Source organism: Triticum aestivum, chromosome 5A (genome assembly GCF_018294505.1).
Source record: "Triticum aestivum cultivar Chinese Spring chromosome 5A, IWGSC CS RefSeq v2.1, whole genome shotgun sequence".
Lineage (NCBI taxonomy): Eukaryota > Viridiplantae > Streptophyta > Magnoliopsida > Poales > Poaceae > Triticum > Triticum aestivum.
In genome coordinates, this window is record NC_057806.1 from 469216203 (window position 1) to 469288291 (window position 72089).

Consider the following 72089-nt stretch of genomic DNA (forward strand, 5'->3'; position numbering starts at 1 on the left):
GCTCATATTGGTTCCTACATATTCTACGAAGATCTTTATTAGTCAAACCGCATAACAACATACGTTGTTCCCTTTGTCATCGGTATGTTACTTGCCCGAGATTCGATCATTGGTATCTGTTGGCGTTCTGGGAACGGGGGTCCCCAGACTTGCCTGCCTGCGGCCTACGGTGTGGCTCAAAGGGGGGCCCAGCACGGCCCATCTTCATCAACACAGATCCAAGACCCTCGCGAGGGGCCAAGCCTCGCGGGGCGGACGACACGGAGCTTCCTCAGGCATGGCCTCATCAGGCTGGCTCGCGAGGAGGCGGAGAGATCAAGGCGGGGTACCTCACGAGGTGCCCGTGACGCAAGCCATGACGACCAAGGGTGCCAGGTGGGTGCCAGCCCGCGCAGTGTCCTCCTTTCCTCTTTGGTGCAAAGGGGGCAAGCGCAACCGCGAAGTGCCGAGGCATCAGGCAAAGGTTGCCATTTCGGTGCAACAAGACCAAGACCAGGAAGACTGCAAGATGGAGGTCATCGTGGAGCCCAGGACGGCGTCACCACCAGAGCTTTGTGCAGGCGAAGACTACTTTTGTCAGGGTAGCTAGTACTAGCTGTCCCCCTTCAAATTAGCCCGCCATTGTTGGCTCCCTTCCCGCTCGATATTTGGGAAGAGGACCAGGGCCTCTATAAATAGGACCAGCCACCCACAGAAGAAAGGGGTCTGGGGGTTCGGAAGAGGAGGGTTCAGAGGAGGTTCGATCAAGGAGAAGAGAGAGAGAGAGAAGGGTGGCTGAACTCCTCCCAGCAGTTCATCGCCCCAGCCAAGAACAGACCCTCGCGAGGCTGTTCTTCCTTGTATCATTCATCATCATCAGCCCAAGAGGCAATCCACCACACCACAACTGGAGTAGGGTATTACACCACAACGGTGGCCCGAACCAGTATAAACCCATGTGTCTCTTGTGTTGTTCTTTCCATAGCTTAGATCTTAGCGAGGCGGAGGGGTGCAGGTAGGTAGGAAGCGAAATCTCGCGCGCACCCCCGTGTTCGAACCTCAAGGGTCTGCCGGAACCCGAAATCCGACATTTGGCGCGCCAGGTAGGGGTGCGCCGCAATTCGTATTCCACCGCCCCGTTCTCCTTCGACCATCGCACCCATGTTCGACGCTCGTCAGGCCCGCGCCGAGCGCCGGGCGGCTCTCGCTTCCCGCGTCGCCCAGACGGCTCCTGTCGGCGGGCGTCCTCACCGTTCCCCGTCACCTGCCGTCAACGCCGCCACCGGCCCAGCGGGGGACGAGCAGCCAGCATCGTCTCAGCATCCGTCCGTGCGGCAAGACGGCCGCACCGCAACTCCCTCGCTCCCCCCAGCTGGTTCTTCGTCCCGCGCGCTCCACGCACCCATGGAGGCTCGAGCTGCGCTCATCGCGGCAAATGAGCTCCTGCGCTACCGCCCCGTCGATGACGTCTACGAAGAATGGCTCAACCGCGTCGCCGAGCTCGTCCGCGCCGCAGGGGGCTCTCCTGCGCCGTCCGTTTCACTGCACCGCGCCCCGCCCCGCGCGGGCGACGAAGCTCCGGCGGCGCCCCGGCCGCCTCCTCCTCAAGAAGGCGCCATGGCTCCAAGGCGCGTGGCCCCTGGGCGGAACCCGCTCCGTCAGGTGCCAGCACAGCAAGAGCAGAGCTGCCAGGAAGTCCCTCGCCGCAAGAAGCTGCACGGGCGCTCCCTGCTCCAGCACGTCGCGACCATGCTCCTGCTCCCGCACGTCAAGACCCAGCTGCAGCGCGTGGGGACATGCAAGACCAAGCTCTCCGTCACCCAAGGCCTCCCGTGGCCATAGCAGGCTGTCGTGCCTTCACCGCCGAGCTATGTAGTGTCGCGTGGCCCGGCAAGTTCAAGCCAGACCTGCCTCCTCGCTATGACGGCACGGCTGACCCTGCGGAGTTCCTCCAGCTCTACGAGTTGGGCATCGAAGCTGCCAACGGAGACGAGAAGGTCATGGCGAACTGGTTTCCCATGGCGCTCAAGGATGGGGCCCGCACCTGGCTCCTGAACCTGGCTCCAGGCACGATCTCCTCCTGGGACGAGATGCGCACCCGCTTCATCGCCAACTTCCAAGGTACTCGCGACCGGCCACCCGCCGTGAGCGACATGCGCCGCATCAAGCAACAACCCGGGGAGACCCTGCAGAAGTACATCCAGCGCTTCAACAACGCACGCCTCAAGATTCCCAGGGTGACTGAGGAGGCCATCATCTTAGCCTTCTCCGACGGCATGCACGATGTCAAGATGAAGGAGGAGCTGGCGATGCATGAAGACCTGTGCACTTCTTTGGAGCTGTTCAACTTGGCGACCAAGTGCCCCAGGGCTGAGGAAGGGCGTCTGTCCCTCCTCGAGCTGCCTGCCGCGGACCCATAAGAGAAGAAGCCCAAGGCCAAGGATGTGAAGCGCAAGGGGGCTGCCGTGCTCGCGGCAGAACCAGACACCAAGCGGGGCAGAGATCAGCCCAAGCCTTTCAAGGGCAGCCGGTACTGCGTGTACCATGACCTCCACACCCACAACACCAACGAATGTCAAGAGCTCCGAGCCGTGCGAGAAGGAAGGATCGGCCGTCGCCCCGACTGCGGTGACCGGGGTTACGGTCGAGGAGGGGGAAGGAACGCAGGACGCTGGGAAGACCGTGGCCCGCGCCAAGGGTGGCGCGATCAACCTCATGAGGATCGCTGGCAAGACCCGCCTCGCGAGGGAGACTGGAGGGGTCGGCCTCGCGAGGATCGCCCGCAAGGCAAAGCAGGCCTCCCTCCGCTGCCGCCGCAACCAAGGAGAAACAAGGACCGCCACCAGGACGAGGAGGCTGGGGGCTTCCAGGAGCCGCGCGCGATCGCCTGCATCCTGGGCGGGGCTCAAGCCCCAGCCTCTCAACGCATCTTCAAGCAGTTCGCCCGCGAAGTGAATGCAGTCCTCCCCAAGCTCGAAGCCACGCGCCCTCTCAGGTGGTCGGCGTGCGCCATCACGTTCAGCTCAGCAGATCAGCTCAAGTGTGCGGCTACAGCCGGAGTCCTCCCGATGCTTTGTTCCCCAATCATCAGCAACGTGGTGGTCACCAGGACCCTCATCGATGGCGGGGCAGGGCTCAACGTCCTGTCCGTGGAAACATTCAACAATCTCCAAGTGCCCTACAGCCAGCTTCAGCCAACCAAGCCTTTCTCCGGAGTCACCGACGGCTCCACGGTCCCGATTGGGCAGGTCCGCCTCCCTGTCACCTTTGGGGCACGCGACAACTACCGCACCGAGCTCATCGACTTTGATGTCGCTCACATTCGCCTGCCGTACAACGCCATCCTCGGGTACCCAGCGCTGGCCAAGTTCATGGCCGTAACTCACCACGGCTACAACGTCCTCAAGATGCCAGGAAGTGGCAGAGTCATCACGGTGCCCTGTGAAGAGAAGGATGCGGTGTGTTCTCTAGAACGAGCCTTTCAGGCCGCGTCACTGGAAGACCCGGATCGCGGAAGCAGGAGGCTTCCCGAGACCGCCCCCAAGAAGAAGAAGACATCGTCCAACCCGGCTCCTCAGGAGGCAGGCCCCTCAGGGCCCGTGCCTACCCAGGGCGAACCTCCTTCCATCGCATAGGAAAGCGCACCCGGCGCCCTCCTCAGGCAGGGCTCGGGGGCTCTCCCCTGGAGGGCCACCGACCTGGCTAGGGTCACGAGGGAGGCACTTGGGCACCACATGGAGGCGTGTTTCGAAGCACGTTTCCCTCAAGAAGGAGTAAGGCAAGGAGAGCCAGACCCTCAGGAGTTCGTCAGCAAGGCCATTCAGGAGCTATAGGAGTCAAGAGTCATGAAAGGCGGCCGTCTTCTACCAGCAATGGCTCCCCATCCAGGCGAGGATGGCAGGCTGCATGTCTGCATCGACATACCAGGGCTCAACCGAGTCGCCTCCCTGGAGCGCCTCTGGCCCTCGCGAGTGGGGCGCTGCGGAGGTCCACCCCACAGCTACGTTCGCATGCCTTACGGCTTGCCGAACGCGGCTGCCATGTACCAGCGCCTCATGAGGGGCATCATGGAGGCACAAGAGGCCAGGCGTTCCGCAGCCCTGGCGGAGATGGAGATGGTCCGCGGGGAGCCGCCAGCACCTCCGGAGCCTCCCGAGGCCCCCGGGCCTGGGGGCTCGTGAGGATCGGCTTCCGCAGCCCACCGAGTCTGCTACACCAACACCCCTTCATCCTCAACGTCATCAGGTGACATCTTTCAAGTTTCACTTCCAGCTGGGAGCGCCCCCCAGGGCTGCATTATTCCCAGGCCGCGTGGGTCCGTCCCTGCGGCATGTATCCCTTTTATTTCATGTTGTTAGCTTACCTTACTGGGGGCGCCCCTCAGGCTGCATGATCCCCAAGTCGCTCGGGCCAGACCCAGTGGCATGTGTCCCATTTGTGCTTATTCCCGGTTATGCGTTATACCCACCATGCTTGATTATTTGATGCCGGTCCACGACACCTCTTCTTCTCCACGCCGACCACTTGCACGTTAAAGGGGGGGTACCTGAGCATCGCGACTCAGGGCTCTTACTGGCTCTCCAGCCCTCACCCTCTGGCCTTGTCCACGGCATCGCGACCTGGCATACCAGCGACGGCTGAGACCAGCTCGAGGGCCGGGACCCGAGGACGTAGAGTGCTGACATCTAACCGAATTTCAGGGACACATCACAAGATAAGGCCCAGTGCCAGGCGCAACCCGCCTAGAGGTAGGGCCCCGTGAGTCCCGCGCTGGTTCACGGGTGCCCAGATACACCTCGCCAGGCCCTACCGTGCCAGCCACGTGTCAGGGCAGGGCTGTACACGCCCCGGGGACTCCTCCTGAAGGGGGCCCCCCTCCCACGTACCAGTGGAAGCACCATGCTCTGCGCTGGCTGATGACACTGCCGAGGAGCGGCTATGCCCGTACACATTCGGAAGTGCTATGCTCCGCGCTGGTGATAAACAACTGAGGGTGGCCCCCGGGCCGCATCAACCTCAAGGAGCCCATAGCTCAGTGTCTAGCCTCATCGCAACACCTCCCCTCGGGAGTGCCACGCGAGGGGGCTGGGCACGGGGGCTGCGCCTGGGTCACACCCAGACGCACGCCACCCAGCCCCCCCCCCCCCCCGAGGCCTGGTTCGTCGCGCGTCTCTCCCCGAGCGGAGCCAAGGTATGAAGGCCGTTTGAGCGTCAAGGGGGACTCCTGAGCATCGCGACTCAGGAGCCTAACTGGTCACGTAGCCCCTCACTCCTTGGCCCCATCCTGGTTTCCGGTCGGGACTAACGCTGGGTGAGGTATGCACGCGGCCGGGCTCTGCAGACGTAGAACGGTAGATCCGGCCACTTCACACCTCCCTACTTGCTGTTCGTGCGCCAAGGGGGACTCCTGAGCATCGCGACTCAGGAGCCTAACTGGTCGCGTAGCCCCTCACTCCTTGGCCCCGTCCTGGTTTCCGGTCGGGACTAACGCTGGGTGGGGTATGCGCGCGGCCGGGCTCTACAAACGTAGAACGGTAGATCCACCCACTTCACACCTTCCTACTTGTTGTTCGTGCGCCAAGGGGGACTCCTGAGCATCGCGACTCAGGAGCCTAACTTGTCACGTAGCCCCTCACTCCTTGGCCCCGTCCAGGTTTCCGGTCGGGACTAACGCTGGGTGAGGTATGCGCGGGGCCGGGCTCTGCCGGCGTAGAACATAAGCAAGTAGGAAGGAAAAGCGCAAATTTCGAGGAATTCAAGAGCAAATATTACAGCCCACACTGTTATCTCAATGCCAAATGCAAGTTTAAACGCCTCCCCGAGGCATGATACATGTGCAGGAATTAAAGGTAGGACAGGAGCCACGACGGAGTCACTTGTCGGTGGAGGAGCAGCGCGGAATGGGTTCGCCTTACGGAGCAGTGGGGTCGGCAGCGCCTTGCTCCGGCTTGGTGCTGAAGGCCCGGAACTTCCCCAGCAAAGCCTCCGCGCGACCCTTCATGGCCTCGGTAGCGGCAGTGGCACGCTCGCCGCTTACTGGCTCTAGCAGGCTGTCGAGGTCGACGCTGGGATCGCGAAGGTAGATGTGGGTGAGAACCCGCGTCAGTGATGCAGAAGACAGGACACGCACCTCGGCCTCAGCCGTGGGGCCAAGGCCAAGGGCGACATCTTCGAGAGCACGAACCAAGAAGGGAAGCAGCTTGGCGGGGCCGTCCTCGGCGCCAGCCAGCGGGCTCTCCAGGCCGCTGTCGTAAAGCGTCCTCAGTGAGGAGCGAGCCTTCGCCTCCATCTCCGTGAAGGCCACGCGGTCCTCAGCAAGAACCAGGGCCTTGTCGTCCAGCTCGGCCTTCCTCGCCCACAACTCCTGCTCCAGCGTGCCTAGGCGATCGCGGTGCTTCCTGAGCTTGGCCTCCCTCTCCTTGACGGCCGCCTCACAAGCCTTCACGCCTTCTTCCTGCTCTTGGCGAAGGCGGGCCTCTTTCGCGAGCTGGCCCTGCAGGCCTTGTAGCTCGTCCTCCAGCGCCTTGCAGCGACCACAGGCGTCGACCGTCTCCCCCAGGGCTGCATCACGAGCAGCCTTCGCCTCAAGAACGACCTGTTTCTCCTCATCGCAAGCTGTCGAGGCCTGGACCAGCGCTGCCCAAATCGAAGCGTCGGAGCGAACCCATCCTGAAGCCAGCTCCAAGCGCTTGGCCGCCAAGCGAGGGTCGGCGCCAAGAAGATCCAGCCGCAATCGGTCCAGCTCAGCAGCAGCATGGTCCAGAACGGCAGAAGGAGTCAGAGAGACAGTAGCCGGTGGAGTAGGAGGAGAAGGCGGCAACGCCGCCACGGCATCCTGAGGCGGAGTCTGCAGCGCCCCAACGGCTGTAGTGGCGGCGGCAGGCAAGGACACCTCGGGAGTCACATGGGCCGTGGGGGCTGAGCTCGCCCCAGCCGGCTCAGCCTGGCCTCGCGAGGACGATCGGGTAGGAGAAGCCCGTGTGCCGCGGACACCCTCCTTCGCGGACAGAGGCGCTGCCATGGGTGGAACCTCAGGAGCTCCCTTCGGCTTCTTTGCTGCGGGCGCCAGCCTATCCAAGAGATGTGGACGTCAAGCCTCAGAAGCAGGACAAGAAATAAAGACAAGGATCAAACGCTTACGGGTCGTCGCCAGTGAGCTCGAGCGGCCTCCGGCCAAATTTGAAGCCTGACAGCCGGCTGGAAGGGTCAACCTCGGGAAGCTTGGAAGCGGAAGGTGCGTCTGCGGTCTGCCTCGGGGCCAGGGTAGACCCGCGGGAGATCAACCCGGTCCTGTCCTTCTTCGGGATCGGGGGCAAGCTCCCGCCGTCCTGCTCGCCATCATCCTCGTCGTCATCCTCATCGTCATTGCTCGGAGAGAGGCGGAGAACGCGGGACCTGCGCCGGGAGAGGGGAGCCCTCGAGTCTCCGTCAGTCTCCTCGGGGTCAGGCCCTCTTTCCCGCTCCCCTCCTTCCTCCTCTTTGCTGGAATCGTCGGAGGGCACGTCCACCGGTTCCTCAGGAGTTTCCATGGGCACGGGCCCATCCCCGTTGAAGACGGGCATGGACTCCACTACCTGCTCCCAGTCGCCGCGGAGGAACAAGGGCGTAGGAGCGCCCTCCAACCTCGCCACATCGCCCCCAACCAGAGATTGGAGGACCGCAGCCAGATCTCCATCGGCCCAGGCCGCGGGGCTCGGATGGGGCCTCCACATCGGAAGTGAGTACCGCCGAAGCGGAGCCAGCTGGTGCTCCAGAAATTCCCTCAGCAGCGACGCGCCAGTCAGCTTTGCCGCCGCCATGTTGGCCGGCCTCAGATCCGCGTCCATCTTCTCTAGCACCAGCTTCGCGTGGGGGTCCGTGAGCTCAGCTCGACCCCAATCGTTGGAGCTCATGGGCTGCTCCGGGGGCAAGATCAGCCGAGGGTGGATGCGCCCAGCATCCACCAAGATCCACTTGCTCCTGAAGCCCTCAATCCTTTTCCCAGGGTTCGAGATGGCAATGGCGCCACCGTATGCGATGAAGCTCGCGCACGCGGAAGCAGGAATGCGAGAGGTCCGGAGGTAGAAGTAGTGGCGCAGCAAGGCCACTGAGGGCTGCACCCCCACGTGAGCCTTGCAGTAATAGGCGAAGATTGCCAGGAGAAGAACGGAGTTGGGGTGGAGATGCAGAGCCTGTAGCTTGTAATGGCGGAGGATAGAGAAGAAGAACTCAGAGAAGGGAGGCACCAGGCCGGCGGCAATGGCACTTACGAAGAACGGATAGAAGGTGCTCCCTTGGCCTTCTGGGGTGGCGGAGCCGGCCTTGAGCGCCTTCGCCCCGTTGTTGCCCTGCGCCGCCGCCATCCGGCGCAACCGGGCAAGGCTCGCCTCCGACACGTTTGGCGAGTCCAGGGCAGACGAGTACCAAGCTCCGGCCGGGGACTGACGAGGCGCCATGGCTTCCTAGGTCACGCGGTCGGAGTAGATCTGGAGATTTTGGAGGAAGGAAGGAGAGGCGTAAGAAAGGGGATCTGAGCAGCAACCGGAGAAAGCAAAAAGCGAAGCCTTGGGAAGATGGCGCTCCCGTATCAACTCGTGCGGTTGCTGAGGTGCCCACGTACAGTCAACCGCCACGCGGCGCCCAAGGCCGCAGGCTGTTAGGGCCCGCGGCGCTTCGCTCTTGCCCTTCCGCCTCCCTGCACGGCCAAGTCCGGGCGCGCCTTGGGCCCGGGGGCTACTGTCGGCGTTCTGGGAACGGGGGTCCCCAGACTTGCCTGCCTGTGGCCTGCGGCGTGGCTCAAAGGGGGGCCCAGCACGGCCCATCTTCATCCACATAGACCCAAGACCCTCGCGAGGGGCCAAGCCTCGCGGGGCGGACGACACGGAGCTTCCTCAGGCACGGCCTCATCAGGCTGGCTCGCGAGGAGGCGGAGAGATCAAGGCGGGGTACCTCATGAGGTGCCCGTGACACAAGCCATGACGACCAAGGGCGCCAGGCGGGTGCCAGCCCGCGCAGTGTCCTCCTTTCCTCTTTGGTGCAAAGGGGGCAAGCGCAGCCGCGAAGTACCGAGGCACCAGGCAAAGGTTGCCATTTCGGTGCAACAAGACCAAGACCAGGAAGACTGCAAGACGGAGGTCATCGTGGAGCCCAGGACGGCGTCACCACCAGAGCTTTGTGCAGGTGAAGACTACTTTTGTCAGGGTAGCTAGTACTAGCCGTCCCCCTTCAAATTAACCCGCAATTGTTGGCTCCCTTCCCGCTCGATATTTGGGAAGAGGACCAGGGCCTCTATAAATAGGACCATCCACCCACAGAAGAGAAGGGTCTGGGGGTTCGGAAGGGTTCAAAAGGGTTAAGAGGAGATGTTCGATCAGAGAAAGAGAGAGAGAGAGAGAGAAGGGTGGCTGAACTCCTCCCAGCAGTTCATCGCCCCAGCCAAGGATAGACCCTCGCGACGCTGTTCTTCCTTGTATCATTCATCGTCATTAGCCCAAGAGGCAATCCACCACGCCACACATTAGAGTAGGGTATTACACCACAACGGTGGCCCGAACCAGTATAAATCATGTGTCCCTTGTGTTGTTCTTTCCATAGCTTAGATCTTAGCGAGGCGGAGGGGTGCAGGTAGGTAGGAAGCGAAATCTCCGCGCGCACCCTAGTGTTCGAACCTCAAGGGTCTGCCGGAACCCGAAATCCGACAGTATCTCAATACCCAGTTCAATATCGTTACCGGCAAGTCTCTTTAATCGTTCCGTAATGCAACACCCCGTAACTAACTCATTAGTCACATTGCTTGCAAGGCTTATAGTGATGTGCGTTACCGAGAGGGCCCAGAGATACCTCTTCGATACATGGAGTGACAAATCCTAATCTCGATCTATGCCAACTCAACAAACACCATCGGAGACACCTGTAGAGTATCTTTATAGTCACCCAGTTACGTTGTGACGTTTGATAGCACACTAAGTGTTCCTCCGGTATTCAGGAGTTGCATAATCTCATAGTCATAGGAGCATGTATAAGTTATGGAGAAAGCAATAGCATTAAACTAAATGATCATTTATGCTCAGCTAACGAATGGGTCTTGTTCATCACATCATTCTCTAATGATGTGATCATGTTCATTAAATGACAACACATGTCTATGGTCAGGAAACTTAACCATCTTTGATTAATGAGCTAGTCAAGTAGAGGCATACTAGCGACACTCTGTTTTGTCTATGTATTCACACATGTACTAAGTTTCCTGTTAATACAATTCTAGCATGAATAATAAACATTTATCATGATATAAGGAAATATAAATAACAACTTTATTATTGCCTCTAGGGCGTATTTCCTTCAGTCTCCCACTTGCAGTAGAGTCAATAATCTAGTTCACATCGTCATGTGATTTCACACCAATAGTTCACATAATTATGTGATTAGTTCACATCTCCATGTGACTAATACCCAAAGGGTTTACTAGAGTCAATAATCTAGTTCACATCACTATGTGATTAACATCCAAAGAGTGATCATGTTTTGCTTGTGAGAGGAGTTTAGTCAACGGGTCTGCCACATTCAGAGCCATATGTATTTTGCAAATTTTCTATGTACAATGCTCTGCACGGAGCTACTCTAGCTAACCGCTCCCACTTTCAATATGTATCTACATCGAGACTTAGAGTCATCCAGATTGGTGTAAAAGCTTGCATTGGCGTAACTCTTTATGACGAACTCTTTATCACCTCCATAACCGAGAAATATCTCCTTAGTCTTCTAAGGATAATTTTGACCACTATCAAGTGGTCCACTCCTAGATCAATATCGTACCCCCTTGACAAACTCATGGCAAGGTACACAATAGGTTTGGTACACATCATATCATACTTTATAGAACCTATGGTTGAGGCATAGGGAATGACTTTCATTCTCTTTCTATTTTCTACCGTGGTCGTGTTTTGAGTCATACTCAACTTTACACCTTGCAATATAGGCAAGAACTCCTTCTTTGACTGTTCCATTTTGAACTACTTCAAAAATCTTGTCAAGGTGTGTAATCATTGAAAAATCTTATCAAGCGTCTTGATCTATCTCTATAGATCTTGATACCCAATATGTAAGCAGCTTCATCGAGGTTTTTCCTTGAAAAACTCCTTTCAAACACTCCTTTATGCTTTCCAGAAAATTCTACATTATTTCCGATCAACAATATGTCATTCACATATACTTATCAGAAATGTTGTAGTGCTCCCACTCACTTTCTTGTAAATACAGGCTTCACCGCAAGACTGTATAAAACTATATGCTTTGATCAACTCATCAAAGTATATATTCCAACTCCGAGATGCTTGCACCAGTCCATAGATGGATTGCTGGAGCTTGCACATTTTGTTAGCACCTTTAGGATTGACAAAACCTTCTGGTTGCATCATATACAACTCTTCTTTAATAAATCCATTAAGGAATGTAGTTTTGATATCCATTTGCCAGATTTCATAAAATGCGGCAATTGCTAACATGATTCGGACAGACTTTTAAGCATCGATACGAGCGAGAAAATCTCATCGTAGTCAACACCTTCAACTTTGTCGAAAACCTTTTGCGATAATTCGAGCTTTGTAGATAGTAACACTACTATCAGCGTCCGTCTTCCTCTTGAAGATCCACTTATTCTGAATGGCTCACCGATCATCGGGCAAGTCAATCAAAGTCCATACTTTATTCTCATACATGGATCCCATCTCAGATTTCATGGCCTTACGCCATTTCGCGGAATCTGGGCTCATCATCGCTTCCTCATAGTTCATAGGTTCATCATGGTCTAGTAACATGACTTCTAGAACAGGATTACCGTACCACTCTGGTGCAGAACGTACTCTGGTTGACCTATGAGGTTCGGTAGTAACTTGATCTGAAGTTTCATGATCATCATCATTAGCTTCCTCACTAATTGGTGTACGAATCACTGGAACTGATTTATGTGATGAACTACTTCCAATTCGGGAGAAGGTACAATTACCTCATCAAGTTCTACTTTCCTCCAACTCACTTCTTTCGAGAGAAACTCCTTCTCTAGAAAGGATCCATTTTTAGCAACAAAGATCTTGCCTTCGGATCTGTGATAGAAGGTGCACCCAACAGTTTCTTTTGGGTATCCTATGAAGACGCACTTCTCCGATTTGGATTTGAGCTTATCAGGCTGAAACTTTTTCACATAAGCATCGCAACCCCAAACTTTAAGAAATGATAGCTTAGTTTTCTTGCTAAACCACATTTCATCTGGTGTCATCTCAACAGATTTTTAGACAGTGCCCTATTTAACGTGAATGCAACTGTCTCTAATGCATGACCCCAAAATGATAGTGGTAAATCGGTAAGAGACATCATAGATTGCACCATATCTAATAAAGTATAGTTACAATGTTCGGACACACCATTACGCTGTGGTGTTCCGGGTGGCGTGAGTTGCGAAATTATTCGACATTGTTTCAACTAAAGTCCAAACTCGTAACTCAAATAATTCGTTTCCGCGATCGGATCATAGAAACTTTATTTTCTTGTTACGATGATTCTCCACTTCATTCTGTAATTCTTTGAACTTTTCAAATGTTTTAGACTTGTGTTTCATTAAGTAGATATACTCATATCTGCTCAAATCATCTGTGAAGGTCAGAAAATAACGATACCCGCCGCGAGCCTCAACACTCATCGGACCGCATACATCGGTATGTATTATTTCCAATAAGTCAGTTGCTTGCTCCATTGTTCCGGAGAACAGAGTTTTAGTCATCTTGCCCATGAGGCATGGTTTGCAAGCATCAAGTGATTCCAAAAGCCCATCAGCATGGAGTTTTTTTCATGCGCTTTACACCAATATGACCTAAATGGCATTGCCACAAATAAGTTTCACTATCATTATTAACTTTGCATCTTTTGGCTTCAATATTATGAATATGTGTATCACTATGATCAAGATTCAATAAACCATTCACCTTGGGTGTATGACCACAAAAGGTTTTATTCATGTAAACAGAATAACAATTATTCTTTGACTTAAATGAATAAACATATTGCAATAAACATAATCCAATCATATTATGCTCAACGCAAACACCAAATAACATTTATTTTAGGTTCAACACTAACCCCGAAGGTAAAGGGAGTGTGTGATGGTGATCTTATCAACCTTGGAATCACTTCCAATACACATCGTCACCTCGCCCTCAACTAGTTTCTGTTCATTTTGTAACTCCTGTTTCAAGTTACTAATCATAGCAACTGAACCAGTATCAAATACCTTGGGGTTACTATGAACACCAGTAAAGTACACATCAATAACATGTATATCAAATATACTTTTGTTCACTTTGCCATCCTTCTTATCCGCCAAGTATTTGGGGTAGTTCCGCTTCCAGTGACCATTCCCTTTGCAGTAGAAGCACTCAGTTTCAAGCTTAGGTCTAGCTTTGGGCTTCTTCACAGGAGTGGCAACTTGCTTGCCATTCTTCTTGAAGTTCCTTTCTTTCCCTTTCCCTTTTACTTGAAACTAGTGGTCTTTGTCAACCATCAACACTTGATGCTTTTTCTTGATTTCTACCTTCGCCAATTTTAGCATCGCGAAGAGCTTGGGAATCGTTTCCATTATCCCTTGCATATTATAGTTCATAATGAAGTTGTAGTAACTTGGTGATAGTGACTAGAGAACTGTCAATCACTATCTTATCTGGAAGATTAACTCCCACTAGCTGAGCTATTCTTCTCCATCTTGTAGGCAAAGTGCTTGTCCGAGGTCTCATACCTCTCGATTCGGGCATGAGTTCGAAATACCAATTTCAGCTCTTGCAACATCATATATACTCTGTGGCATTCAACACATTTTTGAAGTCCCGGTTCTAAGCTGTAAAGCCTGGCGCACTAAACTATCAAGTAGTCATCATCCCGAGCTTGCCAAAAGTTCATAACGTCTGCATCTGCTCCTGCAATAGGTCTGTCAACTAGCGGTGCATCCATGACGTAATTCTTCTGTGCAGCAATGAGGATAATCCTCAAGTTACGAACCCAGTCCGTGTAATTGCTACCATCATCTTTCAACTTAGCTTTCTCTAGGAACGCATTAAAATTCAACGGAACAACAGCACGGGCCATCTATCTACAACAACATAGACATGCAAAATACTACTAGCTACTAATTTCATGATAAATTAAAGTTCAATTAATCAAATTACTTAAGACCTCCCACTTAGATAGACATCCCTCTAATCATCTAAGTGATCACGTGATCCATATCAACTAAACCATGTCTGATCATCACATGAGATGGAGTAGTTTTCAATGGTGAACATCACTATGTTGATCATATCTACTATATGATTCACGCTCGACCTTTCGGTCTCAGTGTTCCGAGGCCATATCTACATATGCTAGGCTCGTCAAGTTTAACCTGAGTATTCTGCTTGTGCAAAACTGGCTTGCACCCGTTGTATGTGAACTTAGAGGTTATCACACCCGATCATCGTGTGGTGTCTCAGCACGAAGAACTGTCACAACGGTGCATACTCAGGGAGAACACTTATACCTTGAAATTTTAGTAAGGGATCATCTCATAATGCTACTGTCGTACTAAGAAAAAAAGGATGCATAAAAGATAAACATCACATGCAATCAAAATATGTGACATGATATGGCCATCATCATCTTGTGCCTTTGATCTCCATCTCCAAAGTACCGTCATGATCTCCATCTTCACCGGCATGACACCATGATCTCCATCATCTTGATTTTTATCAACGTGTCGTCACATGGTCGTCTCGCCAACTATTGCTTTTGTAACTATTTCTATCACATAGCGATAAAGTAAAGCAATTATATGGCGCTTGCATCTTATGCAATAAAGAGACAACCATAAGGCTCCTGCCAGTTGCCGATAACTTTAACAAAACATGATCATCTTGTACAACAATTTATATCTCATCACGTCTTGACCATATCACATCACAACATGCCCTGCAAAAACAAGTTAGACGTCCTCTACTTTGTTGTTGCAAGTTTTACGTGGTTGCTACAGGCTGAGCAAGAACAGTTCTTACCTACGCATCAAAAAACCACAACACGGTATAGTGATTTCTTTTTGATCTTCAGAAAGAACCCTGTTCATTGAATCCGATTCAACTAAAGTTGGAGAAACTGACACCCACCAGCCACCTATGTGTGAAGCACGTCAGTAAACCAGTCTCGCGTAAGTGTACGCGTAATGTCGGTCTGAGCCGCTTCATCCAATAATACCGCTGAATCAAGAATCAACTAGTGACGGCAAGCAATATTTATATACCCACGCCCACAACTCCTTTGTGTTCTACTCATGCATATAACATCTACGCATAGACCTGGCTCGGATGCCACTGTTGGGGAATGCAGTAATTTCAAAAAAAAATCCTACGCACACGCAAGATCCATCTAGGTGATGCATAGCAATGAGAGGAGAGTGTTGTCCACGTACCCTCGTAGACCATTAGCGGAAGCGTTATGACAACGCGGTTGATGTAGTCGTACGTCTTCACGATCCAACCGATCCTAGCACCGAAGGTACAGCACCTCCGCGATCTGCACACGTTCAGCTCGGTGACGTCCCACGAACTCTAGATCCAGCTGAGTGTCGGGGGAGAGCTTTGTCAGCACGACGGCGTGATGATGAAGTTATCGATGCATGGCTTCACCTAAGCACTACAACAATATGACCAAGGTGGAAATCTGTGGAGGGGGCACCGCACACGGCTAACAGATCAACTTGTGTGTCTATGGGGTGCCCCCTCCCTCGTATATAAAGGAGTGGAGGAGGGGAGGGCCGGCCCTCTCTATGGCGCTCCCTAGGGGGAGTCCTACTTCCACCGGGAGTAGGATTCCCCCATTTCCCTAGTTGGAGTAGGAGAGGAAGGAAGGAGGAAAGAGGGAGAAGGAAAGGGGGGCACCGCCCCCCTTCCCTAGTCCAATTCGGACCCAAGGGGGAGGGGGGCGCGGCCTGCCCTGGCTTCCCCTCTCTCTTTCCACTAAGGCCCAATAAGGCCCATATACTTCCAGGGGGGTCCGGTAACCCCTGGCACTCCGGTAAATGCCCGAACTAACCCGGAACAATTCCGATGTACAAACATAGGCTTCCAATATATCGATATTTATATCTCGACCATTTCGAGACTCCTCGTCATGCCCGTGATCACATCCGGGACTCCGAACAACCTTCGGTACATCAAAACACATAAACTCATAATATCGATCGTCACCGAACGTTAAGCATGCGGAACCTACGGGTTCGAGAACTATGTAGACATGACCGAGTCTCATCTTAGGTCAACAACAAATAGCGGAACCTGGATGCTCATATTGGTCCTACATATTCTACGAAGATCTTTATCGGTCAAACCGCATAACAACATACGCTGTTCCCTTTGTCATCGGTATGTTACTTGCCCGAGATTCGATCGTTGGTATCTCAATACCTAGTTCAATCTCATTACCGGCAAGTCTCTTTAATCGTTCCGTAATGCAACACCATGTAACTAACTCATTAGTCACATTGCTTGCAAGGCTTATAGTGATGTGCATTACCGAGAGGGCCCAGAGATACATCTTCGATACATGGAGTGACAAATCCTAATCTCGATCTATGCCAACTCAACAAACACCATCAGAGACACCTGTAGATCATCTTTATAGTCACCCAGTTACATTGTGACGTTTGATAGCACACTAAGTGTTCCTCCGGTATTCGGGATTTGCATAATCTCATAGTCATAGGAGCATGTATAAGTTATGGAGAAAGCAATAGCAGTAAACTAAACGATCATTTATGCTCAGCTAACGAATGGGTCTTGTCCATCACATCATTCTCTAATGATGTGATCCTATTCATTAAATGACAACACATGTCTATGGTCAGGAAACTTAACCATCTTTGATTAACGAGCTAGTCAAGTAGAGGCATACGAGGGACACTCTATTTTGTCTATGTATTCACACATGTACTAAGTTTCCAGTTAATACAATTCTAGCTTGAATAATAAACATTTATCATGATATAAGGAAATATAAATAACAACTTTATTATTGCCTCTAGGGCATATTTACTTCAGTATCAAGCCCATGCATTTCTTCAAAAGGAGGTAAAATTTTGACATCCTCAGCTTTAATACCTTTTTCCTACATAGATTTCTCTGCCTCTTGTATATCTTCGGGACTAAGATATAAGATACCCTTCTTCTTTGGAGTGGGTTTAGTAGGTGGTTTAGGGAGAGTCCAATCATCATAATTTTTCAATAATTCTTCAGCTTGACCAATAGTTCATTCCCTGAAAACACAACCAGCACAACTATCTAGAAAATCCCTAGAAGCATCGGTTAGTCCATTATAGAACATATCCAGTATCTCATTTTTCTTAAGAGGATGATCATACAAAGAATTAAGCAATTGGAGAAGCCTCCCCTAAGCTTGTGGGAGACTCTTTTCTTCAATTTGCACAAAGTTAAATATTTCCTGCAAGGCAGCTTGTTTCTTATGAGCAGGGAAATATTTTCAGAGAATTAATAAATCATATCCTAGGGACTACACACACAACCAGGAGCAAGAGTATTGTACCAAGCTTTAGCATCACCCTTTAATGAGAACGGAAATAATTTGAGAATATAATAATAGCAAGTTTTCTCATCATGAGTAAAAAGGGTGGCTATGTCATTCAACTTAGTAAGATGTGTCACAACAGTTTCAGTTTCATAACCATGGAAAGCATCAGATTCAACCAAAGTAGTTAACTTTGGTTCGACAGAGAATTCATAATCCTTATCATCAATAAATATAGTTGAAGTAGCAAACTTAGGATCATATTGCATTCTAGCATTCAAGGATTTTTCTTTATACTTGCATAATAATTTCTCTAGATCATCCCTATCCTTACAAGCAAGAATCTCTCTAGTTGTCTCCTCATTCATAATATAACCTTCCAGTACCTTAGGCAATTCATATCTAGGAGGGCTAGTTCTAGTAGGTGTTTCAAAATTTTTAGTTTCAAGCTCATCATCAGTTTCAACAATATCATGCTCTCTTACTCTAGCAATTTGTTCATCAAGAAATTCACCTAGTGGCGCATCATCATCAAGCAAGGTACTAGCATCATCATAAGTATCATTCATAGCAAAAGTAGCATCATCAATAACTTGCAACATATCAGGATTAATAGCATGTGGTGGTGTTGCAAGTTTACTTATAACAGAAGGTGAATGATACGTCTCCAACTTATCTATAATTTTTTATTGTTCCATGCTGTTATATTATCAATCTTGGATGTTTTATAATCACTTTATAACATTTTTTGGTACTAATCTATTGACATAGTGCCAAGTCCCATCTGTTGTTTTTTCCATATTTTTTACATCACAGAAAATCAATACTAAAGGTGTCCAAATGCCACGAAACTTGACGGTGTGTTTGTTGGGATCTGTTGAACTTTGAGTTTATGATCAGTCATATATTTTTATATCCATGAAAGTATTTGAGTTTCTTTGATCTCTTTTATGCATGATCTCTTATAGCCTCGTATTTCTTCTCTGATATTTGGATTTTGTTTGGCCAACTTGATCTATTTATCTTGCAATGGGAAGAGGTGCTTTGTAGTGGGTTCGATCTTGCGGTGCTTGATCCCAGTGACAGAAGGGGAACCGACATGTATGTATCATTGATACTAAGGATAAAACAATGGGGTCTATCTCTACGTAGATAGATCTCGTCTACATCATGTCATCGTTCTTATTGCATTACTCCGTTTCTCCATGAACTTAATACACCAGATGCATGCTGGATAGCGGTCGATGTGTGGAGTAATAGTAGTAGATGCGGGCAGGAGTCGATCTACTAATCTTGGACGTGGTACCTATGTAATGATCATTGCCTGGATATCGTCATGATTATTTGAAGCTCTATCAATTACCCAACAGTAATTTGTTTACCCACTGTTTGCTATTTTTCTTGAGAGAAGCGACTAGTGAAATATACGCCCCCCGGGTCTCTTTCTCATATATTTGCCTTTGCGGTCTACTTTTATTTGCATTTATTTTCAGATCTATTAATCCAAAAATCCAAAAATACTTTGCTGCACTTTATTCTATTTGTGATATATTTATTCAATCTATTACAACTTTATCCCGCCCGCACACCAATTTCTAGTGCCGTTACCCGAAAGGGATTGACAACCCCTTTAACACATCGGGTTGCGAGTGGTTGTTATTTGTGTGCAGGGGCTGTTTACATTGTGTTACTTGGTTCTCCTGTTGGTTTGATAACCTTGGTTTCTTCACTGAGGGAAATACCCACCATTGTTGTGCTCCATCATCCCTTCCTCTTTGGGGAAATACCGACGTAGTCCTAGCCGACATCAGTGAATCTAAGGCAGAGCTAGATGGTTGTTCCTTACCTCCCCTCATCTTAGAGGAAAAAATCTTAGTCTTATCATCCTTCAGATTCGTCATAGTGATAAATTGATAATAATACCAAGTGACTCGACAAATATAGCTATGCTTCCCGGCGACGGCGCCAGAAAAAGGTCTTGATAACCCACAAGTATAGGGGATCGCAATAGTTTTCGAGGGTAGAGTATTCAACCCAAATTTATAGATTCGATACAAGGGGAGCCAAAGAATATTTGCAAGTATTAGCAACTGGGTTGTCAATTCAGTCACACCTGGAGATTAATTATCTACATCAAAGTGATCAGTAGCACAGTAATATGATAGTTTTGATAGTAGTAGCAATAGCAATAGCAACGGTAATAGTGATAGCAGTAATTTTGTAGCAAGTGCAACCGTAACGATAGCAGTAGTACTTAGCAAGAACAATATAATAGAAATTCATAGGCATGGGATCTGCGATTTGTTGGATGATATTCATCATGTGACAGTCATAACCTAGGGGGATATGACACTAGCTCCAGTTCATAAATATAATGTAGGCATGTATTCCGTAAATAGTCATACGTGCTTATGGAAAGAACTTGCATGCCATCTTTTGTCCTACCCTCCCGTGACAGCGGGGTCCAATTGGAAACTAAGGGACATTAAGGCCTCCTTTTAATAGAGAACCGGAACAAAGCATTAACACACGGTGAATGCATGAACTCCTCAAACTACGGTCATCACCGGGAGTGGTCCCGACTATTGTCATTCTGGGGTTGCCGGATCATAACACGTAGTAGGTGACTATAACTTGCAAGAATAGATCTAGAACATGGATATAATGGTGATAACATAAACGGTTCAGATCTGAATTCATGGCACCCGAGCCCAAAGTGACAAGCATTAAGCATGGCAAAGTCATAGCAACATCAATCTAAGAACATAGTGGATACTAGGGATCAAGCCCTAACAAAACTAACTAGATTACATGATGAATCTCATCCAACTCCTCACTAACCAGTGAGCCTAGGAAGGAATTACTCACTCCCGATGGGGAGCATCATGGAATTGGCGATGGAGAAGGGTTGGTGATGACGAAGATCGCCCTCTCCGGAGCCCCAAACGGACTCTAGATCTGGCCTCCCGATAAAGAACAGGAGGTGACGGCGGCTCCGTCTCGTGGAACGCGATAATTCTTTCTCCCTGATTTTTTTCTGGAAAAATAGGATTTTATAGCGTCGGTTTCGGGGTTTGCGGGGCCACCAGGTGGGGATAACCCACCTGGGCACGCCTGGAGGGGGGCGCTTCTCCCTGAATTTTTCTGGGAAAATAGGATTCTATAGCATCGGTTTCAGGGTCTGCAGGCCCACCAGGTGGGGACAACCCACCTGGGCGCGCCTGGAGGGGGGCGCGCCCTGGTGGGCTGTGCCCACCCAGGTGTCCCCCTCTGTTGGTTCTTGGCTCCAGAAATTCTCTTTATTGATATAAAAAATCCTTGCAAAATTTCGTTCCATTTCGAAAACTTTTATTTCTGCACAAAAACAACACCATGGTAGTTCTGCTGAAAACAACGTCAATCCGGGGTTAGTTTCATTCAAATTATGCAAATTAGAGTCCAAAACAAGAGGTAAAGTGTTAGGAAAAGTAGATAGGTTGGTGACGTGTCAAGCGTCAGTCTTCTTCTTGAAGATCCATTTATTCTCTATGGCTCGCCGATCACTGGGCAAGTCAACTAAAGTCCACACTTTGTTCTCATACATGGATCATATCTCAGATTTCATGGCCTCAAGCCATTTATCAGAATCTGGGCTCATCATCGCTTCTTCATAGTTCGTAGGTTCGTCATGGTCTAGTAACATGACTTCCTGAACAGGATTATCGTACCACTCTGGTGCGGAACATGCTCTACTTGACCTACGAGGTTCGGTAACTTGATTTGAAGTTTCATGATCATTATCATTAGCTTCCTCTCTAGTTGGTGTAGGCATCACGAGAACGGTTTTCTGTGATGAGCTACATTCCAATTCAAGAGAAGGTACAATTACCTCACCAAGTTCTACTTTCCTCCCACTCACTTCTTTCGAGAGAAACTCCTTCTCTAGAAAGTTTTCATTCTTGGCAACAAATATCTTGCCTTCGGACTTGTGGTAGAAGGTGTACCCAATTGTTTCCTTAGGGTATCCTATGAAGACACACTTCTCCGATTTGGGTTTGAGCTTATCAGGCTAAAACCTTTTGAGATAAGTGTCGCAACCCCAAACTTTAAGAAACAATAATAGGTTTCTTGCCAAACCACAGTTTATACGGTGTCGTCTCAACGGATTTAGACGGTTCCCTATTTAACGTGAACGCAGCTGTCTCCAATGCATAACCCCAAAACGATAGTGGTAAATCGATAAGAGACATCATAGACCGCACCATATCTAATAAAGTACGGTTACAATGTTCGGACACACCATTATGCTATGGTGTTCCAGGTGGCGTGAGTTGTGAAATTATTCCACATTGTTTTTAATGAAGGCCAAACTCATAACTCAAATATTCGCCTATGTGATCAGATCATAGAAACTTTATTTTCTTGTTACGATGATTCTCCACTTCACTCTGGAATTCTTTGAACTTTTCAAATGTTTCAGACTTGTGTTTCATTAAGTAGATATACCCATATCTGCTCAAATCATCATTGGACCGCATACATCGGTATGTATCATTTCCAATAAGTCATTAGCTCCTTCCATTGTTCCGGAGAACGGAGTTTTAGCCATCTTGCCCATGAGGCATGGTTCGCAAGTATCAAATGATTCATAATCAAGTGATTCCAAAAGCCCATCTGCATGGAGTTTCTTCATGCGCTTTACACCAATATGACCTAAACGACAGTGCCACAAATATGTTGCACTATCACTATCAACTTTGCATCTTTTGGCATCAATATTATGAATATGTGTATCACCACAATCGAGATTCAATAAAAATAGACCACTCTTCAAGGGTGCTTGACCATAAAAGATATTACTCATATAAATAGAACAACCATTATTCTCTGATTTAAATGAATAACCGTCTCGCATCAAACAAGATCTAGATATAATGTTCATGGTCAATGCTGGCACCAAATAACAATTATTTAGGTCTAAAACCAATCCTGAACGTAGATGTAGAGGTAGCGTGCCGACGGCGATCACATCAACCTTGGAACCATTCCCGACGCACATAGTCACCTCGTCCTTAGCTAATCTTCGTTTAATCCGTAGCCCTTGTTTCGAGTTACAAATATGAGCAACTGAACCAGTATCAAATACCCAGACGCTACTACAAGCATTAGTAAGGTACACATCAATAACATGTATATCAAATATACCTTTTTCACTTTGCCATCCTTCTGATCCGCCAAATACTTGGGACAGTTCTGCTTCTAGTGACCAATCCCTTTGCAGTAGAAGCACTCAGTTAACAATCAACACTTGATGCTCCTTCTTGATTTCGACCTACATAGCTTTGAGCATAGCGAAGAGCTCACAAATTGTCTTATCCATCCCTTGCATATTATAGTTCATCACGAAGCCTTTGTAGCTTGGTAGCAATGATTGAAGAACTCTGTAAATAACACTATCATCTGGAAGATTAACTCCCAGTTGAGTCAAGTGATTATGATACCCAAACATTTTGAGTATGTGTTCACTGACAGAACTGTTCTCCTCCATCTTGCAGCTATAGAACTTGTTGGAGACTTCATATCTCTCAACTCGGGCATTTGCTTGAAATATTAACTTCAATTCTTGGAACATCTCATATAGTCCATGACGTTCAAAATATCTTTGGAGTCCCGATTCTAAGCCGTAAAGCATGGCACACTGAACTATTGAGTAGTCATCAATACATGACTACTAGGCGTTCACAACGTCTGCAGTTGCGGTGCATCAAGGACATAATTTTTCTATGCAGCAATGAGGATAATCCTCAAGTTACAGACCCAGTCCGTGTAGTTGCTACTATCATCTTCAACTTAGCTTTCTCTAGGAACGCATTAAAATTCAAGGAAACGGTAGCACGGGCCATTGATCTACAACATAGATATGCAAAAACTACCAGGACTAAGTTCATGATAAATTAAGTTCAATTAATCATATTACATAAGAACTCCCACTTAGATAGACATCCCTCAAGTCATCTAAATGATACGTGATCTAAATCAACTAAACCATGTCCGATCATCACGTGAGATGGAGTAGTCATCAATGGTGAACATCTCTATGTTGATCATATCTACTATATGATTCACGTTTGACCTTTCGGTCTCCAGTGTTCCGAGGCCATGTCTGTACATGCCAGGCTCGTCAAGTTTAACCCGAGTATTCCGCATGTGCAAAACTGTCTTGCACCCGTTTTATGTTAACGTAGAGTCTATCGCACCGGATCATCACAAGGTGTCTCAACACGATGAACTGTGGCAACAGTGCATACTCGGGGAGAACACTTATACCTTGAAATTTTAGTAAGGGATCATCTTATAATGCTATCACCGTACTAAGCAAAATAAGATGCATAAAAGATAAACATCGCATGCATTCAAAATATGTGACATGATATGGCCATCATCATCTTGAGCTTTTGATCTCCATCTCCAAAGAACCGTCATGATCTCATCATCACTGGCTTGACACCTTCATCTCCATCATAGCGTCACGGTCGTCTCGCCAACTATTGCTTCTACAACTATCGCTAACGCATAGTAATAAAGTAAAGCAATTACATGGCGTTTGCATTTCATACAATAAAGAGACAACCATAAGGCTCCTGCCGGTTGCGAGTGACTTTTACAAAACATGATCATCTCATACAATAACGTATATCACATCATGTCTTGACCATATCACATCACAACATGCCCTACAAAAACAAGTTAGATGTCCTATACTTTGTTGTTGCAAGTTTTACGTGGCTGCTACGGGCTTCTAGCAAGAACCGTTCTTACCTACTCATCAAAACCACAACGGTGATTTCTCAAGTTTGCTGTATTAAGCTTCAACAAGGACCGGCCGCAGTCAAATTCGATTCAACTAAAGTAGGAGAAATAGACACCCGCCAGCACCTTTATGCAAAACCAGTTGCATGTCTGTCGGTGGAACTGGTCTCATGAACGTGGTCATGTAAGGTTGGTCCGGGCCGCTTCATCCAACAATACCGTCGAATCAAAATAATACATTGGTCGTAAGCAGTATGACGATCACCGCCCACAACTCTTTCTGTTCTACTCGTCCATATCATCTATGCATAAACCTGTCTCTGATACCACTGTCAGGAAGTAGCATGCAATTTCAAAATTTTCCTACGCTCACGCAAGATCTTCTAGGATATGCATATCAACGATAGGGGAAGAGTGTGTCTACGTACCCTCGTAGACTGAAAGCGTAAGCGTTTGACAACGTGGTTGATGTAGTCGAACTTCTTCTCGCTCCGGCCAATCAAGTATCGAACGTACGGCACCTCCGAGTTATGCACACATTCAGCTCGATGACGTCCCTCGAACTCTTGATCCAGCAAAGTGTCGAGCAAGTAGATGAGTTCCGTCAGCATGACGGTGTGGTGACGGTGATGTTGAAGTGATCTACGGAGGGCTTCACCTAAGCACCGCAAGAATATGATTGAGGGTATAATCTGTGGAGGGGGCGCCGTACACGGCTAACAGATGTTGTTGTTGTTGTGTGTTCTAGCGGTGCCCCCCCCCCCCCCAAATATATATAGGTTGGAGGGGAGGAGAGGCAGCCAAAGGGGCGCCCAAAAAGGAGGAATCCTACTTGGAGTCCTCCCAATTCGGCCTCCCTCCTTTCCTTTTTACCTGAGGGGGAAAAGGAAAGGGAGAAGAGAGAAAGGAAGGGGGGCCTATCCCCCCTTTTCCTTTTCCAATTCGGCTAGCTTCCATAGGGGGGCGCCACCCCTTGTGGGCAGGTGTGCTCCCCTCTCATGGCCCATATGGCCCATATCTTTCCCTCGAGGGTTCCAGTAACCCCCCGGTACTTCGATAAGTACTCGATACAATCCGGAACATTTCTGGTGTCTGAATACTCTCATCCTATACACCAATCCTTACCTCTCGACCATTTCGAGACTCCTTGTCATGTCCGTGATCTCATCTGGGATTCCAAACAACATTCGGTCACCAAATCACATAACTCATATAATACTAAATCGTCATCGAACGTTAAGCGCGCGGACCCTACGGGTTCGAGAACTATGTAGACATGACCGAGACACCTCTCCGGTCAATAACCAATAGCGGAACTTGGATGCTCATATTGGCTCCTACATATTCTACGAAGATCTTTATAAGTTGAACTGTCATGACAACATACATTATTCCCTTTGTCATCAGTATGTTACTTGCCCGAGATTCGATCTCGGTATCTTCATACCTAGTTCAATCTCGTTACCGGCAAGTCTCTTTACTCGTTCCGTAATACATCATCCCCTAACTAACTCATTAGTCACTTTCCTTGCAAGGCTTCTTTTGATGTGCATTACCAAGAGGGCCCAGAGATAACTCTCCGATACTCAGAGTGACAAATCCTAATCCTGATCTATGCTAACCCAACAAACTCCTTCGGAGATAGCTGTAGAGCATCTTTATAATCACCCAGTTACATTGTGACATTTTATAGCACACAAGGTATTCCTCCGGTATCCGGGAGTTGCATAATCTCATAGTCAAAGGAATATGTATTTGACATGAAGAAAGCAATAGCAACAAAACTGAACGATCAGTATGCTAAGCTAACGGATTGGTCTTGTCCACCACATCATTCTCCTAATGATGTGATCCCGTTCATAAAATGACAACACGTGTCTATGATTAGGAAACTTAACCATCTTTGATTAACGAGCTAGTCCAGTAGAGGTTTGCTAGGGACACGATGTTTTGTCTATGTATCCACACATGTATCAAGTTTCTGGTTAATACAATTCTAGCATTAATAATAAACATTTATCATGAATAAGGAAATATAAAATAACAACTTTATTATTGCCTCTAGGGCATATTTCCTTCACCCGCAGCAGGCCTTTCACCTAGCGGTGCATCAATAACATAATTCTTCTGTGCAGCAATGAGGATAATCCTCAAGTTACGGACCCAGTCCGTGTAGTTGCTACCATCATCTTGCACCTTAGCTTTCTCTAGGAACGCATTAAAATTCAAGGGAACGGTAGCACGGGCCATTGATCTACAACATAGATATGCAAAATCTATCATGACTAAGTTCATGATAAATTAAGTTCAATTAATTATATTACTTAAGAACTCCCACTTAGATAGACATCCCTCAAGTCATCTAAATGATACTTGATCCAAATCAACTAAACCATGTTCGATCATCACGTGAGATGAAGTAGTCATCAATGGTGAACATCTCTATGTTGATCATATCTACTATATGATTCATGTTCGATCTTTTCGTCTCCAGTGTTCCGAGGCCATGTCTGTACATGCCAGGATCGTCTAGTTTAACCCGAGTATTCTGCATGTGCAAAACTGTCTTGCACCCGTTGTATGCGAATGTAGAGTCTATCACACCCGATCATCACGTGCTGTGTCAACATGATGAACTGTCGCAACGGTGCATACTCAGGGAGAACACTTATACCTTAAAATTTTGTTAAGGGATCATCTTATAATGCTACCCCCGTACTAAGCAAAATAAGATGCATAAAAGATAAACATCACATGCAATCAAAATATGTGACATGATATGGCCATCATCATCTTGTGCTTTTGATCTCCATCTCCAAAGCATCGTCATGGTCTCCATCGTCACCGGCTCGATACCTTGATCTCCATCGTGGCGTCGTGGTCGTCTCGCCAACTATTGCTTCTACTGTTAGGGAACGTAGTAATTTCAAAAAAAATCCTATGCACACGCAAGATCATGGTGATGCATAGCAACGAGAGAGGAGAGTGTTGTCTACGTACCCTCGTAGACCGAAAGCGGAAGCGTTAGCACAACGCGGTTGATGTAGTCGTATGTCTTCACGGCCCGACCGATCAAGCACCGAAACTACGGCACCTCCGAGTTCTAGCACACGTTCAGCTCGATGACGATCCCTGGACTTCGATCCAGCAGAATGTTCGGGAAGAGTTCCGTCAGCACGACGGCGTGGTGACGATCTTGATGTTCTACCGTCGCAGGGCTTCGCCTAAGCACCGCTACAATATTATCGAGGATTATGGTGGAAGGGGGCACCGCACACGGCTAAGAGATCAATGATCAATTGTTGTATCTTTGGGGTGCCCCCTGCACCCGTATATAAAGGAGCAAGGGAGGAGGAGGCAGGCCCTAGTAGGGGGCGCGCCAAGTGTGGAGTCCTACTAGGACTCCCTAGTCCTAGTAGGATTCCACCTCCCATATGGAATAGGAAAAGAGGAAGGGAAAAGGAGAAGGAAGGAAGGGGGCGCCCCCCTTTCCCTAGTCCAATTCGGACCAGACCAAGGGGAGGGGTGCGGCCACCCTTGAGGCCCTTTTCCTTCTTTCCCGTATGGCCCAATAAGGTCCAATATGTATTCCTGTAACTCTCCGGTACTCCGAAAAATACCCGAATCACTCGGAACCTTTCCGATGTCCGAATATAGTCGTCCAATATATCGATCTTTACGTCTCGACCATTTCGAGACTCCTCGTCATGTCCCCGATCTCATCCGGACTCCGAACTCCTTCGGTACATCAAAACTCATAAACTCATAATATAACTGTCATCGAAGCCTTAAGCGTGCGGACCCTACGGGTTTGAGAACAATGTAGACATGACCGAGACACGTCTCCGGTCAATAACCAATAGCGGAACCTGGATGCTCATATTGGCTCCCACATATTCTACGAAGATCTTTATCGGTCAGACTGCATAACAACATACGTTGTTCCCTTTGTCATCGGTATGTTTCTTGCCCGAGATTCGATTGTCGGTATCTCAATACCTAGTTCAATCTCGTTACCGGCAAGTCTCTTTACTCGTTCCGTAATACATCATCCTGCAACTAACTCATTAGTTGCAATGCTTGCAAGGCTTAAGTGATGTGCATTACCGAGAGGGCCCAGAGATACCTCTCCGATAATCGGAGTGACAAATCCTAATCTCTAAATACGCCAACCCAACAAGTACCTTCGGAGACACCTGTAGAGCACCTTTATAATCACCCAGTTACGTTGTGACGTTTGGTGGCACACAAACTGTTCCTCCGGTCAACGGGAGTTGCATAATCTCATAGTCATAGGAACATGTATAAGTCATGAAGAAAGCAATAGCAACAAACTAAATGATCAAGTGCTATGCTAACGGAATGGGTCAAGTCAATCACATCATTCTCCTAATGATGTGATCCCGTTAATCAAATGACAACTCATGTCTATGGTTAGGAAACATAACCATCTTTGATCAATGAGCTAGTCAGGTAGAGGCATACTAGTGACACTCTGTTTGTCTATGTATTCACACATGTATTATGTTTCCGGTTAATACAATTCTAGCATGAATAATAAACATTTATCATGATATAAGGAAATAAATAATAACTTTATTATTGCCTCTAGGGCATATTTCCTTTAGTCTCCCACTTGCACTAGAGTCAATAATCTAGATCACGTCGCCATGTGATTTAACATCAATAGTTCACATCACCATGTGATTAGCACCCATAGTTCACATCGACATGTGACCAACACCCAAAGAGTTTACTAGAGTCAATAATCTAGTTCACATCGCTATGTGATTAACACCCAAAGAGTACTGAGGTGTGATCATGTTTTGCTTGTGAGAGAAGTTTAGTCAATGGGTCTGCCACATTCAGATCCGTAAGTATTTTGCAAATTTCTATGTCAACAATGCTCTGCATGGAGCTACTCTAGCTAATTGCTCCCACTTTCAATATGTATCCAGATTGAGACTTAGAGTCATCTGGATCAGTGTCAAAACTTGCATCGACGTAACCCTTTACGACGAACCTTTTGTCACCTCCATAATCGCGAAACATATCCTTATTCCACTAAGGATAATTTTGACCAATGTCCAGTGATCTACTCCTAGATCATTATTGTACTCCTTTGCCAAACTCAGGGCAGGGTATACAATAGGTCTGGTACACAGCATGGCATACTTTATAGAACCTATGGCTGAGGCATAGGGAATGACTTTCATTCTCTCTCTATCTTCTGCCGTGGTTGGGTTTTGAGTCTTACTCAACTTCACACCTTGTAACACAGGCAAGAACTCCTTTTTGACTGTTCCATTTTGAACTACTTCAAAATCTTGTCAAGGTATGTACTCATTGAAAAAACTTATCAATCGTATTAATCTATCTCTATAGATCTTGATGATCAATATGTAAGCAGCTTCACCGAGATCTTTCTTTGAAAAACTCCTTTCAAACATTCCTTTATGCTTTGCAAAATAATTCTACATTATCTCCGATCAACAATATGTCTTTCACATATACTTATCAGAAATGTTGTAGTGCTCCCACTCACTTTCTTGTAGATACAGGCTTCACCGCAAGTCTGTATAAAACTATATGCTTTGATCAACTTATCAAAGTGTATATTCCAACTCCGAGATGCTTGTACCAGTCCATAGATGGATCGCTGGAGCTTGCATATCTTGTTAGTACCTTTAGGATTGACAAAACCTTCTGGTTGCATCATATACAACTCTTCTTTAATAAATCCATTAAGGAATGCTGTTTTGTTTATCCATTTGCCAGATTTCATAAAATGCGGCAATTGCTAACATGATTCGGACAGACTTAAGCATAGATACGAGTGAGAAACTCTCATCGTAGTCAACACCTTGAACTTGTCGAAAACCTTTTTGCGACAATTCTAGCTTTGTAGATAGTAACACTACTATCAGCGTTCGTCTTCCTCTTGAAGATCCATTTAATCTCAATGGCTCGCCGATCATTGGGCAAGTCAATCAAAGTCCATACTTTGTTCTCATACATGGATCTCATCTCAGATTTCATGGCATCAAGCCATTTCGCGGAATCTGGGCTCATCAACGCTTCCTCATAGTTTGTAGGCTCGTCATGGTCAAGTAACATGACCTCCAGAACAGGATTACCGTACCACTCTGGTGCGGATGTCACTCTGGTTTACCTACGAGGTTCGGTAGTAACTTTATCTGAAGTTACATGATCATCATCATTAGCTTCCTCACTAATCGGTGTAGTAGTCACAGGAACAGATTTCTGTGATGAACTACTTTCAAATAAGGGAGCAGGTACAGTTACCTCATTGTCGGTGTCAAAACCGGCGGATCTCAGGTAGGGGGTCCCGAACTGTGCGTCTAGGCCGGATGGTAACAGGAGGCAAGGGACACGAAATTTTACCCAGGTTTGGGCCCTCTCGATGGAGGTAAAACCCAACGTCCTGCTTGATTAATATTGATGATATGGATAGTACAAGAGTAGATCTACCACGAGATCAGAGAGGCTAAACCCTAGAAGCTAGCCTATGGTATGATTGTTGATGTGTATGTTGTCCTACGGACTAAAAAAACCCCGGTTTATATAGACATCGGAGAGGGTTAGGGTTACATAGAGTCGGTTACAATGGTAGGAGATCTGAACATCCGCATCGCCAAGCTTGCCTTCCACGCCAAGGAAAGTCCCTTCCAGACACGGGATGGAGTCTTCAATCTTGTATCTTCATAGTCCAGGAGTCCGGCTGAAGATATAGTTCGGCTATCCGAACACCCCCTAATCCAGGACTCCCTCAGTAGCCCCTGAACCAGGCTTCAATGATGACGAGTCCGGCGCGCAGATTGTATTCGACATTGCAAGGCGGGTTCCTCCTCCAAGTACTTTATAGAAGATTTTAAACACAAAGATAGTGTCCGGCTCTGCAAAATAAGTTTTCCACATATTGCCATAGAGAGAATAATATTTACACAAATCTAATCTGCTGACGTATTCCATAGGGCGACACACCACGGCCAAGCTTTTATCCGAGTCGTTTCATTATCCCACCTTAGCGCGTCATGCGAGGCGGTTTCCTTGGCACGTCTTGTCAAAGCAGAGATCGTGTCCCCTTATTCCGGGATTCTCATCAATACGGGCGTGGGTAACCCAACCGTTTCTAGGACTCCTAGATTATAGGCAAGTCCAAACGGACACGGAGAGGACACTTAATGTTTGCCTCTTTATAAAGGGACGAGGCTTTTTATTTTCCCCCTCCTGTGCTCAATCAAATCTTTCCCCCACCTCAAGCTCAAACGCCCAAAGTTCAGGTCGGGAGCTCCGAACCTTCAGTCATGCCCGGATCTAGCCTTGAAGTCCAATGGGTGCCTTCCTCCGTTACGAAAGAAGACGTCAAAAAGTTGAGGGAGGCCAGATATCTGACCATCGAGATTCTGCATCGGCTGCCTCCCCAGGGGCAGGCCGTCCCCTCCCCCAAACCCAACGAGAGCGTCGTGTTCGTCTCCCACTTCCTCTGAGGTCTAGGCCTTACATTGGATCCTTTTGTCAAGGGCTTGATGTTTTACTACGGGCTAGATTTCCATGATCTAGCTCCGTACTCCTTTCTTCATATCACGACGTTTATTGTTGTGTGCGAGGCCTTCCTCCGGGTTACCCCTCACTTTGGCCTATGGCTCAAGACTTTTGAAGTAAAGCCGAAGATGATCGAGGGGCAACATGCGGCGTGTGGAGGTGCCTCAATACGCAAGATGACGGGAGCTGCATGGCCCAAAGGTTCCATTCCAGAGGTGTCTGAATTGTGGCAACAGGAGTGGTTCTACATCACGGCTCCTAGAAGTGCCAAGTGGGCGGCCGCCCCCGTTTTCCGCCCGGGCCCTCCTCCACAACTGATGTCATGGATTAGCATAGGACTGAGCTGGGGTCCGGCCAAGGACGTGCCTATACTGCAAAGCCGCATTCAAGATCTCTTTAATGGAGATTTCAGTTTGGTCGCGGTAACACAAGTTATGCTAGTTCGTCAAGTCCAGCCTTTGCAAACGCCGGCCTCTTCGCCTGTGGGAGTTCAATCCTGAGGGACCACGCACCATTCGAAATTTCCTCGGCCTGACGCACGAGGAGATGTACAAGTTGTTCTTCGGACCTCAAGTGGAGTGTCCGGAAATTACCGAGGACGTGGGCCTGAGTAGCAACCATGCCGCCGAACAGGTAAGGCATCTTCCGACCGAGCGTACTACCTCTCCTTTGATGCGAAGTTATTTCTGAGAGTTCGCTTTCTGACTAGGGCTGGCTAACAAAGGCGAAGTTGATTCGATGCTCGGCCCCCCTCCCCGAGGGTTTGCAAAATCGGATATTGGAAAAGATGCTCCAGACCGCACCTTGCCCGGAGCCCTTAAAGGGAAATGCGGGCGGTCGCGGGCCCCAAACGCTGGCTGCTCTAGCCGAGGGAGCGAGCATCTCCATGAAGGAAGACGACCAGAAGAGGAAAAGGATTGCGTCTGGGGATTCGGAAGCCGAAGCTTCCAAACGGGAGAAGAAGTCTCCCACAGAGGGTCCTACCCCGGGGGGTGCGGTTGCCGCACAAAGTCCGCGGGGGATCAATTCTCCCACGAGTCGTAAGTGACCCAAAATACCTTAATAGTACAGATATGTCGTCTTTTCTTTTGAGAAGATAACCACTACATGTATCTTTGCAGTTCGGGCCTTAGCCCCTCTCAAATGAGCTCGTCTTCGGGGGATCTTCTTCCAGAGATGATGGAGAGCGAAACGCCTCCTCTGGACTCCTTCGCTCCGGAAGAGGGCGACCCTGAAGTGTCGTCGCGGAGGGCCTCTCCGAGTCCGGCGAGGCCAGAAGATAATCCCGTCGACCCCCGAAGTTCCCAGTGTCCGGCTCCCGAAGAGAGCAGACAAACGAGTCCGGCACCGTCTAGTGTGTGGTCGGATGTTCTGAGGGAGTTGGTGGGGCGAGCGGCCATCTCAGATGAACACCGTGTGCTGATGAATACGGTGATGGAGAGAATCTTGTCCGCCGAAAGCGGATTGCATAAAGCTTTTATGAGTCTACTGACAGGTTTTGAGGTACGTAAAATAATGTATGATAGTCCTGCACATGCTAAGTGTGCCATGTGTAGATAGTAGCCCCTGAGACTCTGGTTGTCGTTGGGAATGACGATGATCAGAGGATCATAATCCCAGGTAGTAACCATACTGCTTTTATGAGCAGGTGATGGAAGCTCCGATGGCTAGCCGGACTAGCGAGTTTGCCCATTTAAAACGGCAGTTGGATGCGGTAGACACCGACATCGAGCTTGTTAACAAAGGCTTGACGAGGCACAGGGTAGGTGTTATTATCTGGTAAACGCCGCATAGCAAGAGCAGCATGAAGCCAGTATATTTAACATGTTATTACTACAGATGGAGCTGCCACTGTTGAAGCCTTGCGGGCGGAACTTGCCCGAGCCAAGGAACAAGCGAGATTGGGTAATGCGGTTGCTTTGAAGGCGGCCGAAGAGTTGCGAGCCGAGAAGGCCGCGCATGGCGAGAGCCGGGATAAGATGGCCAATATGGCCATAGAATTAAAAGCCGCCGTCGACCGTTGCCAGGCTCTTGAAAAGGAAAACCAGGCGAAGGCATCAGACCTTGAGAAGGCTGCTGCAACGGGAAAAGACCTCCGCTCTGCTATGAGGGCAAAGAAGGAGGAGCTGCGGGAAGCCAGGGATATTGTAGCCGGGAAATCCTTTATGCTACAGAGGAAGTTCAGAGATCCATGGTATGCCCCTCTGGATCGGCTTTGGAGTTCAGAGGATGCGTATATGGATTTGGCGGCGAGCGCTGCTGATGCGGCCAAGTACTTCAAGGGTCAGACGGACCGTGAAGTGGACCAGCTGTTTTGGACACAATTCCATTCTCCCAAGCATCCACTTTTGTTGTCTGACCAACTAGCCGAATGGGCCGAACTGAATAGGTTGTCCGGACTCGCCATGAGGTCTGTTGTGGATCAGCTATGGCCGGAAAGGCTAAAACCGAACAGCTATTTTGGCTTGGTGCAGTAGTTCCTTGACGTGGTGCCGCGCATTAATGCGATGAAGAGGTCGGTGTGTATAGAAGACGCATGAATGGCCTTTGCCTGTGCTAAAGCATACTGGGCAGAGATGGATGCTACCACTGTTGCAGCGCAGGATTCGGCCATAGGTCGAAGGGCTGTTGAGCACTACTTTGAGGAAGTTCTTGAGGGTGCTCGTTTGATAGGGACCCAGTGCTCAAAAAATATTGTCTTTGAGTGACATGTAATCTCATTGTAAGCGAAATGCTTTTATAAATTGTCATAAGGCTACTTTTATACTTTTGCCTGAAAGTAATGTGATGCCTCCTGGGCGGCCGTTTATGTATACATGTGTATAACCTGAAAGATTGCAGTCGTCGGCTTCAACCCCCACGCATATAATGCGGAGGTGTTCGCAGAAACACGCGTTCACACTTAACCCAACGTCTTGGTCCTATTAAGGAGGTGATAGAGGAGCGAGCGAGGCAACTGGACTATAATGCTTTAACACTTTCACTTAGCCATAGGAGTTTGACAGTGGGGCTACTAGATAGTCCCTGGTGGCTCCGCACTCTCCCGATCCCGGGGTGCGTATATGCCTGGCTGGAAAGTGGCCCTTCATTAAGGCGGAGGAATTCTAACATTCCCATGGGTCATCGAGTGCTTGACCAGTCTCGCGCTAGATCATGACAGTCAGTTTTCGGCTTTCTCTACTGAGGTGCTCGTCCGGATGAACCAGGGCACAATCGCAGTAGTTCTCCTGGTGCTACCTTAGCCGGTAAAGCGGAACGTAAGGCACCAAAACATAGGAGCCGGGCAAACCCAACATTTGACCAAAGACAATGATTCGGAGCTGATGCATATAGGGCCAAACTCGCGACGCCGAACACTCCCTAAGGTATTCGGTCTTTGTAGTATAAACCGGGCCTAAATAATGGCCTTCGTAAGAAGCCCCTTATGTCCAGGTACGTGCATTGGTCTGGCGTGGCCACATGCCAAGACGTCAGCATCCTTCTCAACGGTGGATATGTATCAACAAGAGACAGTAAAAAAGGTTTACGCAAGGTCTTAATCTAAAAAGAATCCTTGGAGCGGGTCCCTACTGCACGTCTGCGCCTGTGTCTCCATTGTGTCGTATCCTAGACGGGTGTGGCACGATGATCGTCTGTAAAAGAGAGGAATTTAGGTGAAAAAGGTTGTCGTGCAAAAAAGATAATTAAAGAAACTATGCATAATTTAAAATGAGGAGGAATGGCCACATGTCTGCGCGCGTGGAGCCCCTTGTAAATAGGGGTGTGACCATTTATTCGGTATAAGTAGCGGCGCCGAACTCGATTAGTTGTGTCTGAGGTCTTGACAACCTATGGGGCGCTTTGGCTAGTCCGGGCGCCTTTAGTGTGTGGCTGCCAAGGCAGCCTCACTCTCTTCGGCGCGCAGAGATCGCTTGATATTTCCGTGCACTGAAATGATCCCGCGTGGACCGGGCATCTTGAGTGTGAGGGAGGCGTAGTGTGGTATTGCATTAAAGCGAGCGAAAGCTTCGCGCTCGAGCAGTGCTTGATAGCCACTTTGAAACAGAGCGATGTGGAAGGTTAAATGCTCGCTACGGAAGTTATCGGGGGAGCCGAATATAACTTGTAGTAGGAGGGAGCCCATACAACGAGCCCCTGGGCCTGGCATTACTCCTTTAAAGGTAGTATTGCTATGGCGAATTTGTGTTGGGTCTAACCCCATCCCGCGGATTGTATCCTGGTATATGAGGTTTAGGCTGCTGCCGCCGTCCATCAAGACTCGTGTGAAGTGATATCCACCAATTACTGGGTCTAATACCAAGGCAGCCCATCCTGCGTGTTGGATACTTGCTCAGTAATCGCGATGGTCGAAAATGATCGGTTGAGATGACCATTGGCAGGACTTAGCGGTGACAGGCAGTTGGGTATATTTTCCTGGGGGTGCCGCATTGTTTTTTCCCTTGATCATGTGTAGTACATTTATTGTTTTGACTTCCGATGGGAATTTCTTTTGTTCCCCAGTGTCTTGTTTGGGAGGCTCGTCCTCATCTTAACTTGGTGTATCCTCCCCCTTGTGTACGGCGTTGAGCTTGCCGGACTGCTTGAAGACCCAACATTCTCTGTGGGTATGATTAGCGGGCTTGCTAGGGGTACTATGTATCTGACATACCTGGTCCAGAATTTTGTTGAGGCTGGACAGTTCATCCCTGGTGCCTTTAGTGGGCGGCTTTTGACCTGGCCGGGAGCTTTTGAATCCGGCATTTACTGTCGTGCCCTTCGTGCTGTCTTCTTTATTCTGGCGTTTGCTATTGCTGTTGCGCCGTGATTTCCCGTTTCCATCTCTAACTTCAGATGTACTAGGGTCGCTGGTGCTGCATCTGGCTAGCCAGCTGTCCTCACCCGCACAAAAGTGGGTCATGAGGTTTGTTAATGCGGCCATTGTTCTCGGCTTATTTTGGCCGAGGTGTCTGGCGAACCATTCGTCACGGACGCTATGCTTGAAAGCCGCTAAGGCTTCGGCGTCTGGACAGTCAACGATATGGTTCTTTTTAGTAAGAAACCTATTCCAAAGCTTTCGGGCTGACTCTCCGGGCTGCTGAGTTATATGACTCAGATCATCCGCATCCGGAGGTCGGACATAAGTCCCTTGAAAATTTGCCCGAAAGGCGTCTTCGAGCTCTTCCCAACTTCCAATGGAGCTTTCGGGGAGGCCTTTGAGCCAGTGAAGAACTGGCCCTTTGAGCTTGAGGGGTAAGTACTTGATGGCATGGAGGTCATCTCCTCGAGCCATATGGATATGAAGGATGTAGCCCTCAATCCAGACCCCCGGGTCTGTTGTTCCGTCGTATGCCTCTATGTTTACGGGCTTGAATCCCTCTGGAAATTCATGGTCTAGCACCTCATCGATGAAACACAGGGGATGTGCGGCACCCCTGTAGCTGGGTGTGCCATGTTGTTCGGACGTTTGTTGTGTTGCATTGTATGCTAGGGCGCACCTGCGTGGTCCATATATGGATCTTGTTGCGCCATCCTTTGGGTGTGAGCCCTCGCGTGGGTCGCGTGTTGTATTGTGAGCGGCATTGTATGCCGTTTTGTGTTGATGGAGGGGTCGTCTATCCGACCAGGTGGTTGCTTTGATATTTGGTTGTGGGGGGTTGGAGGCCTCCTCATCGAATTCGGGTAGCAGCTTCCGCTTTGGGTAGCTCTTTGAGGGGCCATCGTCGCCGTACATTGCTGTTGTATTAAGTATTTTACTCCATCTGAATTGGAGTTTGTTTTGCGCGGCCTTGAGCCTTCGCTTCTGCTTTTTAAGGCTCCTTGCAGTGGTAACAAGCCTTTCGCGGGCATTCTGATGCTCTGGGTACCTATCCGGCGTTATGTCGTCCGGACCATTATCCCTGATAGGATTTGTTAGTTCGGTTTGAATATCCGGATTGCCGTTGTTCGGCAGCAGTTCGCCCTGCTCCAGCATTGGGTCTGTGTGACTGCTATTCCTGTCATGGCGGGATTTGGGGCGGCGCTTGCGTCACCATTTTGACTGCTTTTCGAGGGAACAGGCCTTCGATGCATCCTTCCGCTCCTCGTCGTCATCTTTTGGTGCGTCCACCGTGTATATGTCATATGACGAGGTGGCGTTCCAGGGCCCGACAGGCGCTGGTTCTTCATTGTCTCCTTCATCAGCGTCCATACCGTCGATGTCTTTGGAGTCAAAGTCAAGCATGTCGGTTAAATCGTTGACAGTGGCTACAAAGTGGGTGGTGGGTGGGCTTTGAATTTCTTCATCGTCCGTACTCCAACCTTGCTGACCGTAATCCGGCCAGGGCTCTCCTGATAAAGCGAGAGACTTCAGTGACTTCAGGATATCGCCGAAAGGCGAGTGCTGAAAGATGTCTGCGGTAGTGAACTCCATGATCGGCGCCCAATCGGATTCGATTGGCAGGGGCGTGGAGGGCTCGGAGTCCGGAGAGGAGTCCGGCTCCTTGGAGTCACAAGTCCCACAGAATACGGGGCTGGTGTTCGGCTCAACCGCCGTTGGGATCGCAGCCCCCGAGGCGGCGTCCAACCACCTATCCTCGATCGGCGCGGTTGCCTCCAGACTAAGGGTCGGAGCCGATGCGGGTGCGGCCTCCAGGGCACTGTTCGGCGGCAGAGCTAGATCATGCTCGTCATGACAGTGCGGCACGCTCGGCAGTGGCTCAAATCCGTCGAATATCAAATCCCCGCAGATGTCAGCCGTGTAGTTTAAACTTCTAAATCTGACCCGACAGCCAGGCGTGTAACTTTCGATCTGCTCCAGACGGCCAAGCGAATTGGCCCGCAGTGCAAAGCCGCCAAAGACGAAGATCTGCCCGCGGAGAAAGGTCTCACCCTGGACTGCATCACTATTGATGATCGTAGGAGCCATCAGACCTGACAGCGACGGCACAGAGGAACTCTCAATGAAAGCACCAATGTCGGTGTCAAAACCGGCGGATCTCGGGTAGGGGGTCCCGAACTATGCGTCTAGGCTGGATGGTAACAGGAGGCAAGGGACACGAAGTTTTACCCAGGTTCGGGCCCTCTCGATGGAGGTAAAACCCTACGCCCTGCTTGATTAATATTGATGATATGGGTAGTACAAGAGTAGATCTACCACGAGATCAGAGAGGCTAAACCCTAGAATCTAGCATATGGTATGATTGTTGATGTGTATGTTGTCCTACGGACTAAAAACCCCCCCCCCCCGTTTATATAGACACCGGAGAGGGTTAGGGTTGCATAGAGTCGGTTACAATGGTAGGAGATCTGAACATCCGCATCGCCAAGCTTGCCTTCCACGCCAAGGAAAGTCCCTTTGTAGGATCGAAAGTATGTCTAGAGGGGGGTGATTAGACTACTTGACCAAATAAAAATGACCTTTTCCCAATTTTAGTTCTTGGCAGATTTTAGCTATTTTAGGACATCTCAAGTAATCATCACACAATTCAAGCAAGCATGCAAAGAGTATATTGGCAGCGGAAAGTAAAGCATGCAACTTGCAAGAATGTAAAGGGAAGGGTTTGGAGAATTCAAACGCAATTGGAGACACGGATGTTTTTCCTGTGGTTCGGATAGGTGGTGCTATCCTACATCCACGTTGATGGAGACTTCAACCCACAAAGGGTAACGGTTGCAAGAGTCCACGGAGGGCTCCACCCACAAAGGGTAACGATTGCACGAGTCCACACAGGGCTCCACCCACGAAGGGTCCACGAAGAAGCAACCACCCACAAAGGGTCCACGAAGAAGCAACCTTGTCTATCCCACCATGGCCATCGCCCACACAGGACTTTCCTCACTAGCGGTAGATCTTCACGAAGTAGGCGATCTCCTTGCCCTTACAAACTTCTTGGTTCAACTCCACAATCTTGTCGGAGGCTCCCAAGTGACACCTAGCCAATCTAGGAGACACCACTCTCCAAGAAGTAACAAATGGTGTGTAGGTAATGAACTCCTTGCTCTTGTGCTTCAAATGATAGTCTCCCCAACACTCAACTCTCTCTCATAGGATTTGGATTTGGTGGAAAGAAGATTTGAGTGGAAAGCAACTTGGAGAGCCTAGAGATCAAGATTCATATGGTAGGAATGGAATTTCTTGGTCTCAACACATGAGTAGGTGGTTCTCTCTCAGAACATGTGAGTTGGAATGGTGTATGTGTTCTGATGGCTCTCTCTTCGAATGAAGAGGGGGTGGAGGGGTATATATAGCCTCCACACAAAATCCAACCGTTACACAGTTTTCCAATCCCGGTGGGACCGAATCACAAACTCGGTCGGACCGAAAATGTAAACCTAGTGACCGTTAGAGATTTTCGGTGGGACTGACATGCAACTCGGTAGTACCGATATGGTTAGGGTTTGGGCATAACGTAATCTCGGTGAGACCGATTACACAAACTCGGTGAGACCGAATTTGGTAATTAGCTAACCAGAGAGTTGGTCAGGCAAACTCGGTGGGACCGATTTGCTCTTTCGGTGAGACCGAAAAGTTACAAAGGGGAAACACTGAATTTACATTGCAATCTCGGTGGGACCGATTCGCTCTTTCGGTGAGACCGAAAAGTTACGAAAGGGAAACAGAGAGTTTGCAATCCCATCTCGGTGAGACCGAGATCCCTATCGGTAGAACCGAATTGCTAGGGTTTGGCAGTGGCTAATGACAAGTGAAACTCGGTGGCGCCGGATAGGAAGAATCGGTAGGACCGAGTTTGGCTTAGGGTTTAGGTCAAATGTGGATATGGGAAAGTAGTTGAGGGTTTTTGGAGCATATCACTAAGCACATGAAGCAAGAGGCTCATTAAGCAACACCTCATCCCTCCTTGATAGTATTGGCTTTTCCTAAAGACTCAATGTGATCTTGGATCACTAAAATATAAAATGAAGAGTCTTGAGCTTTTGAGCTTGAGCCAATCCTTTTTCCTTAGCATTTTGAGGGTTCCACTTTCACATCCATGCCATGCCAATCATTGAGCTTTCCTGAAATAATCATCTTGGAATAGCATTAGCTCAATGAGCTATATGTTGTTATGAATTACCAAAACCACCTAGGGATAGTTGCACTTTCAATCTCCCCCTTTTTGGTAATTGATGACAACATATAGATCAAAGCTTCGACAAATGATAATAAGCATGAAATATATCGTCGCTTTGAGAAGTATGTGATAAGTAAGAGCTCCCCCTAAATTTGTGCATATTTAAAATTTGCTTTGGACTGCAAATGCACAAGGAGTTAGAGTCATGGGTTACTCTTCCATGTCACATACATCTTGGTGGAGCGCTTAAAATGATAAGAATGAAATACATGCACTCATCACCAAGAATAGTGAAAGATCACATAAGATAGATAAGATAATAGCATTAAGCAAGCATTAAGTGTAGCTTATGATCAAACACATGATCATCAATGTCTCACAAATAATGACGTAGTATCTCAAGCACTCAAAATCAAACAAGTTCGAAAAACCACCAAATAAAGCAAGAGAGAAAAGCAACACTCTCTCTCTCGAAGCCTATGATCTATACATTTTTCTCCCCCTTTGGCAACAAGTTACCAAAAAGTTCCTAGAAAATGCATAGTGCTAGATCGACGCTCAGGCTTGATCTTCTGGTGGTGGTGGAGTCCGGATCACTCCAAGGACGAAGGCTTCTGTAGACGCTGAAGTAGACGCTGGAGTTGGAGCTGAAGTAGATGCTGGAGCTGGTGGAACTGAGGCTGTAGCTGGTGCTGAGGTGGTGGCTCTTGTGTCAGCAACTGGCACGGCAGACGACCTCGGACCTCGTGGCACTCTGGCAAAGGCATGAGTGGTAGTCCTGCCTCTCCTCTCCTGCATATCATCTTGGAGCTGCTCCACTGCAGACTGAATCTCCGTTACCTTGACATCCAAGTCATAGAACTTTTGTTCCATGATTCTCTCTAGGCTTGCCTGGTTTTGAGTTAGGGTGGCTAGTCCTTGCTCAATCCGCAGGGTGGATGCAATCAGGTAACCAAGCTGCTCTTGTTTGGTCTTCAAGAAATACTCAGATGCCTCCTCTTGAGTTGGCATCTTGGCAGCTTTCTCCTTCCTTGCCTTCTCCTTCTTTGCGTATGCTTGGGCAGATGATGGCTCGTTCTCAGTCATGACAACTTGATTGTCCTCAAAATCTGGACGGATGGGCAGGTGTTCCTTGTCCAATAAATATATGCCCGTGCCCATCTTGGAGTTAATGAGCTCCTGGATCTGAGGGGCATATCCGCAACTCCTCTTCTGATCTGCTGCAGTCCTTTTGATAGTTTCCACTATGAGGCTCATCACCTTGAACTTCTGAGGCACATCAAATACATGTAGCAAGTTGATAGCATGGCCTCTGATCATCTTGTGATCTCCAGACTTGGGCAATAAGGTGTGCCTCAAGATCCAATTGATAGTTGGCAGCCCTGACAGAAGGTAATGCACAGACCCAAATTTGAACGTGTCAAGTGCTTCATTTGGAATTTCCTTGTACATATTGGACATAGAGTTATGGTCCATCTTCTTCTTGGCATATATGTCCAAATCATCATCATGCTCCTCTGGGGCATTAATGATCTGTGCCCACTCAGCAACTGTGGATTGGTACCTTGTACCCTCAGACATCCATGTGATCCTCCCATCTGAATAAAAATGTGCTGTGGAGTAGAACTGCATTATAAGCTCCTCATTCCACTTTGTGAGCTTCTGCCCAACAAAGTCAGCTACTCCACAAGCTATGAAGCTGTCTTGCACTCCAGGATAGTGCTCCTCATTGTCCTTGATGTACTGCCAGTCAACCCATCTCATATCACAGACTATTGGCTTCTTATCAAGCAGTACTGTCTCATAGAAGTCCTGCTGTTCCTTAGTGTGGAACCTGTAGTCAACAGCAGTCCTCCTCCTTGAAGCATACGGGTCTGCTTCTCTCCACTTCCTCAGCCCTGAATCTCTCCTGAGCTTCATGTCCTCAGCCACAGGATGCGCATCGTTGTGGTCTGGGATCTTGGGCTTGAGCTTTCTCAGAACTTGCTCTTCATCCTCTTCTTCAGCAACAGTCTCAGGCACTGGGGCCTTGTTCTTCTCAGCTGCAGGAATGCTCCTTGTATTCCTCTTTGGTTTTGGCTTGGAGGCAGCTTTGGGCTTAGATGCAGTAGCCCCTGATCTTATGGCATCACCCATCAGCTTGGGTGCCTTGGGTGCTGGTGCAGCTACCTCTTCTTCCTCTTCCTCTTCCATGATGGAAGCCTTTCCTAGCACTCTGGCTACGGTCTTCTTGACCCTTTCCTTTCTTTTCTTTCCCTCAGCAGCAACTGGCTCTTTGGGTGCAGGCTTCTCAGTTGAAGCTCTTGCCTTTGACATAGGCTGCCTGCCTGCTGGCCTTTTGATCTTTAGACCTGGCTTTGTGCCTTGAGCTGGCTCAACTCTCTTTGATGTGGCCTCTTCCTCTGCCACATAATCTTCATCTTCGGAGTCTGAAGTTCTCTTCTTCTTCTGTCTGGTGGCAGCTTTTGGCAGATTGCTTGGGGTACTTCTGCTGCCCTCATCTGAAGAGCTGGAGGGACTAGTGCCCTCACTCATGTGCACCTGCTGCTCTGACATGTTCTCGCTGTCACTTTGATCAGACATGCTGCAAGCTCTGACTTCTGACCCTGTGAATAGTTTATAGATGAGGTAGAATAGATGAGCATCACAAAATGCAGAGATTTTTGCAAAAAGAATGATCCAAAAACTTAGTTTTAGTTTCCCACTGAAATCATCTCGGATCTACCGATTTTCAAACTCGGTGATACCGAAGCAGTTTTGGAACCTAAACTAGTGAACTCGGTAGGACCGAGTCACAGTTCGGTGGCACCGAGACTGCTAGGGTTTCACAGAGTTCCAAAATCGGTCACACCGATAAGTAATTCTCGGTCAGACCGAGTCTCACTTGTGCAATGGCATAAGCCAAATCGGTGGGACCGAGTTTTTCAACTCGGTGGGTCCGAGATGGTTTCGGCGGAAACCTAACCCTAAAATTTTCGAATCAAAGCTAATCTACGGGCGTATTGACTGGATAGGAGTGTTTCAATCGTGGCAAGAATCATGAAGAACACAATGTGCTAGGAATCGGACGGGGAATAGCACTGTGATCGAGTCCATACCCTAGTTCGGCGGAGACTCGCTACGGCGGCAACGGCGGGGCAGAATTCCCGTTGACGGCGACGGAGACCAGCGACTGGAGGCGGCTGGCGGCGAGAAGACGATCCGGAGACCACGTTGGCAGAGCAGGCTATCGCGCGGGCGAAGGGGTTCGGAGAAATTTCCAAATTTTGCCCGTGACTATATATAGCCCGACCCTGTCGGTGTGACCGAGTGGAACAACTCGGTGGCACCGAGATTCATAACTGCAGGCAGTTACTGAAACTCGGTGGGACCGAAATGTTCAAATCGGTTGCACCGAGATCGAAAACCTAGATCAACTTAATGATCTCGGTAGGACCGAAAGTGGGGTATCGGTCAGACCGAGAATCATAAAGAGGTTTTGGAAGTTTAAGTCTATGACGAATCGGGGACTCCGAGTGCTCCTCACACAGAGTGGTTCGAATCTAACTTGATCAAATTTTGTGATGCAGCATGAATAGAGTTTGAGACGAGAAAAGCATAGATAGCTAGAGGAGGTACTTAGGCATTCTTGTCCATCCACTTGGCAAAAGAAAATAAAACCAAACAATCAAAACAACAAGTGGATGTCCTCGAATGAGTAAAATATGCAACCAGCATGCTCACACAATAAGATGGCAAATGAAATATGTGGCAAGGCATGCACAACCAATTCTAGCATCTATCAAGCAATTTGCGATGACAAGGTTATCTATATATGAGTATATTGACTTAGGAGTCAAGTGAGAGCACTTGATCATAGGTCATACTCATCGTTTAAGCTTAAGTGGGGTTACCACTTTTACATAAAGCATTGTTGTGTTCACATCTTTAGAGTTGCTTTAGCTCAAGTCTTAGAGTAAAGCTCCCCCTAGATGTGATATCCCCCCTAAGAGGGATGAACTAACCTTGGGTTTTGTCGATGATGACTTCATGTAGATGTTGAAGATGTGGATGCTCAATGTTGATGTAGATCACTTGGAGCTATCCATTTGAGTGAATTGCACTTTCAATACCTACATGGGTTAGTCCCACAAGGAACAAACAAGGATATCCATAGACATAGAGTGATGCACACACAAGATGATGTCCATGAAAACTTTTAGGTTACCTTGTCCCTTGTCTTACCAACAAGAGGGTTTGTGACTCCTTGAACTAGTGCAAGATGTGGAAGTTGATTGCACTTGTTCTTGCCAAAATGATAAGAGTGAAGTATGTTGGCGGAGTCACCCTCAAGAACTCTTCTAGTTCTTCTTCTTTTGGATCCACACCATCTTGATGGGAATCCTTGGAGTTGTAGTCGTACTTGATGAAGTGGAACTTGAAGTAGTCTTGGGAATCCACTTGACTAAGGTCTTAGGAGCTTCTTCAAATGCATCAATTTCCTCTTGAAGCTTGTCCTTGCCTTTTTGCTCGTAGTCTTGTGGTGGAAGATCATCTTGAGCTTGTGTTCCCTTGAAAGAAGTATCATACTTCTCTTGTTGAGGAACAAACTTTGTCTTGGGGTATTGATCTTCTTCCCACTCAACTCCATTGGCATTGAACTTTCGTTCAAAACCAACACCTTGATTCTTCCGGTGCATTCCTTGCTTGCGCACAATTTCCTCGAATTGCTTACTCCCGGCAAGGCTTTTGTACACTCCTTTCTCTATAATTCCCTTCAATAAGCTATTTTCTTGCTCAAGTGTAACTTGGCTAAGAGAATCATTAGTGGAATCAAGAGAACTACTAGAAGCAACAATATTGGATTTAGCATGATCATTGTTACTGCTAGAGGAAGAATCTTTCTTGTTCTTGTTACTAGACTTGACTTGAGGCATGTAAGTGGATAAGAGTAAACGCTTGGCAATGTAAGAAGAGCTTTTCTTGCGGAGATCATCATTGATTGCTTTTAAGAACTCATGCTCTTGCTCAAGATTGAGCTTTTCAAAGCGTAATTTCTCATGAGCTCTTAAAAGTTCTCGATGATCTTCGAAGATAGTTTCATGAGCTAACTTAAGAGTGTTTAGTTCTTTAGTTAGAGCCTCAATCTTCTCCTTATCATTGTCATTCGTTTTATCTTGATTAGCATGTTTAATTGACGTTTCATCATAGTATTCATCACTAGAGTTGTCAACAAGCAAATCATCACCTAACAAGTCATCTTCATCACTATTGAAATCAACATACTCGGGGTGTGTTACCTTAGGACCTTTGGCCATGAAGCATCTTCCAATTCCTTCATTTGGTGAGTCAAATATGTCGTAGGAGTTGGTTGACACAAGTGCTAGACCGGCAACACCTTCATCTTGAGTATCTTCGGAGTCGGAGTGATAACTTCTCTCGGAGTGGCTGTCGGAGTCGGAGCCGGATACCCATTCACCAACATGAGCTTGATGTCTTCGTCTTGTGTAGCTCCTTGATGATTTTTCCTTCCTTTCCGAATCCTTGCTTCTCCGTGAGTATCTTCGTTCATAACGATCATCTCTACTCCTCCTCTCTCTTGGTGGTGATTCTTTGCTTCTTCTTTTTGGAGAATCTTCTCTTCTCTTGTAGGGAGCCGTACACTCATTGGAATAGTGTCCGGGTCTTCCACAACTGTAGCAGTTTCGCTCTCGACTAGAAGATCTTTTGTCATTGTAGGACCTTGACTTGAAGCTTCTATCTTTGCTTCTACTCTTGTAGAACTTGTTGAAGTTCTTCACCATTAAGCTCAATTCTTCATTGAAGTCTTGTTTCTCACTTGATGATGTAGGGGCTTCACATGAGGCTTTATAGGCACCACTTGATTTGTTGTGAAGTTCCTCTTTATCCTTAAGTGACATCTCATGAGCAACAATTCTTCCAATCACCTCCGTTGGCTTGAGATCTTTGTAATTGGGCATCATTTGGATCAATGTGCACACGGTATCATATTTTCCATCCAAGGCTCTTAGAATCTTCTTGATGATGAATCTGTCGGTCATCTCTTCACTTCCTAAGCCGGCAATCTCATTTGTGATGAGAGCAAGCCTAGAGTACATTTCAGCGACACCTTCACCATCCTTCATCCTGAACTTGTCAAGTTGGCTTTGAAGCACATCCAACTTGGATTCCTTGACGGAGTCAGTACCTTCGTGCATATCAATCAAAGTGTCCCAAATTTCCTTCGCATTCTCAAGACGGCTGATTTTGTTGAATTCTTCGGGGCACAATCCGTTGAAGAGAATATCACAAGCTTGAGCATTGTATTGCAACATCTTCAACTCATCCGCGGTAGCTTCACGGTTTGGTTCTCTCCCATCAAAGAAGTCACCTTGCAAACCAACACACACAATAGCCCAAACGGCGGGGTTATGTCCAAGAATATGCATTTTCATTTTATGCTTCCAACTAGCAAAATTAGTACCATCAAAGTAGGGACCTCTACGGTGGTAATTTCCCTCGCTAGACGCCATACTCTCCTAGGTTGTGAAACCAAGGCTATGACCACCAAAGCTATGGAGATCAAAGCAGATGGAGACCAAAGCTCTGATACCACTTGTAGGATCGAAAGTATGTCTAGAGGGGGGTGATTAGACTACTTGACCAAATAAAAACTTGACCTTTTCCCAATTTTAGTTCTTGGCAGATTTTAGCTATTTTAGGACAAGTCAAGCAATCATCACACAATTCAAGCAAGCATGCAAAGAGTATATTGGCAGCGGAAAGTAAAGCATGCAACTTGCAAGAATGTAAAGGGAAGGGTTTGGAGAATTCAAACGCAATTGGAGACACGGATGTTTTTCCCGTGGTTCGGATAGGTGGTGCTATCCTACATCCACGTTGATGGAGACTTCAACCCACAAAAGGTAACGGTTGCGAGAGTCCACGGAGGGCTCCACCCACAAAGGGTAACGGTTGCGCGAGTCCACACAGGGCTCCACCCACGAAGGGTCCACGAAGAAGCAACCACCCACAAAGGGTCCACGAAGAAGCAACCTTGTCTATCCCACCATGGCCATCGCCCACACAGGACTTGCCTCACTAGCGGTAGATCTTCACGAAGTAGGCGATCTCCTTGCCCTTACAAACTTCTTGGTTCAACTCCACAATCTTGTCGGAGGCTCCCAAGTGACACCTAGCCAATCTAGGAGACACCACTCTCCAAGAAGTAACAAATGGTGTGTAGGTAATGAACTCCTTGCTCTTGTGCTTCAAATGATAGTCTCCCCAACACTCAACTCTCTCTCATAGGATTTGGATTTGGTGGAAAGAAGATTTGAGTGGAAAGCAACTTGGAGAGCCTAGAGATCAAGATTCATATGGTAGGAATGGAATTCTTGGTCTCAACACATGAGTAGGTGGTTCTCTCTCAGAACATGTGAGTTGGAATGGTGTATGTGTTCTGATGGCTCTCTCTTCGAATGAAGAGGGGGTGGAGGGGTATATATAGCCTCCACACAAAATCCAACCGTTACACAGTTTTCCAATCCCGGTGGGACCGAATCACAAACTCGGTCGGACCGAAAATGTAAACCTAGTGACCGTTAGAGATTTTCGGTGGGACTGACATGCAACTCGGTAGTACCGATATGGTTAGGGTTTGGGCATAACGTAATCTCGGTGAGACCGATTACACAAACTCGGTGAGACCGAATTTGGTAATTAGCTAACCAGAGAGTTGGTCAGGCAAACTCGGTGGGACCGATTTGCTCTTTCGGTGAGACCGAAAAGTTACAAAGGGGAAACACTGAATTTACATTGCAATCTCGGTGGGACCGATTCGCTCTTTCGGTGAGACCGAAAAGTTACGAAAGGGAAACAGAGAGTTTGCAATCCCATCTCGGTGAGACCGAGATCCCTATCGGTAGAACCGAATTGCTAGGGTTTGGCAGTGGCTAATGACAAGTGAAACTCGGTGGCGCCGGATAGGAAGAATCGGTAGGACTGAGTTTGGCTTAGGGTTTAGGTCAAATGTGGATATGGGAAAGTAGTTGAGGGTTTTTGGAGCATATCACTAAGCACATGAAGCAAGAGGCTCATTAAGCAACACCTCATCCCTCCTTGATAGTATTGGCTTTTCCTAAAGACTCAATGTGATCTTGGATCACTAAAATATAAAATGAAGAGTCTTGAGCTTTTGAGCTTGAGCCAATCCTTTTTCCTTAGCATTTTGAGGGTTCCACTTTCACATCTATGCCATGCTAATCATTGAGCTTTCCTGAAATAATCATCTTGGAATAGCATTAGCTCAATGAGCTATATGTTGTTATGAATTACCAAAACCACCTAGGGATAGTTGCACTTTCACCCTTCCGGACACGGGACGGAGTCTTCAGTCTTGTATCTTCATAGTCCAGGAGTCCGGCTGAAGATATAGTTCGGCTATCCGAACACCCCCTAATCCAGGACTCCCTCACTCATCAAGTTCTACTTTCCTCCCACTCACTTCTTTCGAGAGAAACTCCTTTTCTAGAAAGGATCCATTCAGAGCAACGAATATATTGCCTTCGGATCTATGGTAGAAGGTGTACCCAACATTTTCTTTTGGGTATCCTATGAAGACGCACTTCTCCGATTTGGGTTAGAGCTTATCAGGTTGAAACTTTTTCACATAAGCATTGCAACCTCAAACTTTAAGAAACGACAGCTTAGGTTTCTTGCCAAACCATAGTTCATACGGTGTCGTCTCAATGGATTTAGATGGTGCCCTATTTAACGTGAATGCAGCTGTCTCTAATGCATAACCCCAAAACGATAGTGGTAGATCGGTAAGAGACATCATAGATCGCACCATATCTAATAAAGTACGATTATGACGTTCGGACACACCACTATGCTGTGGTGTTCCAGGTGGCGTGAGTAGGAAACTATTTCACATTGTTTTTAACTGAAGGCCAAACTTGTAACTCAAATATTTTACTTCTGCGATCATATCGTAGAAATTTTTATTTTTGTTACGATGATTCTCCACTTCACTCTGAAATTCTTTGAACTTTTCAAATGTTTCATACTTGTGTTTCATTAAGTAGATATACTCATATCTTCTCAAATCATCTGTGAAGACTAGAAAATAATGATACCTGCCACGAGCCTCAATATTCATCGGACCACATACATCAGTATGTATGATTTCCAACAAATCTGTTGCTCGCTCCATTGTTCCGGAGAACGGAGTCTTAGTCATCTTGCCCATGAGGCATGGTTCGCAAGCATCAACTGATTCATAATCAAGTGATTCCAAAAGCCCATCAGCATGGATTTTCTTTATGCGCTTTACACCAATATGACCTAAACGGCAGTGCCACAAATAAATTGCACCATCATTATTAACTTTGCATCTTTTGGTTTCAATATTATGAATATGTGTATCACTACGATCGAGATCCAACGAACCATTTTCATTGGGTGTGTAACCATATAAGGTTTTATTCATGTAAACAGAACAACAATTTATTCTCTTACTTAAATGAATAACCGTATTGCAATAAACATGATCAAATCATATTCATGCTCAACGCAAACACCAAATAACACTTATTTAGGTTCAACACTAATCCCAAAAGTATAGGGAGTGTGCGATGATGATCATATCAATCTTGGAAACACTTCCAACACACATCGTCACTTCACCCTTAACTAGTCTATGTTCATTCTGCAACTCCTGTTTCGAGTTACTACTCATAGCAACTGAACCAGTATCAAATACCGAGGGTTTGCTACGAACACTAGTAAAATACACATCAATAATTTGTATATCAAATATACCTTTGTTCACTTTGCCATCCTTCTTATCCGCCAAATACTTGGGGCAGTTCCGCTTCCAGTGACCAGTCCCTTTGCAGTAGAAGCACTTAGTCTCAGGCTTAGGACCAGACTTGGGCTTCTTCACTTGAGCAGCAACTTCCTTGCCGTTCTTCTTGAAGTTCCCCTTCCTCCCTTTGCCCTTTTCTTGAAACTAGTGGTCTTGTCTACCATCAACACTTGATATTTTTCTTGATTTCTACCTTCGTCGATTTCAGCATTACGAAGAGCTTGGGAATCGTTTCTGTTATCCCTTGCATATCATAGTTCATCACGAAGTTCTACTAACTTGGTGATGGTGACTAGAGAATTCTGTCAATCACTATTTTATCTGGAAGATTAACTCCCACTTGATTCAAGCGATTGTAGTACCCAGACAATCTGAGCACATGCTCACTGCTTGAGCTATTCTCCTCCATCTTTTAGCTATAGAACTTGTTGGAGACTTCATATCTCTCAACTCGGGTATTTGCTTGAAATATTAACTTCAACTCCTGGAACATCTCATATGGTCCATGACGTTCAAAACGTCTTTGAAGTCCCGATTCTAAGCCATTTAAGCATGGTGCACTAAACTATCAAGTAGTCATCATATTGAGCTAGCCAAATGTTCATAACATCTGCATCTGCTCCTGCAATAGGTTTGTCACCTAGCGGTGCATCAAAGACATAATTCTTCTGTGCAGCAATGAGGATAAACCTCGGATCACGGATCCAATCCGCATCATTGCTACTAACATCTTTCAACTTAGTTTTCTCTAGGAACATATCAAAAATAAAACAGGGGAGCTAAACGCGAGCTATTGATCTACAACATAGATATGCTAATACTACCAGGACTAAGTTCATGATAAATTAAAGTTCAATTAATCATATTACTTAAGAACTCCCACTTAGATAGACATCCCTCTAATCCTCTAAGTGATCATGTGATCCAAATCAACTAAACCATGTCCGATCATCACGTGAGATGGAGTAGTTTCAACGGTGAACATCACTATGTTGATCATATCTACTATATGATTCACGCTCGACCTTTTGGTCTCCGTGTTCCGAGGCCATATCTGTTATATGCTAGGCTCGTCAAGTTTAACCTGAGTATTCCGCGTGTGCAACTATTTTGCACCTGTTGTATTTGAACGTAGAGCCTATCACACCTGATCATCATGTGGTGTCTCAGCACGAAGAACTTTCGCAATGGTGCATACTCAGGGAGAACACTTATACTTTGATAATTTAGTGAGGGATCATCTTATAATGCTACCGTCAATCAAAGCAAGATAAGATGCATAAAAGATAAACATCACATGCAATCAATATAAGTGATATGATATGGCCATCATCATCTTGTACTTGTGATCTCCATCTCCGAAGTACCGTCATGATCACCATCGTCACCGGCGTGACACCTTGTTCTCCATGGTAGCATCGTTGTCGTCTCGCCAATCTTATGCTTCCACGACTATCGCTACTGATGAGTGATAAAGTAAAGCATTACAACGCGATTGCATTGCATACAATAAAGCGACAACCATATGGCTCCTGCCAGTTGCCGATGACTCGGTTACAAAACATGATCATCTCATACAATAAAATTTAGCATCATGTCTTGACCATATCACATCACAACATGCCCTGCAAAAACAAGTTAGACGTCCTCTACTTTGTTGTTGCAAGTTTTACGTGGCTGCTACGGGCTTAGCAAGAACCGTTCTTACCTACGCATCAAAACCACAACGATAGTTTGTCAAGTTGGTGTTGTTTTAACCTTCGCAAGGACCGGGCATAGCCACACTCGGTTCAACTAAAGTTGGAGAAACTGACACCCGCCAGCCACCTGTGTGCAAAGCACGTCGGTAGAACCAGTCTCGTGTAAGCGTACGCGTAATGTCGGTCCGGGCCGCTTCATCCAACAATACCGCCGAACCAAAGTATGACATGCTGGTAAGCAGTATGACTTATATCGCCCACAACTCACTTGTGTTATACTCGTGCATAACATCAATGCATAAAACCTAGGCTCGGATGCCACTGTTAGGGAACGTAGTAATTTCAAAAAAAATCCTACGCACACGCAAGATCATGGTGATGCATAGCAACGAGAGAGGAGAGTGTTGTCTACGTACCCTCGTAGACCAAAAGCGGAAGCGTTAGCACAATGTGGTTGATGTGGTCGTACGTCTTCACGGCCCGACCGATCAAGCACCGAAACTACAGCACCTCTGAGTTCTAGCACACGTTTAGCTCAATGACGATCCCCGGACTCCGGTCCAGCAGAATGTCGGGGAAGAGTTCTGTCAGCACGACGGCGTGGTGATGATCTTGATGTTCTACCGTCACAGGGCTTCGCCTAAGCACCGCTACAATATTATCGAAGATTATGGTGGAAGGGGGCACCGCACATGGCTAAGAGATCAATGATCAATTGTTGTATCTTTGGGGTGCCCCCCTGCACCCATATATAAAGGAGCAAGGGAGGAGGAGGCCGGCCCTAGGAGGGGGCGCGCCAAGTGTGGAGTCCTACTAGGACTCCCTAGTCCTGGATTCCACCTCCCATATGGAATAGGAAAAGAGGAAGGGAAAAGGAGAAGGAAGGAAGGGGGCGCCCCCCTTCCCTAGTCCAATTCGGACCAGACCAAGGGGAGGGGTGCGGCCACCCTTGAGGCCCTTTTCCTTCTTTCCCGTATGGCCCAATAAGGCCCAATATGTATTCCCGTAACTCTCCGGTACTCCGAAAAATATCCGAATCACTCGGAACCTTTCCGATGTCCGAATATAGTCGTTCAATATATCGATCTTTACGTCTCGACCATTTTGAGACTCCTCGTCATGTCCCCGATCTCATCCGGGACTCCGAACTCCTTCGGTACATCAAAACTCATAAACTCATAATATAACTGTCATCGAAGCCTTAAGCGTGCGGACCCTACGGGTTTGAGAACAATGTAGACATGACCGAGACACGTCTCCGGTCAATAACCAATAGCGGAACCTGGATGCTCATATTGGCTCCCACATATTCTACGAAGATCTTTATCGGTCAGACCGCATAACAACATACGTTGTTCCCTTTGTCATCGGTATGTTACTTGCCCGAGATTCGATCGTCGGTATCTCAATACCTAGTTCAATCTCGTTACCGGCAAGTCTCTTTACTCGTTCCGTAATACATCATCCTGCAACTAACTCATTAGTTGCAATGCTTGCAAGGCTTAAGTGATGTGCATTACCGAGAGGGCCCAGAGATACCTCTCCGACAATCGGAGTGACAAATCCTAATCTCGAAATACGCCAACCCAACAAGTACCTTCGGAGACACCTGTAGAGCACCTTTATAATCACCCAGTTACGTTGTGACGTTTGGTGGCACACAAAGTGTTCCTCCGGTAAACGGGAGTTGCATAATCTCATAGTCATAGGAACATGTATAAGTCATGAAGAAAGCAATAGCAACAAACTAAACGATCAAGTGCTATGCTAACGGAATGGGTCAAGTCAATCACATCATTCTTCTAATGATGTGATCCCGTTAATCAAATGACAACTCATGTCTATGGTTAGGAAACATAACCATCTTTGATCAATGAGCTAGGCAAGTAGAGGCATACTAGTGACACTCTGTTTGTCTATGTATTCACACATGTATTATGTTTCCGGTTAATACAATTCTAGCATGAATAATAAACATTTATCATGATATAAGGAAATAAATAATAACTTTATTATTGCCTCTAGGGCATATTTCCTTCATCTACAACTATCGCTAACGCATAGTGATAAAGTAAAGCAATTACATGGCGTTTGCATTTCATACAATAAAGAGACAACCATAAGGCTCCTGCCGGTTGTCAGATATCTTTACAAAACATGATCATCTCATACAATAATGTTTATCACATCAAGTCTTGACCATATCACATCACAACAAGCCCTACAAAAACAAGTTAGATGTCCTCTACTTTGTTGTTGCAAGTTTTACGTGGCTACTGCGGGCTTCTAGCAAGAACCGTTCTTACCTACACATCAAAACCTCAACGGTGATTCATCAAGTTTGCTGTTTTAACCTTCAACAAGGACCGGTCGCATTCAAATTCGATTCAACTAAAGTAGGAGAAACATACACCCGTCAGCCACCTTTATGCAAAACTAGTTGCATGTTTGTCGGTGGAACCGGTCTCATGAATGTGGTCATGTAAGGTTGGTCTGGGCCGCTTCATCTAGCCACCTTTATGCAAAACAGACACTCATGTCAGCCTTATAGGACCACGGTAGTGTGCAGGTAAGCTGGTGTGAGTTCCATTCTCCTGGTGGAACACACCATAGCCATATGTGATGAGGGGGCGTCGGAGCCGGATGGGTCGAACGCGAGGCCGCACACAAACCCGACGACCTCGCCCGGGTACGAGACACCAAGCAGGGCCAGGAGCAGGAAGGGGGCATCAGTGGAGAAGGCGACGTGATTTCGAGAAGCCGGAGGAGGCGCAGCTAGCCGGTGGGGTGGTTGTGCTGCTCGACGGCGAGGAGAGCAGGATGCAGCGGTGTGCGAGGCGGAGGGAAGTGGATTTGGGTGTGGTGGAGCGAGATCGGGCCGAGAGAGATTAGCGAGAGGTTTACTTGCGGGGGCTGCGGCAGTTAGTTTCTGTCAAATTTTTTCTTTTTTTTTACATAAGGAACACTAATTGTGAGCCGTCGGATTTCGGTTGAATCAACGGTGTTGGACTGGTCTGGCGATGGACTTCTACCAGACTATAGAAAGAAAGTGTTTCCCTTTAAAGCCTCGTGGACTCGTAGGTCAGGCAATAAGGGAGCTCACATTTTATTTTTCGAGGGTATGCCAATGGCGTACCTTAGTTTTATAGAAGATAGAAATATATGTACAAGATATTACAATTGTGCTAGTTAGGAGTCACAAGCCGACCCTAACCGAGCCTCCACCCCACTCCCACACTCTACTCGACTACTCGTATACTAGTTGTCCTCCAAACGCTCCTGCCATGGCCCAAGTCCTCAAATCATCGAAGATCGAGTCCACCGTATAGCCCTCGTTCTTGGTCTGGCCTGATCCAAAGACCCTCGCGTTCCTCTATTTCCAAAGTGTCCAGCATATTAGCATCACGAACATGTCGAACCCTTTCCGAGTTTGTTTGTGAATTTGTTTCCTAGCTTCCATCCACCATTGCACCAGCCTAGAGTCATTTGCAGGGCAAAGCTCGATCATCAAACCCATTCTGGAATGCAACGAAACCACACTTGCCGTGAGAACACGCACTGCTGCAAAATGTGGTCCATCGTGTCCTCCTCCTCGTCGCATAAGTAGCATCTAGATGTTTGGTCTTGCAACCCATGTCTCGTCCTTCTATCCGACATCCACAGTCGGTATTGTACTGCCAACCACATGAAAATCTTACACGCAAGTGGAGCCCAACATTTCCAGATGGCTCCGAATGAGTGAAATATCACTCCTCCCTCACAAAGCATCTTGTATGCTGATGATGCCGTGTAGACTCCTGATTCATTCCAAGCCCAAATGGGTCAGTCCTCCAACTGTTCATCCAATTGAACCTCGGAGATGATTTCCCAAAGCCCGATGAACTGGGTCAAACCTTCCGTGCATAGGTTACCCACTACGTTGTTCATCCAAGCATGCATGCCCAGCGCATCACATACCAACCTCCTATTGGCCACTTGTGTGCGAACCGTTGCCAGAACCAAGGGGGCAATCTCTGAGATTGTCACACCTTGCAGCCACCGATATTTCCAAAATAAGATTTTGTCTCCCGTGCCAACCTTCCATTTGACTAGACTCCCAAAGGCTTGGGCTACCTTTTTGTCCGCCGCCAAATTAAGCCCCTGCCAAGGCCTGGACACGTCTGTCCATCGGAGCCATTCCCATCTTAATCTTAAAGCCAGGCCCTGTTTATATAGGTCGATGACTCCCAATCCTCCCATGTGTTTTGGCCAACACACCCTGGCCCAGGACACCACACATTTGCCACTGCTCACTTCTCTCCCGGCCCAAAAGAATGCCCGACAGCCTTTGTCCACTCTTTCAAGAGCCCATTTTGGTGTCTCCGCAATCATGAGATGATGAGTGGCTCGTGCCCTCATGACTTGATTGACGAGGATCGGCCTCCCAGGTCTCGTCACCAATCCCCTTTGCCATCCTGGCAAGATGTGTAGGGCCGCATCGACCACCGGCTGCCACTCGGATCTTTTAAGTTGTCTTATGCTAAGCTGGATCCCAAGGTATTTGCATGGGAAGGTGGCGATCTTCCATGGTAGAGCCGACTTTACAAGCTCCTCGTCCTCGGTCTCTGCTCGGATCATAATTGCCGCAGATTTGGCAAAGTTCACTTTAAGACCATATGCCACTCCGAAGATGGTGAGGGTTTCCTTAACAAACAGAAGATCTGGCCAAGTTGGTTTGATGAAGAGCACCACATCATCCGCGTATAAGGACAGACGCTGCATCGGGCTGCACCCATTGATGGTACTCAGTACATGATCCTCGTGCGCCTTCACAACGATAGCCCTGAGAACGTCCATGGCAATTACGAAAAGCAAAGGGGAGATCGAGTCCCCTTCCCTCAGACCTTTAGCGTGCATGAACTTGTCTCCTGCACATCCATTTACAAGCACTCTTGAGCTGGCAGTGGTAAGAAGTGTTGCTATCCAAGATATCCAACGCTCCGAGAATCCTTTAGCTCTCAACACTTCGAACAAGAATGTCCATTCCAGGGAGTCAAAGGCTTTAGTTATGTCTAACTTGAGCATTACTCCTTTCGCTTTCCTTCGATGCAATGAGCGTGCCATTTGCGTTTGAGTTACACAGGGTTTGGCTGAATGAGCACCCCGAATGTATTCTGCAAGTTGTATCAGATGAAATCCCTAGCATGGGTTGAATAGTAGAGTGAAACTGATTCAAAAAAAAAAAGTATTTTGACTCAAAAAAAGAAGGCCTACTCGAAGTCTCGAACAGTCCATGCATTTAGCAATTTTTTGGTACGTGCACACTCCACGCGCCGTTGCAATCGATCGCACGCGCACCATCTTCCTCCACTCCGGCGCGGATGACAAAACTAAGCGTCCATGCACGCGCCCGCATGTCGCGCGCCACCGCTGTCAAATTAAGATCTCGACGCCAAAGATAGCCACGGCCTCCGCCTGCCTGTATAACCGCATCACCGTCTCGGCCTTCCTACGTCAAAAGTTCGCCGCGGTGGCGCTACCTACCCACCTACCCTGCATGCCAACGAGCAAGAGCGCAGCAACGCGACATGGCCCGCGCTCCCGCCCCCGCCGGATGCATCCTCATCGTTGCCGCCGTGCTCGTGGTGGCAGCCTGCCCCGTACGCGCGGCGGCCTCGCCGGCTGCCTTTCCGGAGAAGTCTAAGGCCACGTCGTTGCCGGCCGCCGCGCTGGCGAAGGCGCACGGCGCGGCGGTCCGGGTGGTGAACACCCTCGAGGCTGGCGTGTCCGGGACCCTTGGGATGCTCAGGAGCACTCTGGGCGGACACGGCAAGGGTAAGGCCTCCGCTGTCGCCGGTGCCCCGGGGGGAGGCGCGCCCGCCATGGCCCCAGCTGCCGCAGGCGGCCGGCGGCATGGCCCGCCGACCATGGCCCCTGCCGCTAGCGCCCCTGAACACGGCGCGCATGCCAGGAGCCCTGCCGCTGGCGCCCCGGAGCATGGCTCGGCGGCCATGGGCCCTGCCGCCAGCTCCCCGGGGCATGGCTCAGCAGCCATGGGCCCTGCCTCCGGCGCTCCGAAGTCCGCCATGAGCCCTGCCTCCGGCGCTCCGAGGTCCGCCATGGGCCCTGCCTCCGGCGCTCCGAGGTCCGCCATGGGCCCTGCCTCCGGCGCTCCGAGGTCCGCCATGGGCCCTGCCTCCGGCGCTCCAAGGTCCGCCATGGGCCCTGCCTCCGGAGCTCCGAGGTCCGCCATGGGCCCTGCCTCCGGCGCTCCGAGGTCCGCCATGGGCCCTGCCTCCCGCGCTCCGAGGTCCGCCATGGGCCCTGCCTCCGGCGCTCCGAGGTCCGCCATGGGCCCTGCCTCCGGCGCTCCGAGGTCCGCCATGGGTCCTGCCTCCGGCGCTCCGAGGTCTGCCATGGGCATGGGCCCCGCCGCGGAATCTCCGGGGCACAAAGCTTTCACCATGGAAATAGGCGGCGTCTCCGGTCCAGCGGGCGCCCCCGACGCCAAGGGGTCCAGCGAAGAAGCCGCCTTCCCGCCCGACACGCCCATTGCCAGCGAGGCCCCCGTGGCCAAGGTCACCAGTTCGGCGGACGAAAGCTCGACGGCGACCGAAGACACCCCCGCCGCCGCCGAGGGGGAGGGGCCCGCGGCGGAGGCTCCTGGTCCCGACTCCGAGGCGGCCGACCACGCTGGCGGAGCGAGCGTCGTCAAGTCCAGCGGCCTCGGGCCCGTCGTTGCGTTCTTGACCGCCGTCGTGTGCGTCGTGGGTGCTCTCTAAGACGGCCGCGCGACGAGGCGCCGCGCACCCTAGGCCGGCTCAGGCTGGCGCTCGAACTCTGGAGGGCAATGCATGCATGCACTGGTGCACGACAACGTCGACAAGTGCCGTGCTAAGCATGCATGGGGATGAACTTGGGGAAGACTGGAGGAGCACACAAAAAGAAAAGATGTGGTCACTTAACAATCGTACTTCGAGCTTGGATGTGTAGATCCATTAGCATTCTTGAATAGTTTTGATTGATTATGTTGTGTTATCGTTTCAAGTAAGAGGTGCAGGTCCTATGCAAATAGGTGTATGTGTATGTTTTTCCAGTGATCGGATAGAAAATGCAGAAGACGCTGAGAGCGTGAACTGTTTAAAACTTTCAGATTCAGTTGTTTCATGTGTCCAGATGAAAGCTTTGCGACGGAAGAGAAATACTTAGGATGTGGCTTAGATCTCAGTCGTCTCAAGTGACGCAACATATAAACAGAAGAAAAAATATGCACGGATCTTCACGTAAAATCTCACGAATATCTCGTCGACTAAGACTTCGTTAAGTCTCAGTCGTGAGATTTAGCAATTCCTAAATACTTATCTACCAAGCACGGAATATTAGCATGGATCTTGTTTTCCCCTTCTATCTGTTTGCTCCCGCACAGGAGAAAGGGAGGCGACTCATGTGCCACCGCTCTCTCTCGGCGAGTCGACAGGTCTCTCCACCCTCTGACGACTGCTCCGACGACTGGAGGGTGGGGGACCTTCTTTTCTCATTCATGGCGTGTAGATAGGTTAGGGCTAGTTTTTCGATCGCATGTTGTTTCGGTTTGGACAGCTATGGCGGCAACGTTGAATAAAGGTGCTCCAGACTTCTTCCTTGCGGCTTGCTGCGCGGCAGTCGTCGACGAATCTGGAAGCAGGTTTCCTAAGTGAGAAAGGCGTGGTGGTGGCCGCCGCCTTGTGATTGGCTTTTTGCTATGGCTTCACTACCGGGCGATGTGCGCTCCAGTGTTGTTGTGGAGCCTTGGGGCTTTTAAAGGAGCATTGCGCCGGCGGTACTGAGTCTGCGGATGTTCGTCGGTGGTCAGGTTCATGCCAAATTTTCCTCTCTCCAAATCGCCGGTGAGAGAGGTGATGCTTTCAAACCGGCGGTGCCCTGATCGGATGCTTCTTTGGCGTGCTAGTTTCTATGGACCAAAGTTGTCGACTTCCCAGCCGCAAAGATCCCATCCGTGGATAACAAGATCACACCAGCTCCGCGTGGGTGCGGCTGTGACACGTTTGCAGTATGCGTAGGTGGACGTCTCGGGTTGGCTCGTTAGGGATCCGGGTGTAGTTTTCAACCTTTGTGGGGTGTTGTCTATCACCACTTATCCTTATTAATAGATCTGGGGTGTTTTTCGCAAAAAAAACTATACATAGGGGTTTGGTACACCCAGTTTTGGTGATATATGATACTACGGTATACTCATATACTCGAAGACAAGATAAAACTTGATTAAAGGGTGTGTCTAGAATTCAGTTGACTAAGACTTAACAAAGTCTTAGTCGAGTGACATCAGCATAGTTCTGGCGCTACGATCGATAAGGCTGGATGCTGCAAACGAGGATGAAAAATGTTGTGACTGTACTGCAGCAACGACAACATAGGCTGCAATCATTCTGACTAAAATGTTACAACCGTCAACTGAGGATGTTGGACCGGTGATATGATGGGCTACAATCGACGAGGGACGACATGCTACAAGACGGATGCTACAACCGATAGGAAGAAATCTTGCAAACGATGGGACAAAATGTTGCAAGGTCGAATGAGACTTGGTTAAATCTCATTCGACTGAGTTTTAGCAAGTCCATTGATTAAAATCTGATGATGCACCCTTTTTCACTATTATTACATAATCAAATATTCAAATATTACTTATGCACTATAAATCAAGAAACATGGGAGATGAAACATTGTGTGATACTATAAAATAAGATAACCTTCTACCCGCAAAAAAGAGGATAAAGTTTGATAAAACTAAAAACCGTGGCACGAATCTCTCGGTGATGATGGACGGTGGATCGATGCACACTATATACCCACTCATAGAAATACGGCATTAGCAATGTCTCCCAAAAGAAGTTGTGACAAAACATAATGAAGCCGCTTGTAATGATCACACCAAAGGCGGTTATTGTTGGTACACAACGCTCTGAAGGCGGTTTGAAATATAAAACCGTCTGCATGAAATATTGGAGGCTGTTGTTATTTCTAAACTGCCTCTAATGTTTGAATATAGCAGGCGGTCTCACCTTAGTAACCACCCGCATGTGTTGAGTACCTCCTGGCACAACCCTTCCCTTCTCTTTGTCTAAGGGTTACTAGGCACAATCCCATTTTTTGTACATCCCAATTCTCCTTCCCCATTCTACAGCCAAACCCTAGTAAAACCCTACCGCCACTAATGCAACATTGAACTCGCTGGATTCATCGGCCAATCCATGGCGGCGCAGTGGCGCGATGACATATCCGCCCATCCATGGTTGCGAGGTGGCAGATCGGCCCATCCATGGTAGCATGGTGGTAGATCGGCCCATCCACAGCGGTGTCGTGGCACATCCACCAATCAATACCAGTGCGGGTCGGAGAGATTGGATTGCCGCCTCCGCTGACCTCCACTGAGGTCTCCATAGGCGGACTCCATCACATGGGAGGACCCCTACGATGTCCTCCCATATATCCGGCACAGTGAGCTCCCAAGTTACTGCTCATAGATTGTATGCTTAGTTGCTTCTTATAGAAATTTGCTTAGGATTCCGAGTTAAGTAATGGATTTATACTGATGATGAAACAGGTAACCTTTACATGTACCTCTAATGCATGGCTAGCTTAGGCCTATCTGTATCGAAGAATAACTAAAATTCTTTAACGCGTGCTACCCAAACAGTTATGCCTTTGATGTAAAAATTAAGGTTTAATACATTGTTGGTCTTTGTATCTTTGTCTCTCTTCCTTCTGGATTATATACCTCACTTAATGTAACGAAGCTCAACAAATGTGTTGATCTTTCTACATACCGATTTTAACAAAACTCAACAAGATCTAAATGAAATATTTCTTTTGTACTTGCTTTATATTTTAGTTGCACAAATTTCACATCCCAGATTTTTTTCTAAATTTGGAATGTTAAAGTTTTCAAAGGGAATTAATACTTTTCTAAAAATGGCTGTGTTTGAAGTAAATATGCCCTAGAGGCAATAATAAAGTTGTTATTTATATTTCCTTATATCATGATAAATGTTTATTATTCATGCCAGAATTGTATTAAACGGAAACTTAGTACATGTGTGAATACATAGACAAACAAAGTGTCACTAGTATGCCTCTACTTGACTAGCTCGTTGAATCAAAGATGGATAAGTTTCCTAGCCATAGACATGAGTTGTCATTTGATTAACGGGATCACATCATTAGGAAATGATGTGATTGACTTGACCCATTCCGTTAGCTTAGCACTTGATCGTTTAGTATATTGCTATTGCTTTCTTCATGACTTATACATGTTCCTATGACTATGAGATTATGCAACTCCCGAATACCGGAGGAACACTTTGTGTGCTACCAAACGTCACAACATAACTGGGTGATTATAAATGTGCTCTACAGGTGTCTCCGATGGTACTTATTGAGTTGGAATAGATGAAGATTAGGATTTGTCACTCTGCTTGTCGAAGAGGTATCTCCGGGCCCTCTCGGTAATGCACATCACTATAAGCCTTGCAAGCAATGTGACTAATGAGTTAGTTGCAGGATGATGCATTACGGAACGAGTAAAAAGACTTGCCGGTAACGAGATTGAACTAGGTATTGAGATATTGACGATCGAATCTCGGGCAAGTAACATACCGATGACAAAGGGAACAACGTATGTTGTTATGCGGTTTGACCGATAAAGATCTCCGAAGAATATGTAGGAACCAATATGAGCACACAGGTTCCGCTATTGGTTATTGACCGGAGACGTGTCTCGGTCATGTCTACATAGTTCTCCAACCCGTAGGGTCCGCATGTTTAACGTTTGGTGACGATCGGTATTATGAGTTTATGTGTTTTGATGTACCGAAGGTAGTTCGGAGTCCCGGATGAGATCAGGGACATGACAAGGAGTCTCGAAATGGTCGAGACATAAAGATCGATATATTGGAAGGCTATATTCAGACATCGGAAAGGTTCCGAGTGATTCGGGTATTTTTTTGAAGTACCAGAGAGTTACGGGAATTCGTATTGGGCCTTAATGGGACATACAGGAAAGGAGAGAAAGGCCTCAAGGGTGGCTGCGCCCCTTCCGCATGGACTGGTCTGAATTGGACTAGCGAAAGGGGGTACCCCTTCCTTCCTTCTCCTTCTCCCTTCCCTTTTTCCTATTCCATGTGGGAGGTGGAATCCTACTAGGACTAGGGAGTCCTAGTAGGACTCCACACTTTGGGCGCGCCCTGTGAGGGTCGGCCTCCTCCTCCCTCCATCCTTTATATATGTGGCCATGGGACACCCCATAGACACACAAGTTGATCATTGATCTCTTAGCCGTGTGCGGTGCCCCCCTCCACCATAATCCACCTCGGTCATATCGTCGTAGTGCTTAGGCGAAGCCCGGCGTCGGTAGCTTCGTCATCACGCCGTTGTGCTGACGAAGCTCTCCCTCGACACTCTGCTGGATCGTGAGTTTGTGGGACGTCACCGAGCTGAACGTGTGCAGATCACTGAGGTGTTGTACATTCGGTACTAGGATCGGTCGATCGTGAAGACGTACAACTACATCAACCGCGTTGTCACAACGCTTCTTCTTTCGATCTACAAGGGTACGTGGACAACACTCTCCCCTCTCGTTGCTATGCATCACCATGATTTTGCGTGTGCGTAGGAATTTTTTTGAAATTACTACGTTCCCCAACGGTGTTTGCTCGCTTTTAGCTAAGTTTGACTTGGGAATTGACTGTTTGTCTGAATGTGTGACTTATGTGGAGTTGTTTGATTGGAAATAAATCCCCAAACCCTAAATACTTGAAACCCTAGCTCTTAAAAAGGAAACCTTGAAATGGCAAGCCTTGGAAATGAAAACAAATCCCCAAAATAGTTGGCATTCAAATAAGTAAAGTTTCGATAGAAGGTCAGTTCAATAAAACTCAAATAACAAGAAAAAACAGGCCCAATAGAATATTGGTAGAAAATAAATCATCCTAAAGGCCCGAGATAAATGTCAAGACTACTATAAATATTCCTAGAAGATTTTAGGGCAAGTTTGCCTTTTGAAATAAATTCAAACTCAAAACATATTTCAAGTTAGAAAGAAACAAAAAACAATAATAAAAGGAAAAAGGAAAAGAAAGAGGGAAGCAACCCAGCGAGCCAGCGTAACTACCTATTCATGCATAGTTCACCCAGCTACCAGCTAAGCCGTACGTTTCCGTTTTACCGTGGCCGTCCGATCAGGATAAAACAACTAGTGCCTGCCATGCAACCTCTCTTTCTTTCTTTCTCTCCCTCGCTCGCTTACAGGTGGACCCCTCCTGTCAGCTCCATGTCATCGTCTTCAACCGCTCACCCACACGTCACGTGCCCATGTTCTCGCCATGACCCCACGCCCACGACCTCCACTTCGTCTACCTCCAGCATGCGACCCTGTCCCTGCTCATGTCCTATAAAAAAACCCGACCCCCTCTACATTTTGCCCCACTCCACTTCAGACATTGTCGCTAGGCTGCCGCCATGAGATACCACCTTCTCCACCTCTGCCCGAGCCACCGCTGGTGAAATTCCAGCGAAACCCGACCCCCTCTCGACTAACTGCCATCTTCACATTCAACACGCTAGTACATGTCTGCCAGACATCCTCCACGCCACCAGTTCATCCCGAAGCATCGACTTTGTCGATGATCGAGCCACTCCACCGCCATGAGCTCCACTCTGGCGAGGTGAGCACCCTTTTGACCCCGTGGTCGTGATCTTTATGCTCATGGTGACCACTGCTTGCTCTCTTGTAAGAGTACTTTGGTAACCCCCAACACTACAAAAAAGACACATCAGTGACATTTTGGGCCGAATGAAAAAAAAATCTGTCATACATATGACACTTCTATGACGATAATTGTGACAAAACCCGGTATCATCATAGATGTGGTGGGCTCCTACTTCTATGACAAAAAATCATGACAGAAAATGGGCTTTTCATCCTGGGCGGGCCGGAGACGCAGCTGCATGACATTCTTTGGGCCGTCCATGACGGAAAAAACCATGGTAGAAGCGAGGGGGGGGGGGGGAATTTCGGGGAGTTCCCGGTTACGGTGGGAGGTCGGGGGCCGAGCGATGCGTGTTTCTCTCGTACACGTATGCGCGTGTGTGCGAGGCGTTGGCTCTAACTGAATCCGAGCGAGGCATTGGGCTCTAACTGAACCCGAGCGATTGCACTGCAGACTACACGTTACTGAACCCGAGCGATCGATCGATGGCTGTTAACTGAACCCGATCGAGCGATTCCTTCGCTACTGCTGCTAACTGAAGCCGATCGATGCTGCCTCTGGGATGAACAGTGAGCATTGCCGGGGGTTTGGATGAACAGTGAGCAGTGGCATTGCCTCTGGATGAACAGGAACCCGTGGTGTGGTGGAGGGCTGGATGAACAGTAGACGGTGGAGGGGTGCCCGTGGAGGGGTGGTTGAACAGGACCCCGTGGTGTGGAGGGCTAGATGAACAGTAGACGGTGGAGGGGTGCCCGTGAAGGGGTGGTTGAACAGTAGCCGGTGGAGTAGTGCGCGGTGGAGGCTGGATGAACAGGAGCCCGTGGAGGCTGGAGGAGGTCGACGGTAACCCGTGGAGGCTAGAGGAGGTCGACGGTGGAGATGAACAGTATCCTGTGGAGTCCCGTTTTGCGGTACTCCACACCCCTCCCGATGAACAGGACCCTCGTTTCGACCGTAGCGCTCCAACACAAGTCTGTTTCATCTGTTTTGCGGTACGCCACACCCCTCCCGATCAACAGGACCCCCGTTTCGACCATAGGAGGTCCGTTTCGTCCGTTTTGCGGTACGCCACACCCCTGCCGATGAACAAGACCCCCGTTTCGACCGTAGGAGGTCCGTTTCCTCCCTTTTGTGGTACGCCAGACCCCTCCCGATCAACAGGACCCCGTTCCGAACGTAGGAGGTCCATTTCCTCCGTTGTGCGGTACGCCAGGCCTCATTTCCATCGCCTGTTCCGTCCAAGCCCTCCCGATGAACATGACCACGCATTTCGTTCCGACCCAGCCGGTTGGCTCCCACGCGTTCTGCTGCCTCCCAATGAACACGACGCATTCCGTTGCCTCCCCATGAACACGACGCATTCTGTTGCCTCCCCATGAACACGACGATGATGTTGTTTCTCCGTTCCGACCCAGCCATGTACACGAGCCATGGCCGTACGTATGCGCTAGTAGGCGTTCGAGACCCCGCCCGCATGTACACATACGTGGCCGTATTTTCTTTCTTGCACCCTGGCCGATGTGCGTACGTGTACATGCTACGTGTGCGCCTCTACTACGACATGTACGCGCCTCTACTACGACACGTGCGCGCCTCTACATCCACCAGTATATATGTACGTACACGTTCGCGACCAGAATGACAATGCTACGTACGCTTCGACCAGGTGGGTCCCGACTGTCAGGCACTTCCTTGCATGTGAAGATGTAGCTGGTGGGTCCCAGCAGTCAGGGGGGCGAATCATTTTTTTTGCCCAGACGCACTTCCTTGCGTGCGAAGATGTAGCTGATGGGTCCCAGTAGTCTGGGGGGTGAATCGTTTTTTTTGCCCGGACGCACTTCCTTGCGTGCGAAAATGTAGCTGGTGGGTCCCAGCAGTCAGGGGGAAATATTTTTTTCGCGAAATACGGTGGCCCGTCCGGTGGGTCCCCGATGTCAGGTGGAGGAATCATTATTTTACGCGTAATAAGGAGGCACTTCCTTGTTGCGGCCGTGGACCCAGCTGTCAGCCTCTCCATGTACAGTCCACGTCTGATGGAAGTCGTTCCTTGACCACGTTGACCACGCAGCACCGAGAGCACCACGGCGGTGGACGACGGCGAGGACTAGGAAGGGGACGACTCGGAGCCGGGGAAGACGCAGAAGTGGATGCCACACAAAGAGGAGTACGAGGGTTCACTGGTTCGGCTGCGGTGTGAGGCTGCTGTCGCCACAGAATAACAGGGGGTGGGTGAGTAGAGGGATGGCCTGGCCAGCGGTGGGAGTAGTAGGGGGCGGTGAGGCCTCCGCGGCATTACAGCCGGCCATGGGAGGCAGGAGCACGCGGCACGACCGGCGCTGGTTTGGGCGGCTGGAGCAAGAAGACCAGAGGTTGAAGAAGCACTATGGTCGTTGGATGAACATCGTACGGTAACAGGAGCTAGAATCGTTCATATTGACTAAGTTGACAAAGCCCTCCATCCCCGTCAACTTGGTAGGCCCACAAGTCAGCCTCCCACTATGCTGGGTTCCAGCTGGCAGGGGGAATATTCATTTTTTGTGCGTAATAAGGAGGCACTTCCTTGCGTGCGAAGATAGCTGGTGGGTCCGACATGTCAGCGGGGGCACGTTATTTTCACGAAATACAGAGGCCCTTCCGGTGGGTCCTAGATGTCGGGTGGAGGAATCATTATTTTGCGCGTAATAAGGAGGCATTTCCTTGTGTGCGGCCATGGACCCAGCTGTCAGCCTCTCCACGCACAGTCTACTTCCGATGGTGTAATTCGTTGACCACGCAGCGCCGAGCGCATCCAAGGTGGTAGACAACGGCGAGGCCCCGGACAGCAACGAGTCAGAGATGGGAAGATGCGGGAGTAGAGTCGCAGACGGAGAGGCTTACCAGGGTTAACTGGTTGTAGTGCGGTGTGGTTCGGCAGTCGGTGGAGAAGAACAGGAGGTGTGAAGGGGTGGAGGGATGGCCTGGCCAACGGTGGAGTAGCGCTTCATAGCGAAGCGTGCTAAGCAGAGCTGCTGGCAGCAGGAGGCGGGAGGTGGTCCCGGCGGCGCTGGAGGAAGAAGACGAGAGATTGAAGATGGATGCCGGTCGTTGGATGTAAATCCAACGGCTAACATGTCAGAATCATTTGTTGACTAAATTGACAACGACTTGCGTTGGCTTCGACCTATTGGCCCACATTTCAGCCTCCAAAAATGTGGCACGTATTCAACCCATTTTTTCAGAATTTACAGTCTTTTTTTGCGCGGTAGAATTTACAGTCAATTTGATCTTTTTTTTGAATTACAGCCATTAGCTGGGCTGGGTGAACAAATAATGTAGCGTCCATGCGGCCCATTTATTTTATTTCCTAAAAAATTACAGGCCATTTGCACTTTCTCGAAATACACGATTTTGCTGGGCTGATTCTAATTATAATGTTGGGTTGGGCCAGCAATGTTATCAAAAAATAAAAAGGGGCTGAGCATTTTGTTATAAATATATTTAAATAATAAGTGATATTATTACATTCGTCCTTAAATCTTACCAAGCTTTTGTACACAATCACTAGGATTTTCGTGCCAAAACAATCCAGGATTTTATTTGTTAAGAAATTATTTTTATAAGTTAATAAGATGTGGGATATTGTTTTCTTACATATGTAAGTATCTGTTAAATATATGATGACAATAAAAATAATATATAATAACATATAAAATAATTTAAATATATATAATATAGTTAGAAGGGAAACATAAGTTGGACCTGGCGTTCCTATTCTTATATAGAAAAATAGAACAGACCTCTGCGTTTTCTTCAAAAAAATACATAAATTGGGCTGCCAAAAATAAAACCTCGGATGGGAGGTCCATAGGCCGGTCGATACATGACGGCCCTAAGAAAATACAAACAGGCCTATGGACCTCCCATCCGAGGTCGTGGGCTGCGCATGTTAAAAATGAAAGCCTAGACGGGGCAGCCCAAAACCACGTCCAACACTTGCCAAAACTTCGTCCCTCGTTTTCTCTGTGTTTCGCACACTCGACATTGTGTGGGCATTTTGACTGTGCATCATATGAAGATGTGCTATGCATGAATGTTGATCAGCATGATGTTAACTGGCTGGTAGTTCCATTTTCGACCATGAATAAAACTTCCAACATGATGTTAACCCTGTTTGAAAAGGCCGTGTTAATATAAATGCTCTGCCTCTGAAAGTTGCAGTTTCTTATCTGAAACTGAACTTGCAGTTTCTTATCTGAAACTGAAACTTGCAGTTTCTTCTCTGAGAATCACATTGTCTGCACTTTTATACTCCTATGAAACTACATTTTTTAAGTGCTAAAAATAGATCTCTAGAATTCATAAAATACTTCATATGCTCAATACTGCAAATCTGAAATTCAAAAGACATTCATATCTGAAAGTACTCTCAAAATACACAACACAAAACACAATTCACAACCTGCAAATACTGACAACCCTAAGCTCCTCCTGACAATTCACAACCTGCCCGACTATTGGGCTGGGGGGGCAGCCCCCTCCTATTCCTCGGCGGCAGACAGCCGCCCCGTGAGACGATGTGAACGGCGAGGGAGACGATGGCGGGGAAGCATCGTCGGGCCAACTGCTTTTCTCCTCTTGCAGTTGGGTTCGGTCGACGAAGACTCCACCGGCTCGCTCTGGCAGGACACCCTCACAAACGGCACCCTGTAGATGCTCGATCCTTCAATCTCTGGTGGATGCTCCATCTGGGATCGATACTCCCACCACCGCTCCCTCACGATCGGATTCGGTGAATCTGTTTGCTCCATGGCCCAGAGGAGCAGCTCTATGTACTCCGGCGCGACTCCCTCCGGGAGTATCGCCGCCTTTTCGCTCTGTTGCAGATATTTGGCTATGGATGTCGCTGTCAGCGCTAGTTGGTCCTTGTTGTCAAACCAAGACTGTATATCCAACATCCTAGCTACCTTCACAGGGTCGCCGTCTGCGATCCTCACATATCGGTTGTACTCCTCCATCGATCTACTTCTCCACAGCACCTTCACTCGCCGGCGGTGGTTTTTGAATAGAAGAGGAGAGGAGCAGCGCTAGTTTTGGATTAGAACGGGAGAGGAGCGACGCTGGTTTTGGACTGGAACGGGAGAGGAGGGGCGGTGGTTTTAAAATGAAAGAGGAGAGGAGCGGTGCTGCATTTAGATTGGAACAGGAGAAGAGCGGCGGTGGTTTAAGAGGAGAAGAGTGGAAGAGCGACGCTGGTCTTGAAAGTATTTTTTTTGTTGTTTTGCGTATTTTGGGTCAAAGTTTGACCACGTACTGTATTTGACAAGCAAAATGTGAATGCATGTCACCAAAAAATTGTATCGTTTGGTTCGTATCTGAATGTACTTTCAAATTATATTATTTTTGCAACGTATAACATATATTTTATGTGCGAAAATCATGGTCAATTATGACCCAGAATAAAAGGGAGACTAGTTAATGTGGGGTCGCTTTCTTAATTGAAGGGTAAATTGATTTTGATTTTGATCCAGTCACAGCGCGCCGGCCCTCTCGTCCAATCCTAAATCGCTGCCGCACGCTCCTCTCCCTCTTCTCCATTGCAAAACCACCTCCTCTCCTCTCCATCATCTCCATTCCAAAACCACCGTCTCGCCTCTCCCTCTTCTGATCTTCTCCATTGCAAAACCACCTCCTCTCCTCTCCATCATCTCCATTCCAAAACCACCATCTCGCCTCTCCCTCTTCTGATCTTCTCCATTGCAAAACCACCTCCTCATGCACGTGGCCCGGAGGCGCAGTTGTCGTCATTTTGATCTGAAGCGCCGGATTATAACATATAACACGAAAAAATGCCACATGACAAGAAATCATAACCTCACTGCCCAAAGGAGACAACATGAATCCCGACGGACAAACTAGACGAGGAACAAAGCTCAAATTAAAGATAAACTCGTAGAAAAGGGGTCCATCGATAGATGTCCTAATTAACATAGCCGGCTTGACCTAGATGGCAGCCGAGTAGTCACTGTTCGTGCATGTGCCCCCAATGACTAGCCCAACTCAGTTGTCGCTGTTTAACCCTCGCAGTGATCCGAAGCACATGACACCTAATTTTGCGAGATGACAAGAAACCTTTTTTTAGATTTCTCACCACAACTACAGCCATGTACAACACAGCCTGCACGATATGTAGACGATAGCCAATCCAGGCGTGTCTGCTAGAGTCTGGTCACATGCATGGACGAACTGATCTTCCGTGTCTTGCAGGGATCGTCCAGGCACCAACGTAGTACAACACTTCTCTAGTACTATCGCTCGTCTCCCTCTTCTATTAAGTCACCCGACTTGCGGGGCCGGGGAGTGTGCCTATGGTCGGTTCTCAATTGCCATCCCACATGTGTGTGCAAACGCAATATGACGCGTGTTCCATTCGGAGAGCAGCGCGCCAGACCGCCCAACCGTCTGGGGTGCGACGCGAACACGAGGGGCGTGTTGTATACTCCGTACATGTGTACCGCCGTTTTCTAGACGCTTTGCTCCATGGCGCGGGCGCAATCCATGGATACAAAATTAGTATACTGTATACTATTTAAAAGTTGAGGGCGGGGCTTTTCCTGTGCGGTAGGCGGCGGGGCAGTTCCGCCTAGTCGGTTCGACAGAGACGCGAGAAGACGAGGGAGTAGGCTGCTGCAAACGTAGGGCTGTGTGATTTGACAGCGAGTTACTGCTGGACAGGTGGGGGCCCGTGATTTGACTTGCCATTATCATTTTAACTGCGGCGCTACGACCGGCGTGAGTCTCCCGATTCCTGACCACCTCCATTACGAAGAAAGAGATAGAGAGGAGCAAAAAATACACTTATAGCCAACCTTATAGCCAACCT